Raw genomic sequence first — 63,960 nt, forward strand, 5'->3', positions numbered from 1 at the left:
AAAATTTTATTTTAGGGCTAATTACGAAAATTATTCAATTCTTTTCATGAATTTGTAATTTTATCCAGTCTTTTAAATTTTGGCAATTAGGTTCAAATTGGTTCAATTTGATGTAATTTTATTTAATATATAAAATCAATTTAGAAGGGATGCGTTTATATTAAATTGACATACCAAGTGTCATATAATAATAAAATATTTGTAGATTGATATGTACACACAAGTAAAAAAAAAAATGTAACATGTAAAAAGAAAAAAAATAAATAGATTATGTGTAACTAAGTTACTTTTTTTTCTATTTTTGTGTACATGTGAGTCTCTCAAATATTATTATTATATGACATTTAACATATTAAATTAGTATGAACACACTTCTTCTAAATCGATAAATAAAATTACACTCAATTGAGATAATTTATACCTAATTGTCAAAAATTGAAAGAATTAAATAAAATTATAAATTCACAAAAACGATTGAATTATTTTCATGATTAGGCTTTTGTTTTTTATTTTTTTTGAAATTACTCTCTTTCCCTTTGCTATTTTTTATTTTTTTATTCTTTATTTGCACTTACAATTTTAATTTTTTTAAAAAAATAAAAATATGTACTAATATTTCAATTTTATTATTAATAGAAATATTAAGAAGAGAATATTTTAAACTGTGAATTACTAATAACGATTTATTGACAATTTTGGACATCCCAACTATTTTAAAAGCATTATCTCAAAATATCATAATTTTAGAAACACAAAAATAATATTTTATTTGAATACATTTTCTATAAAATATTGAAATTTAAAATATTTAATTTCTTAGTAATTATTTTAAAATATTATCTCAAAAGAAAAACTGAAAATAAAACTTTCAAGTAGTAGGTAACTGTTTAAAAATATTTAAATTTTTTTAGAAAGAATCTATTTAGCTTTGAACAATATTATCATATAGAAAATAGAAAAAAGAAAGAACTTTTTAAATGGTCGCTAATAAATCTTATGTACGGAAACGATGTTGTTTCGACGTTTCCAAAACGTTTCCTTACCTGAAACACCAAGGAACAACAAAAAGCCCTTTTTATAATTTTGAAATTGTTTTCAACCCATTTTGTAATATTAAAAAAATATTAAAAATGTACATCAGATTTGAAGACATGTTTTTATTCCACTACCATGCTAAAGAAAGAAACAGTTTCATCTTTATTGTAGTGACGACCACGTTAGAGATTGAAGTAATTTGTGTATATGTTTGTTGAATGAATGTAACATCTTGATATTTTGGGAAAAAAAATAATTTTTGAATTTAAGATTATTTATTGATAATTTATGGGTTTGAGGAATTTAATGGGAGAAATTAAAATTATTGTGTTTTGAACAGAGAAGGTGATTGAAAGTCTTCAAAATTTTTGGAAGGTCTAAGTGTAATTTTGAAAATTGAGAGCTAGAGATTGGTATAAAATTAATTTTTGCATACATACAGGTGGCAGGGTTAATTTATGATTTATTGGTGATTTGCAGCGTTTCTTAAAATTAGTAAGATAATGTTAGAATATTTTTTGGATCAAAATATGGAATAATCAAAATAAGGTTAGAAAATATTTTGATATTTTTATCAAACTGAATAATCAAAATAAGGTTGGAAAATATTTCGATATTTTTATCAAACTGTTTGTTAAATTTTTTGGAATATACTGGAAGATACAAACATAATTTTTTATTATCCATAAAGACCAATATATGCTTACTTGAAGGAGAGAGATAAGCATATTTGAAAAAATTCAAATAAAAAGTCAAATGACTTATTTTTTTAAAAGTCGCCAGATAACTAGACAAACACATTCAAAATGATAAAAATCTGTAATAGTTTCTAAATCTTACATTTTTCTATTTATATCTAGACTAACAAACACTATCTAAATGTAAAGGTAGATGGATAGGGCTTAGGAGCATAGGTCAACTAAGGGAATGAATCACACAGCCTGCTTAATTTAATTTTGAGGCGTGACATTAGTGATTTTGATATCTTGAAATTTTTTTTCAAAGAAGGCTATTTAGACATTAGAAACTATTTGGGTAAAAATTAATATATTTTTGTGTAAATTACATGATCATGATTTGCATATGACGACAATAAATTACATAGGCATAAGGCTATGAATTTGGGGACTAAACAGATCTCATGTTAGGGTCTAGGGGAAATCATATGGGCCATCAAGACTCTAAAATGGATGAGGTGGACGGCCTGCATGCATGATTTATTTTATTTTTTTATGTTTGTCATAAATTATAATTTATTATTTTACATATTACTTTTACCGAGTTTTAGAACTCACCTTTTATAGCTAGTCATACAAATAGCTCGGTGGCTTAGTAAGGGGAATGCTATCATGGTGGAAGGATTGCCAATAAACACGCCATAAGAGGATTTTGTTTATTTGTGGTATTTGAATTACAAGTTTCTTTGGTTTAAAATAAGCAGGGCTAGCTTAAAGCATAGGTTTCTTTGGTTTACACATGCTTAGGGCCCCTAAAAAATTTTGCAATGGTTGTCGACCCTGCCCAACATGAGGTTGCTACTAGTCAACCACCAACACCCAAGAAAGGCCCCCAAAAAGGAGGGTGGCCTTGCCAAGGAGGTCACCAACCAATCGACCACCTACTCTAAGAAAAGGCCCCAAAAAATATGGATGATATACCTTGAACTTTTCACATTCAAGTAACACTTTATATTTATATTTATTGTAACTAAAGTCAAATACACCTATATATATATATATGCAGATTAATTGGGTGTTAATCATTTGAAAGACTGAAACAAGTAAGAATCCTAGAATTCTCTTAATTTTTTATTTTTCTCTTTGAATTTCTTTTAACTTAATTTTATCAAACATATGTGCTGCATAATTTTTATCCAACACATTAGACTTTATGTTAGTATTTATTCTATAATTTGTAGTGGTGCAAAGAAACTTTAACAACAAAACATAAGTTGCTTTAAGACGCACACTTCATCATCCTATAATTTTCTATTTTATTTTTTTGTCAAATGCTCATAAGCCAAACATAATTAACTAAATCTATGCTTTTCATTTTTCTAATTTTGTGGTGTTTTCTAAATTTTTGAATTTTTAAATTATTTATTTTATTAATTAACTATATGCACACTATTTGAATATAGATAGGTGCATACATTGAATCTATCTAATCTAATCTAATAATATTATTAAGCTTAATAATTTTTCATTCCACTTGAACTTTATACATCCAAGTAACACTTCGTATTTATAAATATTAAAGTAAGTTGCATCTATATAACCATGTGAAAAATTGATACAAAGTTTATCACCTGCTTAATTAGTTACGATTTGCATACAGGAAGAAAATGAAGACTTGTCTGAGTAAATCTTCTTTGATAATTATTTCATTTTTCTAAATTTGTGGTGATTTTTAGATTTTAAAATTTTAAATTATTTGTAATTTAATTATTATTATTTTATTAATTAACTATATGTACATTTTTTGAATCTAGATAGGTACATACATTGAATCTATCTAATCTAGGTTGTATCTAACATTTTCTTTTATGAGTATTTCATTTTTTCTAATTTTGTGGTAATTTTTTAGATTTTTAAAACTTTAAATATTTATTTTATTAATTAATTATATGTACATTCTTTGAATGTAACTAAGTGCAAATATTGAATCTATTTAATATAATCTAATAATATTATTAAGCCTAATAATTTTTTATTTCATTTAAACTTTACACATTCAAATAACACTTCTTAAATGAAGAGTTGTTCGAGTAAATCTTCTTTGATGAGTATTTATTTTTCTAATTTTGTGGTGATTTTTAAATTTTAAATTATTTATAATTTAATCATTATTATTTTATTAATTAACTATATGTATTGGGAAATTCTATTCGCAACCACGTTTTTACTCTTCGCAGCTATAATTAAAATAAATTTAATAATTACTCTTCACAGCCATTATTATTACTTTTTGCAGCCACTTACATTCCAAAATTACTCTCATATATCCCATACATCGTGCGTACATCACATTTTCTACAACCACTCATCGTCGTCCCTTTCTCTACAACCTTTGCTTCTCTGCAACCCCCACTAGCCATTGCCTTCTCTATAGCCGTTACGTCTCTACTCTACGACTGGTCTGCCTCATCTCAGCAAGAAATTACAGGTAATTTGTACATTTTGCGGTTGGTTTGAACTTAGAGCTTGGAGACGGAGAGTGCACCTCCCAGCAAGGCAGTTCGAAAGGTGAAGGCGGTGGCCATCTTGGTTCGGAGGCGGTGGCGGCGGCAGCGGTGACGGTGTAACATCCCCCATCGAGCGATAGGAAGGATCGGAACAACTTACCCTGATGGGCTTACGCGAACTTCCCGGAGGGGTCACCCATCCTTGGATTTTCCCAGGATGCTTAACCCTAGAGTTCTTTGCCTGCATCAGCCCAAAAGATATCCAGTTGGTGTTATTTCTTTTCTTACTTATCCTCGATATATACTACTCTTCTCTGGGCTCTTGAGGTATTACATTCTCCCCCCTCTTTGAGCACATGACGTCCTCATCATGCGATCTTACAACCGGTCCCAAATCTCCCCCATTGCATGGCCAATGTGGGATTCGCCTAAGGTGCTTACACGCACCCCCCTTAGGGACTCAGTGTCCTCACTGAGGTTTGTCCCACCACCACGCTCAGAGGCTCGAGGGTCGGCTCTGATATCACCTGTAACATCCTGCATCGAGCTATATGAAGGATCAGAACAACTTACCCCGATGGGCCTACGCGAACTTCCCAGGAAGGTCACCCATCCTTGGATTTTTCCAGGTCAAGCACGCTTAACCCTAGAGTTTTTTGCCTGCATTCAGCCCAAAAGGTATCCAGCTGGTGTTGTTTCTTTCCTTACTTATCCTCGATATATACTACTCTTTTCTGGGCTCTTGAGGTGTTACAGGCGGTCTCCAAACCCTAGGTTCGAATCGATCACCGCTACCGAACCCGGAGGCAGCATTGCCTCCAAACCCAATTCGGAGGTGGCCTGCGCCTCCGAACTCCAGGGTTCGGAGGCGTAGCCCCAAGTTTCAGAACCGGCCCAAGCCTCCGAACTCCAGGGTTCGGAGGGCGATGGGTTAGAGTGCTTCGTGTTAATAATTTTTTTTATCGTAATTATAGTGATAATAATTTTTTTTATTATAATTATAGTGTTAATAATTTTCTTTAATATTTTTGTATTATTTTGTAGGTATGGTATGTGGTAGAAGAGGTGAAACTTCTTCATCATGCCAGCCTTCTTCATCTCGCCAGCATCCTACTACGTCGACAAGAAGATGGCGGTGGCCGCTAGGTTCAGAGGAGGTGGTGGCCTTAGAACACTGGAGTTCAAATCGGCCACCGCCACCCCTAGTGCCTCCGAACCGTGGAGTTCGGAGGTGCTATAAGCCTCCGAACTGTGGAGTTCGGAGATGGCTTGTGCTTCCAAACTCTAGGGTTCGGAAGCGTTGGCTGCCTCCGAACCCTAAAGTTCGGAGGCGTTGGGAGCCTCCGAACCATGGAGTTCGAAGGCAGCCTGTGCTTCCGAACTAGGTTCGGAAGCGCTGGCTGCCTTCGAACTCTGGAGTTCGAAAGCTCTCAATTTCCACTTTATATATAATATAATATAATATAATATATTACACATTATAATATTATACATAATATATATATTACCTCCGAACCTTAAAGTTCGGAGGCTCTCAATTTATAATATATATAATATTATATATTATAATATTATACAATATGTATAGAATATATATATATTATGATGATAATAATAATAATAAAAGTATTATTATTATTAAGATTAAAAGTAATTGAGAATCTAATATTTATTTATTAAGTTATTCTCGAACTTTTAATTAGATGTTCGTGAGATAAGATGTAAGTATATAAATAATTGATAATTTTATAGTTAATATTTATATTTATTGATAAAAATTTATTAAATCTATATTGCATGTCATGCTTATAATTGTTAGAGAGACAAATTTATCACTTTGCAGTGACAAATAATTCAAATGAATAATGACATTTTTTTGAACTTGTATATTTGCATTTTAATTTTCCTACTTCTTCTTTCTCTTTTGATGGTCTAATATTTATTTAATAAGTTATTCTAAACTTTTAATTAGATATCTTAATGAGATCTTATTGAGTGAAGAGGTGATTGCATATGATTTATAAGTAATTGATAATTTTATAGTTAATACACACACACATATATAGAGTAAGCGGCGGCCATGGGGGCAGCCATGGTCGCCGGAGGTGCGCCCCGAACCCCAGCGTTCGGGGGAGCCAAATCCCCCCGAACTCTAGGGTTCGGGGCCTTCAGTGTGCCCCGAATGCTGGGGTTCGAGGCGCATCTCCGAAGGCCATGGCTGCCCCATGGTCGTCGCTTCCTCTGTATATATATATATGTGTATGTGTGTGTGTTTCTATATCTGTGTGTGTATTGGGTGCACACATGATTTTCAATATATATATGTGTGTTTGTGTATATATGTGTTCTACTATTATATTTTCATCTATTTTTTAATTTTAATATCAAATTTGATGTGTGTTTTTTGTTGCATTGTCTTCGTTATGAATATGAATAGGTGGGTGGTTGCGTATGACTAGTTGAGGGAGAAAGTGGCTGTGAGAGTAAAAATGAGTTTTTAAAAGAAAGTATTTTAGGTACATTAAAATATGATTGTGAGGAGTAATAATGTGGTTGCGAATAGAATTTTCCATATATATATTATTAAAATGTAGTTAGGTGCATACATTGAATCTATCTAATCTAATAATAACAATGATATTAGACTAAAAACTAATTGTAATATATATATATATATATATAACTATAACTGTACTAGGTTTATTTATGTCTATTAATTTTTTTTTCAATTGAAAGTATATTATTTATTTTCACAAATCCAATTCAAATTTTTTTAAAAGAAAAAACAAATAATCAAACTAAATATATATTATACAAAAAAAAAATCAAACAACAAGAATAAAACAACAAAAAATATTTCACACTAATCTACAAAGCTAACAAAATCTAAAATATATTCCAAGCAAAATTTTATTCCAAAAAAATTAAAAATTAATACTAACAATATTTATAAAAAAATATAACCCAAATATCACTATTTTTTATTTATAAGAAAATCCGCACATCACGCAAAATACCGCCTAGTTTTATCTTAAAGTGGAAACATTAGAAGAAATATATACATATGATATCATTTTCTATGAAATATTGACATTTAACTATTTTCAAAATATTTTTAAAATTGTTTGATTATCTATTTAACTTTAAACATCATTATTATATGGAAAGGTGAAAAATAATCATTTTTTTGAATTAGTTGATAATTGTTTTAAAAATATGGAATTCCAATTAATTGGTAATTATTTTTAATATTGTCTCAAATAGCATTATTTTTCAATTGGAAAATAAAAGTATTGTTCAGGGGAATATTTTTCAATCAATGAATTGCTAACAAGTGTTATTCTCTGATTTGTTGATAAGCACTTAAGAAATGTTCATTGTGTATAAAAGTTCGGAAAACAAATAAATGTTACCTTTGCTACGAAGAATATTATTTATTTGATAAGTTTCTCATTCATCGATGTTTTTTAACTCTCTTTTTATCTCTGGCAATCTCTTTCTCTTCGGTCTCTTCATTTTTCTTTCTTTTGTTACGTCTTCTCTATAAAATCAATATTGATATTAATGCATGATATTAATGAAAGCCAAAATTATATAAACTATATTCGAACTATTATCATTTTCTTAAAACTCTTTTGGAGCAACTTTGCTTCATCGCAGGCAATTCTCAGTTTGGAAAAACTAATTATAAGAATGATGATTGGATGGGTTGAAATCAAATGGACTCTAAATCACTGCCTTAATAAAGATAAGATTAAGGATAATTATCCTAAACCCACGTTAATCTTACGAAATGGAACCAGCATTTTGTCGAACATCGTAGTCTTAAATGTTTGACAAGTTTCAATAAAGGTTGGTGATTGGAATCATTATAGTATTCTATTTCACCCACCACCGGCGTCGGCAGGCACGCGCTAACACCGCTTTTCCTGTTGAAAATTCCAATCATCCGTCCCATTTCATTTGCAGAATCTCTATCGTCGCCGGATTTTCGGATTTCTTGCCGAATCGAATCATATCTCTATCTTTCTATAGCTCCATTTTTATTAAGGTACTCTCGTTGCCTCAAGTTTTCACAATTTCACGCGTATGTTTTTTGATTCTTTCTTTGTTATTAGAGTATCCCGCAGCATCCGATCGTAATCAAAACTAGTAATCTAAAATGGGTTTCTGTTATTTGGCCGATTTATTGATGTTTCTCGCTGGATCCATCCTCTGCAATAGTTCTAGTTGTGATTCCAACTTGTGGGTAATCTGGAATGGGTTTGCTGAATTCGTCGTTGGACGATTGTGTAAAGAATTCTGGGGATTTATTCACGGAATTTTCTCGTCGGGGGTGCATAGTTCCTTGGCGTTGAAGGAAGGTATCCCCCTTCGTCGATGCTGAGGAGGACCCTAGAAAGGTCTCCTATCATATTGAGAAAACTAAGAATTTTCTGGGGAGATATTATTCTAATGTAGATGGCGTTTCGATGCATCGCAGCAATTACTTGATTACCCAAAAAGATCCTGGTTTTACTCTAATATTGTGAGCTTTGAATTCTCTGTGGAGGGATGAGCTTTGGTTACTGTAGTGATGATGGATTGTATATGTTTGTTGACTGATTGGGGTCTGGTACACGATTTTTGTTGAAAATTTTTATAGCTTGCTTTGATGGTAGTACTTTTGGTTTTGGCTTTATCTGATGCCTGTTGGATGCTGAATATAAACGTTCCTCATTTTTCTCAGGTCGAGGAAAACTGAGGCATTCCATAAGCATTCTTGAATTTGTAAAGCATTTTGGTCTTGTGTATACTTGCAGAAGAGTTACTTTATGCTAATGAATAACAGAATTCGGTGTTTGCAATAAGCCTGGAGCTCTATGTACTCCCGTGGATGGTTTTGTGTGATGAAGATAGGTTGAAGCTGGTAATATGGGTACTGTTTGCTGTTGCTTGCGCGATGATTGGGAAGGTTATTTTAATCCAAACAGTTCAGTGTACAGAAACTGTTTATGTTTTCGTTGCTTTCTTCAGAACTTGTTACACGTGGTATGTTTGAGAGCTCATTTGTTGCTTACTTTCTCATATTTCACTTTTCTTTTTATTTAAAAATTGCTGTAATCAAATTATATGCTACAAGTACACGTCCTATTCTACTCCTACTTGAATGCCTTTTAATACCGGTTTCACTTTGGAACTGTTTATCCTCTGTGTGTGTGTGTGTGTGTGTGTGAAAGAGACAGTAAAAACATCATGGTTGCTTAGGTAATGCTACCAAAGCAAAATGCTTCAGATTTAAATGGGTGTTGGGGAGTGAACTTTTTTTGATATCAGAATAAAGGATCATACATAATAGTGCTTTTTCAGTCCATTGAAGTGTTTGAAGGAGGTGTTCCGTGACTGTTTCTGGTCTTGGTGAGGAAAAAGAGAGAAGGAATGATCATAAATGCGATAGGAGATTTCAGCAGCAGTAGTATTTTTAACTTTCACATTTTATACTTGAGAAAATGGATTTAAAGAATTTTTTTAAAAATGGGAATTTTGGCATTGTTTCTCAGGGTACCAATACCATTAAGTTGGATGCATTTCTCATTTGTTATTGATGAATAATAACTAAAAGAAAAATTGATCCTATCCCCCTTGGGGCAAAAAAGGGCCCTGGGCCAGGGCTGGGCTGGACTGCACACCGAAAATTGTGTTTGCATGTGGAATATGTCTTCTTTTTCTGTTCAGTTTAATTTTGTTGCCTCAACCTCAATAGATATTTGACAAGCTATCTCTGGGGAGCATTCATCTGAGTTGCTCACTTATGAGCACCTTCATTTCATAATCTGAGCTTCCCATGCATGAACACTGAATTCTCCTGTTCCCCAGGATGTGATGGTTGGCTTAACCTAGTAACAAGGAATTGTTTAGTTCTATAACCATAATAACTGAGACTAGGAATATTGACCAGAATGTGTTGCTCGTAGGTTGTATATGAAGAACTTTAAAATGGAGAGTAATTAGGTTGGCACTCTCTCTCTCTCTCTGTGAAAGTAATTATGGGGCAAATATATGTTTATTCAAATTGAGCAAACAGAGTTGGAGTGCGCATTTAAGAGGGACTATAAACTTGTTGATGAAAGATTACTTTTGTATTCCCTAGAATGAAATTCTAATTTTACTTCCACTTGCCTTTTCTTGGTCAGTATGCATTATTATTTCACAGAGGGGAAGGATACACATTACCTTCAACCATCCAGGGGAGTACTGCTTTGACTTCTACATCATCACTTGACAATGCTCTTTCTGATATATATCGTTCTCCTCCAAGGCCCTTGCCTTATGATGCCGATCCCCGTTATTTCCGCTTGCAACAGGATGGAGGGGTCTCAAGAAGGGAGAAAGGTTCAAGCCATTCACAGGAGGAAACTGAACCACTAAGAAGTTATACTGGTGCAGATTCTGACTCTTTAAGTGCCAGGGACAAATGTAATGAGTCTACATGTGAAGAAGGATCAAAAGAAAACCATGCTAGGTCTTCATTAAAGTTCTCAACTACAGAAACAACTGGATTTGCACATATTTACTCTTCTTCCGAAGAGGAAGATTTCTGCCCAACGTGTCTTGAAGGTAATATAAATTTATGTACACTTCTTAGATATGTTGTGGGCTTTGTAGCTGAGTTAACTTATTATTGGCTGCGGTATGTAATACCCCTCTGGCCAGCTTTCTTATTATTTTGGATTTTTACTGGCAGTTGTGTGCACTGGCATGAGACACAGATAAAGGAATATCTGTAGTTACTACTACTGAATTTGCTGGGTCATGCCTGTATTAGATTTTTAGGGTTTAGGACTTAACATGTTTTCTTCCTTCTGAATACTACTTATGTACAAGGATCTAGTCTGTATTTCACTGTTGTTTTGGAACCTTTAGATGCTCTTTGGTGTAGGAATTAATGCTTTAGTTTCTTATGACACTCTTGCACACACAAAGAATTGTTAATGCTTTAACATGCTCTATATCGTTGCCCACTCTTGCTTTCCAGCTAAGTTGTGAAAATAATTTTCTAATTGATGAAAGATTTGTGTTGACTTGTTTTGATTTGAGCTCCATGTGGCACCGGAAAAAAAAAAGTTGAAATAAGGAATAGAAAAAAAAAAAAAAGGTTGGCTTAGAAAAAGCTACGGCAAGGTGTTAGGTAACTTTTCAAAAGAGGTAGCCTCTTGTCAGTAATTTTTTGTAGTATCATGATTTGGAAAATTCTATCAATCATATGAAAAAAAGTTACAGATATTAAAATGTATTTTATTGATTTTATTGTTGTAAAAAAAGCTAGAAAAGTATCACTTTTATACTTTTTTTTGCTTTTCAAGCCTTCTTACTTACTAAATCTGAAAAGCTTGTTTTTTTAAACATACAAAAAAGGAGGTGCTATCGACCAAATATCTTTAACTTTTTTTTAAGTGAAAAAAACAGGTAAAAATCTGGTGCCAAATGGATCCCTTGGTGAATATTGTGGCAATTCAGCTGGTGACTGTTTTGTGGTGTTATGTATTCACGTAGTACTGTAGATCAGAATAATACAATTATAATAGGTTAACTCTTAACAATTTCAATAACATTCTCTGTGCAGAATATACTCCGGAAAACCCCAAGATAATTACCAAATGTTTTCACCATTTCCACCTGGGTTGCATATACGAGTGGATGGAGAGAAGTGAAAGCTGTCCTGTTTGTGGCAAGGTAATAGTCTCCCACTTTTTGGCAAAGTAATATTTTGTCTTTTAGGTTGTAGCAGTTTATTTATTTCAAAGATCATAGTTGGTTACTCTCACAAATTATTTTGACGGATTGTCATATATTTTAAGAGAAAAGCAAAGAGTTCTAGTCAAAATCCTTCTTTTGTAGCCAAAAGACATCCTTGCTTTTGTGTTATTGATATTTTCTTCATTTTTGCATCTGACTGTTTTAGATACTCCATTGTGCAGTTAGTTTTTTCCCGACAAACATAGAACAGAAAATCACACTATATCACTGTCCTCCTTATATGAGCTTTCAATTAGCCGCCAAGTAATATTTTATTTACTCACTTATCCATTTTTTGTATCTCAATGTCCAAGTCCCTTTCTTCACTATCACAGGTCATGATCCTTTGCCCATGTGTTGGAGATCCATGTTGCATGTTGAAGCCTTAAGCCCGAATTTAGTCTTTTGATTATATTCATCTCTGTACGTGGTTGATATTTTTGGGGCTCAGCAGTCATGCAGTCATTTTTCCTTCATATCAATTTAGAATATAGTAGACCCATGCATGATGCGAGTGAGGGGAAGACCAATAGAGGGACCTTTGAGCTGAGTGGATGCAATGGTAGAAATTTGTCAATAACTAATGCCCGTGCTGCTTATTCCTTGCAATTGGAAGGTGTTTGTATACCTAATCCTATCAAATATGAGAACAAAGATAAAATAGGAACAACAACAGGCACAAGCCTTAATTCAACTAGGTGGGGTCTGACAAAGATAAAATAGGAAACAAAGTCAATAAAATATTCCTAATGCTACAAAAATCCCTAAATCTATAAAATAGTAACTTGCAACTCTTGGTCTCAATCATCTAGTTTACATGGACCCTACTTTTTAATTTCTATCTCCTCACCACCAAATTTGCCAATTGATTCAGAGCTTTTGTTTTAGAAGAAAAGATAGTTTAGGCTGGACAAGTTGGAAGGTTTTACCCAGGATCTCGAACATCTGTTGTATGTGGTTTTGCATATAGCCTTGGTAGAATAATAAAGCATATGCCACCTGTTCAAAGGTGTTTAGTGGCTGGATTAGTGGGGAATCAAGATGATGGAAAACCAATATTTACTTTAGTACCACTGATTCTATGGGCTGTCATGCCCCATTTCTTGAGCCCATTGCTTTAGCATTGAAAATATTGTCCTCTTAATGTATTAAGAAGTTTGTTCAAGTAATCTCTAAATCATATTCTAAGGAGTTGCTGCTCCCTGGTAGTTGAAAACAGGGAAAAATTCAGGAAATATTTTCTTCTTTGACAAATGATTCCATTTTGTTGGCTTTTCTAGGTAATGGCATTTGATGAAACGACATGAGTGAGGAATTGTTGGAACAAATTGTCAAAAGCTTGCAACAGCAGAAGAAGAAACCAGTGACTAGAGAATTGGAAGCAGAAATTGTATAGTCCTTGTGAATACCAGTGTTTGACATATAAGCTGAATGTGAAGCATTGTTCAACTTCCCTTCATTCACTTCACATACCCTTAAACTATATCATTTTCATTTTCTTGCATTTTCACTTGAAAAAGAAACATGGAATGAAGTTGAATACAAACAGGAGAGAGAGAGAGAGAGAATGGTGCTTGATGTGTGGATGAGATGAAATGTTGTTTCTTATTTTTGTGTGTGTATATATGCTCGAAGTATATATGAATAAAGACGTGAATCTTTAAAATTAGATATCAGGATATAAATGTTAGATACTGAGATTTTCATTTATTGGATTTCTTCTCTTTGTACTTCTTGTTTTATTAGGTAACTTAATCTCAAAGTCCATATCTTTGGAAAGTTTGCAGTCTAGTGTCACGTACAGAAATTACAGGGGTTAAAGTTGTTGCCATGCAGGCACTAGAGGACAGATATTAACAATTACATAACATGCTTATCTGGGTAGGTCGTTTTCACAAAAACTCATAATTTTAAGAGAAATCTGACTATTGTTACAACGGCAGGAGGGCAATCAATTTAAAGGTATCAAAGCATCTATTCAACCACAAATAAACTTGGTAGAATTCCCTGTTTATGAACACAGCCCAAGAGAAAAACTTTTAAACAGCTATCAGACAATCATTGTTACACACTACCATAAATCTCCAATGGTAATGAATATCAAACATTTCTACAAATCTGTGTGTTATATGTACTCATTAACAAAGCCAAACCATATGCACCAGAATAATCATTCTTCCACCATAGGAAGTTTCATGTTTCCAGATACCCACAATAACATGATACATTAAATAACAAGGTGTTATATGTTGTCAAGAGGAAGCAGAGTAGTCCAGTAAGCTTTACTGCTCTGTTCAGGACTCGAAATGGACTTAAGAAGATGGCTTCTAGGCACTGCTACTAGCAACTGCTTGGAAAGCTCTCAAGAAGATGTTTGGCGGTTGGCCACCACTAAGCTGCACCTTCCCATTAATCTGCCAAAAACAGTACTTCAGTCAATACAGCAATATGCATAACCATGCCGAAAGTGTAAGAACACACATTTTGCTATGCAATGTGATGCTTGTATCACGCACCACATAATGTGGGACTCCCGTGACATTGGCCGAGTACTTCTTGACCTCCTCATTAACCTTCAATGGTTCAAAACAAGCAAAATCAGTCATGAAAGCTATAGAGGGGTAGTTTTAGCATTTGTTACTGGGCAGGAATTGCTGTAGATGCAAGGGGTTTTGATTAAAAAAAAAAGTTTGTTATGAGGAAAACTTGAAATGTTGAGACACCGCTGCTGAGATTCACTTCTGTTTTTCGTAGAGATTTCTTCTATTTATTACCCAGTCATCCAAGTAACCAAACATGGAGGGACTCTGAAAGAGAAGCGTACCTCCTGTAACCCGTTATTCAGATCCTCAAGAAACGCAGCTGCCCCTTCTACTCCGACCTTTCTTGCACATTCCAAGAGAAATTCCCTGTGTGAAAATTATAACTGTTAATGGATGCTATAGTTCGTTGAGATAGAGATAATGATCTCCATAATATTCCATGGTAGAACAGTTTTCTCACTACTTGCCATGTTTGAGATCCTGTGCATTGATCCAACATTAACATTGCATTTCAATAACGTTAACATGCTGAAAACTGAACTTTCTTATATATGGAACTTATCTGTCAAGATAATGTGCATGTGACTCAGACATGTTTATTTTTTCGTAATAATTTCTATAAAATCATTTTATTCTACCAAGAAAAGCACCAACCTGTCACCAATATACTTTCCCTGCACGAAGTAGCCAAGGAACAGCTCCTCCACAAGACTATGTTGCTTGTCAAGACCCTGTTGGCCAGCAAAATATATAAGCCTGTGGCTGTCCATAGTATTTCCCCTGCATAACAAAAATGCTATTAATGCTGTATAAAAACATCTATGAAATTTTCATCTCTCCTCTCTTAAAAGAATTTGTCGATGGACAACTATCCTAACTTACGTGAGACCAGAAGTGTCATACTCCAGTCCAAGACTCCTGAAGATCTGCTATCTCATAGCAGGCAGAATTTATCATTCAACCAGATAAAGAGCAATATCTAGTATTAATATGTCTAGATATATATAGTATATATATTGTGGTTAATATGGAATGAAAGCACAGACCTCTGTCATCCGAGAAAAGATGCGTTCCTTCTGCAATCCAAATTTATCCTCATAATATTCTTGCTTGCCAATGCCTTCTTTAGGGGCAGAAGGATTAAGAAAATATGGGTGCCACCTAATCTGTTAAGTAGATCAATGGTAAATCAAAATGGAACACAAATAGAAACTGTAAAAAATAAAATAAAAGTTCGAATGACAGAAGAAAGCAGGACCTCAAAATTATATTGATCCTTTGTCGAATCTACTGCTTTGTCCAAATTTCTTTTGCCCACAAAACACCATGGGCATACAGTGTCTGAGCTGATATCAATTCGAATAAGCTTCTTCTCAGCATTGTTACCCACTGCTTGAGCCATGAACCTGGTGTATCTGCAATCTTCCATTTCATACAACCAACAAAAATAAGAATAGCCTCCTACCGATTATGCTTACAACAAATGACTTCGTCTAAATGAAAAATCAACAATCCCATGGAACATTAATAAACTTTGATGACTTAATTAAAGATGATATCAAGAAAAGCAAAGCAAAATTAAATTACTCTCTCTAAGTGCTTGCAACAGCTAAGTGGCTATAATGGTTGTATATGCCTGTTCCACCATGAAGTGCACCAGATATGTAGTAGTAGTACTGTTCAATGCGAGTTCACCCTCTGAGGCACAAGTATCCTACATGAAGGGTTCTTCTGCCTTCTTAGAATATCATCCATCACTGATTCGTCATTTATTCAGTTCCTTGGAGCTCAAAAACTCTCCACTCCCTGGCAAGGCAATCCCATGCCACTTCCAAAGGTATCCATCAGCCTACTCATACTGGGATTCTCCACATATAGAAACTCACATTAATGTTTCTTGGAGAAAATGGTTTTATTTCGTATTATAGAAATACCATTATTATGATTTTGAATTTAACAAAATGATAATACAAATAAAACAACTAAATACATTGAGGCATAAACGGAGAGAATACTCCAAGATGGAGGTTCAGCTATAATGCCTAAATACATTTTACTTATTAATGTTGAAAACTTCTGTAAGCTCCTCCTTCTTTCATACAAATTTAGAACAATCAGTTCTCCTCAATCACTACTTTAATTTGTCTCTATTCCCATTATTTCATTTTAAGTTCTACTGCTCTCATAATTTCTCTTGCTCTGCTAGGAAAGACACATAAACATGTTTGATTTACCATATTTTCTCAAGCTTCCAGATACAGTTAATTTATATGGCGCAGGTTTTAGTCTTTATTCCAAGAAAGTGTTCCACTTTATTAAATGATTCTTTCTTTTCTTTTCTTTTTTTTTTCTTTTTTCTTTTTTTCCATAGAGTAGTCTATTATTAAATACATCAAACTTCAAACTCCCAACCAAGTTTCATGTGCTAAATCGAAGGTTTGCCCTGTTCTTGCTTTAAGTTAAGATTTACATATGACCCCCCCGCCGCCCCCCCCCCCCCCCCCCCCCCCCCCCCCAAAAAAAAAAAAAGAAAAAAGAAAAAAAGATATAGAATCCAATTCTATTCTAACAGAAAAATGTAAAAACCTCATCCAAACGTTGACACTTAAGTCATAGTTATACACAACTTTCACAAAATTTACATACAAATTCCACAAATTGAAAAAAAAAAAAAAAAAAAGATGAGACTTAAGGGCGGAGGAAATAGCGAACCCTTCATTTGGTAGAGGAGATTGCATCAGAGAGAGAAAATTCATAACTTCTGGCAGTATACTTTGTGCAGATCCTTAAATCCACACACCCAGACAAGCAACAGAATGGAAAAAAAAAAAAAAAAAAAAGCATATGGGTTTCTTCCTTTACTCAATTCGGCAAAGAACACGCAAGAATTCAATTAATCCACCGCAATCAAGTATCACTCTATCTTTGAGAAATTTTAGCAAACAATGACAGGGCAAACAAGAATGCGCGCAAAAAGTAACAGCAGATTTGACAAGAGAAAAGGGGTAACAGCTTCAGAATCTTGATTGGTAACAAGGAAAACGAACCTGCAAATTTTCCGGGAATCGAGAAGTTTGGAGGAGAGACTAAACGCATGTGTAAGCGATGCGAATGTATGAAACGAAGCTGCCCAGCAACAACCACCACCACCACCACTATCCACGGGGTGATCGTTAGGTAAGGGCATAGACGTCAAAAAATAGTTTTCTAAGTCAACACGTTTGCGTTCATCTTTCTACAAATTACCTTTTCCTTCTTGAAAATGCTATTGGTACACTTTTGTGTACATCTTGGACTACACAAAAGGTGTATCAATGACAAAAATATCCCTCTGAAGCGCATAGAGGCGCGTGAGGTACATGGAGAGGCGCATAGTATTTTTGTCATTGATACACCTTGTATAGTCCAAGATGTACAAAAATAATGTACATGTAGCATGACTCATCCTTTTTTTGTTTTTAGCTCGAGCTCCCTATAACAAACAGAATTTAGTTTGTATAGTTTATTCTCTTTAATACTCATCCTTCATCTTATGTATACTATGAGTCAAAACTCGAGACTTAATCTCTAGATTAGACATATACGATTACGTAATTTTATACAGAGATAGAATAAAATTTATATCATTAAAAACACTTAACAATATAATATAAAAAGCGACTCTTTAGACTTATCTAAACCAATGCACATACACTAAAACTTTCTCCATTCATAAAATCTTATTGGAAAACCCTAAAATATCTAGACCTTTCTATCATCTATAAACCCTAGAACATTCCATAAACCGTAAGACTTTTCAACACCATTCAAACTAGTACAAGATCTTCCACACAAGCATTAGAGGCTTTCAAAATCTTTTGGATAATCTCCAAGCTTTCTCATTCAATACATGCATCTCCACATCATTAACAAAACATGACATTAATCTCCTAAACAAGTGGTGTCACTCTTTAAACATTGCCCCAAATTGGTGCATGGTGGTTTTGCCTTTACATGGCCATGAACCCTTGACTATCCCCAACATTTTGGCAAAATCATCGTTATGTAGTATTCAATTTTGTCAAGCATTACATCTAGTCATAGATACAATGTTTAACAAATAACAAGTTCATAGTAGCTCGACCTAACCATAACTAGCATGTCAAATATAAGGTTTGAGTCTTAAATTAGTTTGTTCTATCTATTGCTCACTTAACCTTCGACACATGAGCAATCTTCAAATTGGTGAGATTACATGTGAGTTGTAAAACAAATGATTATTTTTCTTCCTTACAAGGACTTTTTTGAGAAAAAAATTTATTCATCCACCTATTATTATAATTTTTTTAACATTGAAGATGTACTAATTTTTTTTTTAAATAATAGAAGAAAATATATGCCAATTTTTGTGTTTAGAATTTGTCACTTACTATTTTGTGCATCTAATTGAAATTAAACTAGATTACCTTTCGAATAAAATTTAAAGAAAAATGTCAAACAAGTCATTAAATTTTAGTCTCGGGACTAATTTGGTTAGTGTAATTTCAAAAAGGCCAAATAAGCCATTATATTTTTAGACTAGGAGTCAATTTAGCTAATTATACTTCAAAAAATGCTAAACAAATCAATATACTTTTAGAGGTACATTCTATTAACTATCGTGATATATATATTTTAATATTATACAACAATACTTTAATTCTAGTAACAACACCAAGTTTATATCTAATCAAAGTATCTCATACCATCACAAATTTAAATCTGAAGAGCTTTTATATACTTGTAGTTTGTGTCTTTTTAAAATATAGTGATTAATTTATATTTTTTATAGCCAATTTGGCTTTAGGGGCAAAATACAATGACTTCTTTGGCATTTTACCCTAAATTTTGCATATGAAGTACCAATATGGAAAAAAAAAAAAAAAAAAGGGGGGAGATTTTGCAATCCATAGCCATGGGGTGATAAACGTTATTTTAAGAATCAATGGGGAGGCAAATGCAAATAGGAATATTTGGTGGGCACGTATTTAATGAGGAAGATTGGAAATTGGAACTCGACCTCTCATTCGCCGACCTTTGCCAACGACTAGTTTTAAATACCCAATTTTCTTGGCATTTTCATTCGCTAGCATCCAATCCTTTGGATTTTCCCGGAAAAAACAATCTATAATTGCGCAATTGTTTCGCTAGATTGAGGTGAGTCGCCTTTTCGTTCTTGGTTTCGGAGACAACTATCTGCTGTGTCATTTTGGATTTCCGGTGCCCTATGTGCTTCCGCAATTGGGGGCTTTTCTAGCCTTCATTTTTGGTTACCGAGAGAAAGGAAAGAACGATCAAATTTCGAACACTATAAATTGAATCAGTTGGCAATTTCTTGTTCTACGGCATATCAGATAACTAGTTGAATCACTAGGCTAGATCAAATATTATTCAAGATCTGTCTTCCTTTTCTTTTCTTTGTTTTTTTCACCGTCGGTTTACCTTATAGAACTCGAATGCCTTCTATTATCGTGCTTCGTGAATGATCAGGTTTACAGCAGTGATAAATGGATATTAATGAGATTTTTGGTGATTCCAAACCTGTAAGTCTTCCAACCAAGAGTGCAATTTACGTATGGGGCTATAATCAATCTGGGCAAACAGGCAGAAAAGGGAAAGAATGGAACTTGAGGGTTCCAAAGCAGCTTCCTCCCGAGCTTTTTGGATGCCCCGGCGGTGTTAATTCCCGTTGGTTGGATATAGCTTGTGGCCGGGAGCATACTGCAGCTGTGGCCTCCGACGGCTCGCTTTTTACTTGGGGTTGGTGTATTTACCAATGCATTGTTCTTGAAATAATCTTTTCTTTTAGAAATACCTTTTCTAATGCATTGTTCTTGAAATTGTTACTTCTTTGAGAAATATCGTTTCCATATCTGCAATTTGATGCCCTATTTAGTTATTGGTTTTGGCATATTCCTTCTACGTGGTGGTATTTATATTTAAGAAGACTTTTGGATGATTTGTTTTCTTGGGGTTCTTTCACTTGTGTGAACGCCTAGTACCAGATTCTTAATTGTAACGTGCTTTTGTTGCTTTTTCTTTAATTCTGGTTCATTATCTAAATATTATGACAGTCTCTTATTTTTTACCAAAATCTTCTCATGCGTCAAAATTTTCAACTGCAAACTCAAACATTTAACATCAATATGTTTATGCTCAGAACTAGTTGATAACTAGCAGTTCTTCTCTTCTAAAGGCTGAATTGATGTATTTTTACAAAACTTGACCTGCTATGCTCTCTCTCTCTCTCTTTTTTTTTGGGGGGGGGGGTGGGGGGGGTGGGGGGGGTGGTGACAAATGGCCCAAAGTGTATTTCATCCTGTTGCATTAACAAAATTTAATTTTAAGTTCTTTTGTTTAGCATGAAGTTATTCTTAAAGGATTTTCTAGGAGGAATTAATACTCCAGGGCCATTTTTCTGATAGATATACAATATGGATATGATGCATATGAATGGAAACATTATCTCTATGTTCCTAAACATTTTCTCCCTGAAATAGGTTTTTGAGGTAAAATTCTTCATAAAAAAAAAGTCTTAAAAGTAAGCTATATTTTTCCACTAAAATAAGATTTAAGGAGTCAATAATTAACTCTCGACATTTATTTCATCTCAGTTACTTTCTCGGGGAAAATAAATTCCTTAAAATAGAACACATAGCTTGTATGTATTTACACAGATAAAAAATTAACAAGGGTTTACGCATACCTTCAAACAGGAGCAAATGAATTTGGTCAGTTGGGGGATGGAACTGAGGAAGGGAGAAAACAACCTAAGAAAGTAAAGCAATTGCAGACAGAATTTGTGTTGTCTGTAGCATGTGGAGCACATTGTACTGCTGCTATTTCTGAACCACGGGAGAATGATGGAACTGTAGCAACTAGAAGACTTTGGGTGTGGGGCCAAAATCAGGTTTTACTGGATATCTCTTTGGATTTGTTTGTTGTTCTTGTTCTTGTTCTTAATCTTTCATGGATTCTTATAAGTGCCTTTTCTTGCTTTTTTCATAGGGATCCAATTACCCACGTTTATATTGGGGGGCTTTTGCTCCAAATACGGTATTGCATATGGTTCTTCTTCTTCATCTTCTTCATCTTCTTCTTCTTCTTCTTCTTTATTTATTTATTTATTTTTTAAGCTTTCAAGATAATGAATATCCAGCTAATCAAACAGTTGTTCTCAAGGTGTTGGTGATAATTATTGAGTAAAAATAAATAAAGAAAAAGAACTATGCATAACAAGTATCATTATTGTTAGATCATGAATATCCTTTTCAGACACCTTCACAACTTATGCTCAGTTGCCCCAATAGATTGACTTAGCATTAAATAGTCTTAGAAATAACCAAAGACAATTTGTCTTCATTGATTAAAATGAGCAAGAACAGCATCCTCTTTTAAGGAGAGGATTATGAACAAAAAAAGGAAGGAAATAATCTAAATATTGACAGCATCCTAAACTACATCCTTGACTTACTATATTTACATATTATTTACATAAAACTCAGATCCTAAAATATTCTAGGATCAAGGACAAATCTCTCTTGATTTTAGCATATTTCCAGCACTCCTCCTCAAGCTGGCTTGTAGATGTCTTCCATAGCTAGCTTGTCAATAAGTTTATTAAATTGCTTCTTATGAAGACCCTTAGTTAGAACATTAGCAATTTGTTCAGTTGTTGGAAGATATGGCATGCATATTATTCCAGCATCGAGCTTTTCCTTGATGAAATGTTTGTCCACTTCTATATGTTTTGTACGATCATGCAATACCGGATTATGAGCAATAGAGATGGCAGCCTTGTTGTCACAATAGACTTTTATAGGTTTTGATTGAGGAAATTTCAGCTCTTCAAGTATCTTTTTGATCCACATCTCCTCACAGATTCCATGAGCAACAACTCTGAATTCTGCTTCTGCACTATTTCTAGCCACAACATTTTGTTTTTTGCTTCGCCAGGTGACAAGGTTTCCCCCAACAAACGAACAATAGCCTGAAGTAGATCTCCTATCATTAACACTTCCTGCCCAATCTGCATCAGTGTAGATCTCAACTTGTAGATGGCCATGTTTCTTGAATAGTAAGCCTCTTCCAGGAGAACCTTTCAGATATCTTAGGATTCTGTAGACTGCTTCAAAATGCTCTGGCCCTGGTGAGTGCATAAATTGACTCACCACACTCACTGCAAAAGCAATGTCAGGTCGCATATGAGACAAGTAAATTAATCTGCCCATAAGTCTCTGATATTGTTCCCTGTCCTTTACTTCTTCAGCTTTGACAGCATATAGTTTCACATTAGGCTCAATGGGAGTTTTTGACACCTTGCAGCCGAGTAATCCTGTTTCTCTAAGAAGGTCAAGAATATATTTTCTCTGATTGACAAAGATGCCTTCTTTGGATCTTGCAAACTCCATTCCAAGGAAGTATTTTAGGATTCCCAAGTCTTTGATTTGGAACTCATTTGCAAGTTTCTGCTTGAGGACTGCTAACTCTATCTCATTATTACCAGTTAAAATAATGTCATTAACATAAACAATCAAAATTGCAACTTTACCATCCTTTGAGTGTTTATAAAATATAGTGTGATCTGCTTGACTTTGAAGGAAGCCATAACTGGTAACTGCCTTTCCAAAGCGTTCGAACCATGCTCTTGGAGACTGTTTGAGACCATACAGGGATTTCTTCAGTCTACATACTTTGTTACTCCCAAGTTTATTTTCAAATCCAGGAGGTAAACTCATAAAAACCTCCTCTTCAAGATCACCATTAAGAAACGCATTTTTAACATCAAGTTGGTGTAGAGGCCAATCTGAATTTACTGCAAGAGACAACAGAACTCTGATAGAGTTTATTTTTTCCACAGGAGCAAAGGTCTCCTGATAATCAATCCCATAAGTCTGGGTGAAGCCTTACCCACTAGTCTGGCTTTGTACCTGTCAACACTCTCGTCAACCTTACATTTTATTGTAAACACACATTTACACTCTACTATTTTTTTGTCTCTGGGCAAGTTAACTATCTCCCAAGTACCACTTCTCCTTAGAGCATTCATCTCCTCTATAATTGCTAATTTCCAGTTTGGATCATCCAAAACTTCCTGTATATTCCTTGGCACAAACAAGTGTGAAATCCTAGATGTGAAAGCCTTATGATTCTTAGATAATATGTGGTAGGAGAGGTATTTAGCAATAGGATATTTAGTGCAACTCCTGACACCTTTCCTAATTGCTATAGGAATATCAAGATCAGAAATAGTAGGTAAATGATTGGAAATAGTTGAAGAATCAATTTTGGAACTATTAGGTAAAGTAGAAGGAGGTGGACTAGAAGTTGAAGTAGGAGTTCTTGAACTTACAGTGCCATTTATCAGGTTTTCAGACTGATTTTGTGCAGAATTGACATTCAAGTCTTTGTTCTTTTGATGAAATCTCTTCCTGGTATAAACCTGAAGTTCAGAATTTAGATCATTATGATCAGTTTGTAGTAATTCTCCCCCTGCCTGAGAAACCCCTTTACTTGGCATCAAAGATTCAGAATCTCCTAGGTAACCATTATCAGAAACATGTGATTCCTGAGTAGGACAAATTGCATTTGGAAGGGGGACAGAAACATCCCAAAAATTGTCTTCAGCTTCATGGTTCTCCCCCTGAAGGAATTTTTGGTAAAATAGGGTTTGTTTTCAACAAATGAGACATCCATACTCACGTGAGTCTTTTTTGTGAGAGGATCATAACACTTATAGCCTTTTTTATGAGAGGTATAACCCAAGAAAACACATTTGACAGCCCTAGGATCAAGTTTTGAGAGAAATTGAGTAGGTATATGAACATACACAGTACATCCAAAAACTTTGATGGGAAGGTCCGAATGTAATCTAGTGTTGGGAAAAATGTCTTTGAGGCACTCAAGGGGGGTTTGGTACTTTAATACTTTACTAGGCATCCTATTTATCAAATAGGACGCCGTTAAAACAGCTTCGCCCCATAAATATTTTGGAATATGCATAGAAAACATGATGGCACGTGCTACTTCGAGTAAATGTTAATTTTTACGTTCAGCAATGCCATTTTGTTGAGGAGTATACCGACAAGTAGTTTGGTGGTGAATACCATTGGTTTTCAAAAAATCCCCCAAGTGCTCATTGAAATACTCGGTGCCATTGTCAGAGTGTAAAGTGCCAATTTTGGTTTGAAATTGGTTTTCAATCTTAGTGTAAAAGTTTTTGAATAAAGTTTCCACTTCAGATTTTTTGTGCATCAAATAAATCCAACACAAACGAGTATGATCGTCTATAAAGGTAACATACCATTTTTTTTCAGATAGAGTAGAAATTTTAGATGGGCCCCAAACATCACTATGAATTATATAAAAAGGTTTGGATGCTTGGTAGGGCTTTGGTAAATATGTAGAACGATGATTTTTTGCCAAAATACAACTTTCATATTGAAAAGAAGAACAATCCATTTTTTTAAATAATTCAGGAAATAAACGTTTCACATATAGGTAAAACTAGGATGTCCTAATCTAAGATGCCATAGCATAATTGTGTCTTGAAGAGGAATTGAACTAGTACTACTAAAGCCCTAGCTTTTTTATTACCAGAAGACTTTTCATCAAAGTAGTAAAGACCTTCAATCATCTAGTATGCCCAATCATCGTCCCCAAGTTCTGGTCCTGAAATTCACAATAGGATTCAAAGAAAGTAACACGACAGTTAGAGTCTTTGCAAAGTTTACTAACAGACAAAAGATTGCAGGCCAAGTTAGGAACATGAAGAACAGAATGGAGATTAATTTTTTCGGTTAGTTGAATAAGACCTTTTCCTGCAATAGATGAAAAACTACCATCGACAATTCTGATTTTTTCATTTCCAGAGCTAGGAGAATAGGTATTAAATAAATAAGGAGAACTAGTCATATGATCGGAGGCTCCGGAATCAATAACTCATGGAGAGGAATGTAGACAAGAAAGAGCTTTAGGTTTTCTACCTGTGTGTGCCAAGGAAACACTAGGAATACCAGATGAGGAACTGGATTGTAACAGCTTCAAGAGTTGATCAATCTGCTCTTTGTTGAAGGGACCTGTGTCAACCTCATTTGCAGTAGGGACCCCATGGTTACTGCTTTTGTCTCCTCGCTTGTTGCTCTTCCAATTGGCAGGTTTGCCATGAATTTTCCAGCAAGTCTCACGAGTATGGCGTGGCTTGTTGCAATGGTCACACCAGACTCGAGGTCGCTCACTGCTTCTATGCTGGTAATGTGTAGCCTTGTAGGCAGCTGTATCAGTAAACAAGGCAGAATTTTCAATGGACTCACCAACAGTTTTTTTGCCGAGCATGACACTCTTTCGGCTTTCTTCTCTTCTAACCTCAGCAAATACTTCACCAATGGGAGGTAGGGGGGATCGGCCAATAATCCTCCCTCGGACCTCATCGAACTCAATATTAAGGCCAGCAAGAAACTTGTAAATACGGCCATCTTCAACCATTTTCTTGTGGTGGTTGCAATCTTCAGTAGATTTCCACTCATAAGTGTTGAAGAGGTCAAGATCTTTCCATAGTCTCTTCAAGGAATGGAAGTATTTAGTAACAGAATCGTCTCCTTGCCGAATCTCTCCCAGCTTCAAAGTTAACTCAAAAACCTGAGATTGGTTACCTAGGTCAGAGTACATCTGATTTACATTATCCCACAACTCCTTTGCAGTAGGATAACACATATAATTAGAACTGATATCTTCATCCATGGAATTAACCAACCATGTCATGACCATAGAGTTTTTAGCATCCCAAACAGAGTGTGCTGGATCATCCACTGCAGGTTCCTTTTTGTCGCCAGTAATGTAGCCAATTTTTCCTTGCCTGCGGATATACATCCGAACAGATTGAGACCAGCGAAGAAAATTATCACCATTTAAACGAATGGTGGTGATTTGGACAGAATGGGTACTTGAATGGTTTGGCTGGGTCGCTGGATATTTTGTTTGGATAGCAGCGGCAGGATTTAAGGATGTTTCGGAAGTGACTTCCGACATAACTTACATGCTGGAAGAGGAAAAAACAAGAAGAAATGAAGCACACAAGGTTACCAAGATCTGGGAGATGGCTGCAGAATTAGTTGCTGTCAATGTAAGGTGCCAGCAAGCAGAAGGCGGTCGCGGCTCTCTGCATAAGCGGTTGCAACAGTAATGTTGTGAATGACTGTGGCCGCCGCGTTGTGCAGAAGAAACAGTTGCGGCAGTGCTTTCCAGTGGCTACGGTGGTTGCGACGTGCGGTTGCGCTGCGCTGTGCAGCAACAGTGACTAAAACTGGTCAAGGTAGAGAAGTCGCGAGCAATCGGCAGTGGCTGAAGCGAACACAGCGAACCCAATCGGAGTGGGTGTCACCGTTCGGAAGTGAACGCTGGTCACGGTAGAGAGGTCGCGAGCAATCGGCAGTGGCTGAAGCGAACACAGCCGACCCAATCGAACACCGCTTGCACTTACCCAGCGGAAGCTTGCACTCGCAGGCGGTAGAAAGAATCCTGGCAGTTGACGATGGAGGACGCGACAGAGAAGATGACCTTGGGTCAATCTTGGGTGGCCGCGACCAGCAGATTCAGGCTTGGTGAAGGCTGGGAATTGTCGAATCCGGGCATCAGCAATCAATCGAGAGGCCAATAGAGGAGGCGTAGACGGTTGCGCGAAGAGCCTCACACGGAGTGGATGGCTGGGATTTAATCCAGCTCTGATACCATCTTAGAAATAACCAAAGACAATTTGTCTTCATTGATTAAAATGAGCAAGAACAACATCCTCTTTTAAGGAGAGAATTATGAACAAAAAAATGAAGGAAATAATCTAAATATTGACAGCATCCTAAACTACATCCTTGACTTACTATATTTACATATTATTTACATAAAACTCAGATCCTAGAATATTCTAGGATCAAGGACAAATCTCTCTTGATTTTAGCATATTTCCAGCAAATAGTCACCTTCACAGCTAATAAAATCAGTTGTTATCAAGGTATTGGGTATAATCATTCAATAAAAAAATAAATAAAAAAGAACTATGTATGGAAAGTATCATTACTATGCACCTTGACAACTTATGTTTAGTTGCCCATAAATAGACTTCTAGTTAAAGTCTCATTTGGTTGTCTGGGAAAAAAATTGTTCCTATAGCGTCCATATCATTATTATTACCAACTTATTTGATGATTTATGCACTTATTTGTTGCATATATGTCTTTCAGATTGAGGCTTTTTGTGAGAAGGAGAGTAAATAATTTAAAATTGTGGCATCACTATCATCATTAATTGCAGAGTAAAAGACACAAGGGTCCAAACTTATAGGTTCTTTCTATTTTTGTCACCAAACATCAATTTGTTGCAAATGTATCACCTAATTTTAATTTTCTTTACAATGTGATCACATTTTGAATTTTTCGGCATTTCCCTCATCGGAGATAGTGAGCTGGTGCTGACTGGACCAGCATTAGTACACATTAGCATTGCCTTGTTGGCACACTTGTTGACTGGGTTAAGGCACCCAGTGAATGTGCAATACGTGTCGCGTGGTCCCCTATTGCCACATCAGCCCTTCCCTCTCTCCTAGAGCACTTTCTCTCTCTTGTTGCTTACTCTCTCTCTTTTTTCCATTTTTTCTCTTGATTCTCGAGTGTGATTTTGTTCACCCTGGGGGTAAAAAAGTCATTTTGGGCCTCCTTCCATACCTACCACTCTGTTTCTCTCTCCTCTCTCTCATTCCTCTCGCCATCGACTCGTCGACCATTGCTCGTTGCTCTACCTCGCTGCCTTGCCTTGCCGCTGCATAGTGGCTAGGCAAGGCGAGGCGGCGAACTCACCGACCGTTGCATCGTCGCCTCGCCTCACCTCACCTTGCTGTTGTGCAACAATGAGGCGAGGCGGTGGGAGGAAAGAGAGAGAGAAGAGAGAAACGGCCAAGCGAGGTGGCAGGTCAGCGTGTAGCAGCGAGACGACGGTCGGCAAGTCAGCGGTGGGAGGAAGGAGAGAAAGAGGAGAGAGAAAGGGGGCGGGTAGAGAGGGAGGTCCAAAATGACTTTTTTACCCCCAGGGTGAACAAAATCGCACTCTCGATTCCCTCTCTTCTTTCCTTCTCTTCAATCTTTCTCTTCCAATTGCGATTCCTCTCAATTCAAACCCAACTCACTTTAATTATCCATTCCCCTCACTTCGATTTCGATAGCCTATTTCCTACCTCTAACCCATTTTTCTTCTTAGATCTCATAATCCATTTCACTCTCACAATCTATCTCTAACACTAGAAACCCTAACTCTTTAATCCGCACAAGGAAATGGCAAGAGATGTTCTTCCTCGCTACAAATGTGGCCGGCCTTGTCTCCTAAGGATGTCATGGACTGAACTTAACCCTGGAAGGAGATTTTTTCGATGTAGAAATTTTGGGGATGAGTATTAAATATTTGTGAAACAAGCCTAAAAAGTAATCAAAGGCTTGAATAAATTTCATAAAACACACATGAAAAATATATATAGGTTGTGTCCTACTTTTTCTCCTATAAAGTAGGAGAAGATTTAGGATATCTATCTCCTAGAAAATACGATAAACTATTTCCTAAAACTTAGGAAATAAATATAAACTTTACAACAAGTGTTATTCCTAGGGTCACTAGATCAAATTTCTTAAACAAGAATTCATCCACTCTTCAACTGCACACACTCACGGATTTAAACTTAAGAGCAGAATTAATGTAATCAACATAAATAATAAACAGAAATATATGCTAATAGAAACAAAAAGTAAAGAATTCACAATTCAAGATATAAATCAAAAAATCAAACCACATGAAACTGATTTTATCCTGGTTCGGATTGCAAGTGTTGCAACCCTACATCCAACAGTCAAACGCCCCTCAAGCAACTTTCTTTATTCCGTATGAATGATTAGTACGCAGTTAGTTCCCTTCCTTTGGTTCTCGAGTACATCAAACCTTCGCTCCCCAAGATTACAAAGCTATCTATCAACACTAGCCTTTCTCTCAAAACGAACAATACTCGTTACAACAGAAAATGAAACTCTCCTCTTTCTCTCGACTACCCCTTGTCCTCTATTTATAATAATGGGCAGACATCCCAATATAACCGACTGGGATTAGATAATTACAGTTTAAACCCCCAAACATATACTAATAACATTTAGGTATTATTTCTAACTGCCTATCTACACTCTAGCCGACAAAAGAATTGTCATCAGTGATCTTCTAGGATAACTTGAGGAAAACATATTAACAGCAAGATTTACAACAAGAAAACTCTAGGATTATTCAACTGATTTAATCTTCAACGGTGAGTTATCTCTTCCTTTATCCGCATCTTCCACATTCCTTCTTAGCTTTGAAGTCTCTTCATCTTAGGATCCTCTAATTTTGTCTAACACTCCCCCTCAAGCTGGAGAATAGATGCAAGTCATTCCCAACTTGCTAATTAATGATTCAAACCCTAGTCTTGCAGTTGCTTTTGTGAATACATTAGCTATTTGATTAGTGGTAAGAATATAAGACAAACTGATCCCACTTTCTTCGATCTCCTTTTTATAAAACTTCGGTCTATCCTCACATGTTTCATCTGGTTATGTTGAACAGGATTTTTCACAATGTTGATAGCTGATTTGCTATCACTATAAACCCTTGTTGGTAGAGTTAAGGGTATCCCCAAGTCTTCCATTAGCCTTTCTAACTAGATTACCTCACAAATTTCTTGAGCTATGGCTTGGAATTCAGCTTCAGCATTGCTGCGGGCCACCACTAATTGCTTCTTGCTTCTCCATGTAACCGCATTTTCCCATAGCTTAGTGCAATAGCCCGAGGTTGATCTATTGTCCTCACAAGACCCTGCCCAATCTACATCTACAAAGCCTTCAACTCCTATTTCCTCAGTTTTCTTGAGCAATAAGCCTTTCCCAGGTGTTCTTTTGAGATATCTCAAGACATGAAACACAGCTTTCAAGTGTCTTTGAGTAGGAGAATGCATATATTGACTTTCTATACTTATTGCATAGGCTATGTCCATCCTAGTAAGTGACAAATATATTAGTCTTTTAACCAATCTCTGATACCTCTCCTTATCTATGGGGGTATCATCCCCTTCCTCATCAATTTTCTAGCCCTTTTCCAAAAGAGTCTCAACAGGCCTACATGCCAGCATTCTCGTATCTTTTAGTAGATCTAGGGTATATTTCTGTTCTGAAATGAATAAGCCTTCCTTGCTCCTAGCTACCTCCATTCCTAGGAAGTACCTCATAATTCCTAGATCTTTTACCGCAAATTTGGCCCTCAATCGTTGTTTCAAGCTTTCAATTTCCTGTAAATCATCCCTTGTCACAATAATGTCATCAACATAAACAATTAGTATAACTTTCTTTTCTCTTGCCGTATGTTTTATAAGCAAGGTATAGTTGGCTTGCCCTTGTTTATATTCCACTCGGTTTAAAGTCATGCTAAATTTCTTGAATCAGGCCCTTGGGGACTGTTTTAATCCGTATAGGGACCTCTTGAGCTTGCATACACTGTCACAACCAGCTCCTTGTTCAAAACCTGGAGGGAATTCCATGTATATCTTCTCATCCAACTCACCATTTAGAAATGCATTTTTGATATCAAATTGAAACAATGACCAGTCTAAATTAACAGCAAGGGAGAGTAATACCCGAATGGAATTAAGTTTGGCCATAAGAGCAAAAGTCTTCTCATAGTCAATCCCATAGGTTTATGTAAACCCTTTGCCCACCAATCTAGCCTTGTATCTTTCAATACTTCACTCTGCATTATTCTTCACAGAAAAACCCATCTACATCCTACTACCTTTTTGTTTGAAAGTAGTTTTACAATATCCCAAGTATTGTTTTTAACCAAGGCATCCAAGGTAGTCATCTCCTCTCCTCCATAACTGTCGCCTTCCACTTAGGGTCATTCATAGCTTCTTGGACATTTTTTGGAATTCTAATGCTATCAGGAATTGATGCTCCCCCTTGAGAGCATACTGGCAGATTAGGATCAAGGTGAGGAAATGAGGGAATAGGAGTTCCTGTTGACCTTTGAGCCTCAGGAAAGAGGATTGGAGGCTAGTAGAAAGATATGTCTTCATAAAAAGTGACATCAGTGGACACAAGGATTTTTCTAGTGTTAGGACAATAACACTTATATCCCTTTTGGGAAGGAGAGTACCCGATAAAGATATATTTGATGACTTTGGGATCCAGTTTGGTTTGAGAGATATTGTTGTTGTGTATATACACAACACAACCAAATATCTTAGGAGCAAGAGAATTTAGGAAAACAGTATTTGGGTAGAGGTCACAAAGGACATCAAGAAGGGTTCTGAAACTCAAAGTTTTAGAGGGAATGCGATTAATCAAATATAAAGCTGTGAGAACAACCTCTCCCCAATAGGAATAAGGAACATTGGTAGTAAACATCATAGCTCGAGCCACTTCTAAGAGATGTCTATTTTTTCTTTTAGCTACATCATTTTGTTGTAGTGTGTATGGGCATGAGCTTTGATGTAAATACCATGTTTAGATAGGTAGTTGGTAATAGAGAAATATTCTTGACCATTATCAATGCGAAGAATGTGAATTGAAGTTTGGAACATGTTCAAGATAAATTTGTGGAATTTCTTGAATATGTTGCTTGCTTCGGATTTTTCCCTCATAAGGTACACCCAACAAGTTTTGGAATGATCATCAATAAATGTTATAAACCATCTAGAACCAGAAATATTTGGGTGTTTAGATGGTCCTCAAATATCACTATGGATCAAATGGAAAGGTGTAGATGGTTTATAGGATTTAATAGGATGGGGAGATGGAGAGTGTTTTGCAAGAGTACACTGCTCACATGAGAAAATTTGATCTTTATTGATGAAAAATTTGAGAGTACAAGAATTTTAAATAGGGAAAACTAGGGTGTCCTAATCGTTTATGCCACAATAGATCTTTGGCATTTGTTGTGACTATTAGACCAGCCTTATTTGTGGAAGAGGTTGAAGCATCCTCTGTCAAGTATTATAGGCCATCCCTTGCCTTAGTACTGCCAATCATCCTCTCCGATGCTTGGTCCTAAAATAAGCAATAGGATGGAAAGAAAGTGATACAACAATTCATATCTTGAATGATCTTATTGACTGATAATAGATTGCATTGTAACCTTGGTACATGTAGGATTGATTTTAACTTCAATTCAAAAATATATACTGTTCCAAGTCCTAGGGCATGTGAGGTTGTGCCATTGGCCATAGAAATATCAATAGAAGTGCTACAAGGAGTATATTTAGTCATTGAGGAGGCTGAACAAGCCATATTATCTGATGCACTAGCCTTTTTGAAATTTGAGAGTAGGGAGAATTACCTTGCACGACAGTAGATGTCGTAGGAAGACTTGGGGAAGCTGTACCTTGATTGAGCAACCTATATAAGGCCTGAATCTGGTCCTCTGTCAGGTTGAGATTGGTGTTCTTCCCGGTTTCTGTTGGTACATCTGCTATGTAAGCAGATTGTGTAATCTCCCTTTTGTTTCGTGGCTTCTAGTTAGCTAGTTTGCCATGGATCTTCCAACATGTCTCATTGGTGTGGTAAGGTCTTTTGCAGTGGTCACACACACCACTGTTTATCCCTTCCTAGGATCTTTGGTAGGTTGTCTCCTTGTTTAAAAATAGTAAGAGTCGAATTCTGATGAGTCAAGGAAGGCTCACTTTGCTGATTGAGCATAACCTTACATCGGCTTTCTTCCTTCCTTACTTTCGAAAAAATTTCCTTGAGTGATGGTAGAGGCTTTGTACCCAAGATCCTTCCTATTAACTTCATCCAAATCATGGTTAAGTCCATGTAAAAAATCAAACACAATCTTTTTCAATCATCTTGCTATATTTAGCATTGTCTTAATTGCATTCCCAATCAACAGTATAGAATAGATCCATTTCATGCCATAGTTTGACAAAAAAATTAAAGTAATCAGTGACATTTAGAGTATCTTGTCTGGTTGTTCTAATGGCTGACCTAATCTCAAAAGCATCGGGATGAATTTTCTAAAACGGAGTACATCTCTTGGATTGAATCCCATATTTCCTTTGCAATCTTGTAGAATAGGTAAGTCCTACCTATTTAAGGCTCCATCAAATTTATCAGCTAGGCCATTATGGTGGAGTTTTCTGTCTCCCAAACACCATAAGTGGCTGCTATGGTTGGTGGAGGAGGAATAGAACGGGTTAGATATCTGGATTTTCCCTTTCCTTTGATTACCAACATCACGGATTGAAACCATTCTTTGAAATTACTCCCATTCAATTTGTGGTGAGTAATCTGCAGAGGATGGTGATCAATTGGATTGGTGGAAAGATTTGTTGTAGCAGATGGAGGACTAAGAATGTTTGGAGAGCTTGTGGCTGATGCTTCGGTTAAGGTAGAGGGTTTTGGTGAGCTTCGGCCATATTCTCGTGCACAACCTTGATTCCAATGCTATGAGTAATCAAAACCTAGCTCTGATACCATGAAACAAACCTAAAAAATAATCGGAGGCTTGAATAAATTCCATAAAACACATGAAAAATATATACAGGTTGTGTCCTACTTTTTCTCCTATAAAGTAGGAGAAGATTTAGGATATCTATCTCCTAGAAAATAGGATAAACTATCTCCTAAAACTTAAGAAATAAATTTAAACTTTACAACAAGAAAACTCTAGGATTATCCAGCTGATTTAATCTTCAATCGTGAGTTATCTCTTCCTTTATCTGCATCTTCTACATTCCTTCTTAGCTTTGAAGTCTCTTTAGCTTGGGATCCTCTAATTTCGTCCAACAATTTGTGTTGAAAATTTGAAGTAGGAAATGTTTGTAGTAGGATTTGAATGATTGTGTGTCTAGTGCGCTTAATTCTTTCCATTTCCTACCTTAATTCTTCATGCCATGTGAATCACAGGTCCAAGAGGGTCATTGTGACTTCTTTGATTGGTATGATCCACTAATGAGTGAGAGGCTTCTAAGGAATGAATATGCAGAGAAGATGAGTGAGAGGCTTCACCCCATTTTTATTTACAATTTGCTTCAATGTAAACCCTAGCTTTACATTTTCCTTAATTTCTTAACTTTAAAAACTGAAATTTGAAGGCGCACTCTTTTTTCAATTCCTGGGCCTCTTGAACCTCTGTCTGCTATAAAATATTAAGGTTCACTCGTAGAGATTTTGGGTTTGAAGTGAGGGAGAGGGAAAGAAGAGAGGGAATCGCAATTGGAAGAGAGCAAAAGAAGAGAGAATTGAGAGCAAAAGGGAAAAGAGGAGAGAGAGATGGGCTAACATGGAAAAAATAAGAGAGGCGGTCCCCACTTGCCATGTGGCGACCTTCTATTTGCTCTCATTACATGGTCAACATGTGAACCACCTCCAAACTTGTGATTAGGATTAATGAAGGCTACCTCAACCATGTTATCAACTTCGAGGAGGCCTTCGACAGAAAATTCTAATTGTGACCACATTGCGAAGAAAATCAAACATTCGCAATTCATCTGCAATAAATTGAAGGTTAGTGTCCAAATTAGAAATAAGTACAAAGTTTAGTGACCCTAGGTCTCTTTTACCCTCAATTGCGCCTTATCCTAACCAAGTTAGGGTCAGTGGAATTTCATTCATAATGACAATTGACTTCTAAAAACATTGACAATTCAAATTCGTGCAAAAGAACAATGTGGCAAAATTTTATGCTGAGTTCCCTACCTAAAGAAACCTTTCATGAGATAAAGTTCCAATACCATCTTCACAAGGAAAGGTTTCATGAAATGGTGGTGAATGAAGGTAATTGATAAGCTTGTAACAAAATGGCTTGCATGTGCACTGTTTAAATGGCCTCAAATGGAGTCAATTATCAGGATCTGCTTCATGCTTGCTTGTTCATATTAATAAAATTTCCTCTTCTTGATGAACATAGTCATGTCTGTGGTTTAGTGTTTATTTAGACATATTGGTCATTCATATAAGATGAACTATTAGTGTCATGGTCTTCTGTTTTTATTATGAAGACATTCTCATAAATCATAAACAATGTATTCAGCCTTTTGTCTTACCATTACGTGGAGTGAACCTTGATACCGGACATTTCTTGTAGATTATACGTCAAGTCTCTTGTGGGGCTGTTCATGTTGTGGCTTTATCAGAAGAGGGCCTGCTACAAGCTTGGGGTAATCATATTTGGAATCATTATGTTACACTTGTTTAGAAAATGGTTTTGGATATTATGTACATTTTTAGTTGGTTTGATTAATAATGTGTATGTATGCAAGCATGGACCTGTTCATATTTTGGTTATTATATATTATATTTAGCTGCAAGTTGTAATCTTGCAGTGAACATAAGTTAGGTAAGGAAGCCTTCAGATTCCATGTCAGAATTATGCTATGTATTAATTGGAATTTTATCAATGTTCTGATAAACCAGGCTACAATGAATATGGTCAACTTGGCAGAGGTGTTACTTGTGAAGGACTTCAGGGGGCACGTGTTATAAGTGCATATGCAAAATTCCTTGATGAGGCCCCAGAGCTTGTAAAGATTATTCAAGTGTCATGCGGGGAGTATCACAGTGCAGCTATTTCAGAGAAAGGAGAGGTGTAAGTGATCTGAAGGACCTTTTTGATGGAGATAACCTCTGCTTTTAGGCATGAGAAATGTGGCTATCCGCATGGCACAAGTGAAATTGATTAAAAAGTTTAGAAAACACTTACATGGAGCTCGTGTTTAGTCAGGAGACAGGATGTGGTGGAAATTGGATATGTCTTGATTTCCCAGTTCTGCCCTCTAGCATGCTCACTTGTTTATGGATATACACTATAGACCATGAAAATTGTGACTTGAATCATTCGGTTCACTTGTTTATACTGCCTAGTTGTAGATGTGTTAAACTTGATCCCGTTTATATATAACATGGCCAAATTAGTAACGGCAAGTAGTTTCATTCTAAAAATGCATGTTTATATATTTGTGTTTGAATCATTTATTACTCTGTGTTTACTGTTTGTAGTAGCATTACTAGGCATCATCTAGGATGGTGGTACAGGAGGTGAGGGGTTAGATAGGAGGAGGAGTGAGATACATGGAATGGCTTGACAGTTCATGTAGGCCATTCATAGAGGTTAAAGCAGCAATATATAAATGGCTACAAGTATAATACATTTTTGTATTTGTAGTCCTAGGATAAGCAAAAAAGGTTTTCCCCTTCTTTTGAGAATGGGAAAAGTAAAGTAAAATGCACATATACATATACATATGTATGTATGTATAAAACATGTGTGGCCTAGTGGCATTTTGAATAATGTTTAAACTCGGGCAAAAAGTTGCTTTTTGTATGTCTGGCAATGTGAGGTTAAAGATTCCATAATTTGAAATTTATCTTAAAGAGTGTTGATAATGTAGGTTGGACTCAAGTCTCAAAAGAAATATTTGTGATGTCTTGAAAGATACAAATTTCAGTTGGTTCCAGATGAAAATGACGTTTTTGACCTATGGAACATTTAATTTCAGTTGCCCCTTAAGAGGTTGGATTTTCCTTTCGGTTGGTTAATGTCACAAATTTGAATTTCAGACCTTTGCAAAACATTCAAATTAATCATTTAAAATTGCACCCCTCAGATGGTGTCATTTGCCTCAACTTGAATGGAGATAGAGGATTCCTGTAGCTAACACCATATAGTTGGGAGAGTTTTTGCTGAGTAGAGTTAAATTTAACATTTAAAATGTTACATTTGTGGTACCTAGTTCATTTGAGCCAATTCATGAATTTGATAAGTCAAGTTATGAACTTGAATCATTAATGAATTAAAATGAACTGAATAGGAATTTTACAGTGTCTATATGTGAATTTGTGACCTGGTTAATTGGGGCGAAGCTCATTAATGAATTAGAATGATTGTGTGAGGCAGGTAGGTGAGTGAGTTGGGCATCCTAGGGCATAATGTTAGTCACGAAATATCGTATTAGCAATTGCTTTAAGTTTAATGCTAGTGTTTGTATGATATGTTTTCTAAATTAAGCTGGGTACTTGATGTTTCTTTGAAACATGTAAGCGACCTTAGAAAGGAATCTATGTAAACTGTCAGATGCATGCACATGAAGTATTTGCATGTGAGATTTCTGTTTCGGTAGAAGAGCATATTCTCTCTTTGAAATAATTATTTCTTTTCCTTTTCTTTCTTTTTTAATTTGGGTTAGATGTCAGGGAGTCTTATTCATTTTTCGTAGTTTCTTTTATTTAAATTTTGAGGAATTTTTTACACGCCTGGAGATACTAGGCTCTGGGACATGTAATCTTTGGTGCAGGGTTCCTCCCATAGTTGTTAATGTTTTCAACATTTGACTTTTTATATGTACTTCACCACTTGGGCATTATTCAAAGAATGTCTCTCTGTAAATATTATTCACAGCTATACCTGGGGGCTAGGAACCATGGGCCAACTTGGGCATTGTTCACTTCAGTCTGGAGATAAGGAGCTTTTGCCAAGGCGAGTTTCAGCAATAGATGGAATCTGTGTAAAAGATATTTCATGTGGTGGTGTACATACATGTGCTCTGGCTGAGATGGGGGCTCTTTATGCTTGGGGTGGTGGTCAAGCTGGCCAGTTAGGCCTTGGCCGTCAAACTGGATTCTTCTCGTGCAACCCTAATGAATCTGGAACACTGTTGCGCAACATACCTGCTTTGGTTGTCCCAACTGGGGTGCAACTTGTTGCATGTGGACATTCTCACACACTTATTTATACCAGAGATGGGAGAATTCAGGGGTGGGGTTATAACAGCTATGGCCAGGCTGCTAATGAGAAATCGACATATGCTTGGTATCCATCTCCAGTTGACTGGTAAGAAAGTGCTAACTTCTGACATAACGAGAATCCAATTGTTTGACCATTTTGTTGATGGAAGTGTACTCCTGGTGTAGGTGTGTTGGGGAAGTACGAAAGTTAGCAGCTGGTGGTGGTCATTCAGCAGTGCTGACAGATGCATGTTCTTTGAAGGAATTGTGTGAATTTAGGCTTGCAGACAGTGTCACTTTGGCTAATGCTTCTGAGATCGAGGATGTTGCAACCAGAACTGGATCAGATGCTCTAGCACGGCTTTGTCAAAGATTAAGGTATTTGCCTCTTTGTTTATGGTTTATGAAAAAATCCTTCACTAGTTTTCACTGATGCAGTTATATAGATACAACCCCACCCTCCCCCCACCCCCCCCCAAAAAAATAAATAAAGAAAGAAAGAAAGAAAGAAAGAAAAGCCCCATATTCCAAAAGAACAAAAAGGAAAGAAACTAGAAGATGAGAAGGGAAAAAAAAAAAGAACTACAAATTGTTTATTACGTTTTGCAGCAAGTCTAAGTTAATTTTTACCTTCCTAGACCTTGATCTCCTATCTGCAACAATTTTTTGAGTCATGCTATAAAAGATAGAAACTTCTGCATTGTTGGATTGCAGGTGCACAATATAAAAGAGAAACATATTTAATTCGGCTTGTGTACCAGTTTATGAACCTGTGCCCTAATTTTGGTTGTAATGTGCAAAAACAGTGTATACTGGGCGGTTGAGTTGTTTGCCCTCTTCTTTTAATCTACAGTAGAGAAAGACTGTCTTACAAGAGAGCACAAGCAAAAAGGAGTGTCCACTCATCCACAATAATAGAGACAATAAGTTGTAACCCTTCAAACAGAATAAAACTATCTAAACCCTTGAGCGCTCTCCTATTTACTCTGCCCATGTTCTCTAAATGCATAAAAATAAGTGGGTTTTGTTTGCCAGACAGCCACATAAATCTGTTGTTTGTATGCGCAGGGAGCATCAGCTAGATGTTGGTGGTCGCAACCATGAAGACGATGAATTAGGTGATGGAAGGACCTAAAAAAAAAAAAATCAGGTAGTCCTTGTATAGCCAGTCATTCTATCTGGGATGATTCTTATTGATCAAGCCCACAGAATGAAAGTGGGGAACTGTTGTATGCTGATGTATTAATAACGAGTAATATTGTAAACTTTAAATTCAGAAAGCAATTACTAGTTGATAGTGGTTTCATATAGCATAGAAGAGGCTGTCATGCTGTATTCTGCATTGAGTTGACGCCTCTACCTAAAACCAATCCGTTTAAATATAATCGGGCATTCCTGAGAACTGTTTTGCATTGTACCAATGTAAACTCTGTTTGCAAGAAGGGCACTTCCATTTTACCAATGGTTTCCCATTGGAATATCTTCATTTCTATAATGTTCACAGGAGAATTAAACACTTATATCTTCATTTATTCTTTTGACAAATGAACTATTTTCCAGGTTCTAGGAGAGAACTCAGCTCAGAATATCTCCAGTTCTGTCTTGTTCATAGCATAATTCTACTCTTTCCCCCCTGTTCTGTATCAGGAGAAAATCATACTGGGAAAAGTCCAACCCTTTTCCTTATTTTAGTTTCTGCTGTTGTAAAGTGTCTTGGAAACTGGGTTAATTGTTTCCATGTTAATGCTTAGGGCACAAAACCACTGCATTAGAGAGAGAGGTTGCTACATTCTAGGACCTGATAGACCAACCATAGATGGGAAGGCAGACAACCTGAATCTCTGTGCACAAAATTCTAATAACAGAATATCAGGAACTAAATCTTGAAAGGGTGCTGCAGAGGGCAATAGAGTCCTTACCACACACACATATATATATATTTAATATATATATATATATATATATAGTTAGTTAGTGGAAACAGTGCAAAGGGATACACAATCACTTAGATGGCATTGTGAAAGCAGTAGCTACTAGTTCTAGCTAGCTGGAAATAGAAAGGATGCAGCATTCTTATTGATGATGATGCACTTGGCGCAGCATCCATGGAGGGATCAGTGAGTGGGAAGTTGGAGGAGCTTGAGTATCATCCTCCACTGCTCCTCCTCTTGCCTGAAGTGTGCCACTGCAAAAGTAATATTTGTGCATTTATGTCAGGGCCTTAAACACTTCTGGAGGACAGACACCCTGCCCATTTCACAATGTAGGCTTGTATGATAAAACTACTACTTTTATATGCATCTGAAAAACACTTTATACACAACCCAAGCAAAAAAAAAAAAAAAAAAAAATCAGCTGAAAATATCCCCTAAGTTCTCAATGCAAGTGAAATGAAATCCTCAAATTCCTGAAAAAAATCTGGATGTTTACTCTTTCAAGAGTAGAAGCTATATAGAACAAATTATATTCATATATATATATATATATAGGTAATATTTTTTGTATAAAAGTTTTGTAAGAATATCATTTATATTTGAATTTCAAACTGATACTGCTGTAAAAATAGAATTATTTAAAAAAATCATATAAAAATGATGATTTTCTTAAAAGGTCCAACATAATTACTCATATTTCTTGGGGTGGCCGGGGGGCAAATTAATGCCACATTCATCAGTTTAAAATAATAAATAACCCATTAAATTTATATCTCAAGAATTATCATTATCTCACCATTCTTTGGATAAATATTTAACATTTTTATATGAAAATGTCTGCAATAGATATCATTACATTTTTAGTAATGTTCTTATATACAAACATTTTGTAAGTAAATGATTTCCCATTTCTAGTGTGCGTGCGTGTGTGTGAGATAGAGAGAGAGAGTACCCAAATCCAATTGTTAAAGAAGTAGGCAATGGTTGTGAGAGAGGTAGTTGGGGCTGCATGGTGAAGGTGGATGGTCGACTTTGTCCCAGCCCTTGTGTCTTCTCACTCTCCTTTAGCTGTATACAGTCAATTTCCAATATTATTTCACAGAAACAAAGCCATATGTGAATATATATATATATGTGTGTGTGTGTGTGTGTGCATGGTGAATCTTCATCATTAAAGACAGCCATTAATTATATATTCAATCTTATATTATTAAACTAAACACTGGATCAGAGACCACAACAATACAAACCGCCAAGCAGCCATTTATATAATTAATTTAGTTACCTTCCTCACTAGTAAGTTGTTCTGATCCTGCAACGCCCGTTCCTATCGCTCAAACAAATAGAAGATGCCCAGTCAATTATAAACAAATATATATATATATATATATTGAGAGAATTTCAGACTTCTTTCAAGTTGAATAAACAGCCAAATTTGGGTTCTTTTTCTGAAGAAAATGGCGATGAGTAGATGTCATATTTACCTTTTTCTGAAGCTCGGACACCGATTCAAGCATCAGTTGATTCTGCAGCATTATTAATCAGGAGGGTTTCATAAGAGTATATTTGAAAATGAAATCTATACATAAATCTACTGCATGCCCATGCTAACTAAATTAGCAGGGTTTATTTTGATCCGGCTGACAGAAAAATAAGAGGAAATCATCAAATCTCTTATTTTGCTTTTACCTTCCTTGTTCTGATTCTTTTGAGGGCAGTTTCAATCTGCTGCTCCAAATACTGAAGCTCTCTCAGGCTCAAGGGATCAAGATCTTCGCCCACATAGCGCCTGTAACATTGACACTTAATTATAATTAATATGGATTATCTTCCACCAACATCTTCTCAAGAGTAATCCCCTATTAAACTGCTTAAAAGTCCCCCCCTTTTTTTTAAATAAACAGCCATTAAACTAATCAATCATGAGATGTATCGTAATCATATTAATAATCCTTATTTATTGTATCTGATAGAATTTTTTTATACAAAAATGGTGTTAACATTTTAACTTTTCATTTTTTCAGCATTTGTTAAAATGAGTAAAATAATATTACATCAAGATAACTTATCTATAAAGTTTAAAATAACTATTCGAAGAGAGAAAAGATAAATTAATTATCTGAAAAGTTTAAAATAAAAAATTATTTAACTTTTTTCTAGATAAATTTAACAAATACAATAGAAAGTACTTTTGCTCAATATACTTTCTATATTCCACTTTTTTCAATTTATATCTTGATTACCAAACACTACCTTTGAGGATTGTGCAAGAAGACACCAAAATATAAAACTTCATCAAATATAAAGTTAAAAATTAATTCAAGTTTCGAATACCATCTCACTAATCCAAACCTATGCGCCATCAGACTCATTTACATCCGCAAAGTCTCTTTTTATTATCATCATATTACACACACACACACACACACACACACACATACCTTATGTTTAGCTGTAGGACCTCAATCCTACCCGCAAGCTTGGGGTATTCCATGGACCAGCATGCCTGCACCACATCGACCCACAATTTGCTCACAAATCTCTTAGTTCATTAGCAACAAAGATATGCAGACACAGCTATCCGACCTTGTTTCTTCTTCAACTTTATTTCATCAATGCAGTTCTTAAGTTTCTTCTTCTTCAAAAGAAATAAAATACTTGATTTTCAGGAAGCTGGACAGAAAGAAAATCCGAAGATGCTGTTCTATTTGATACTGTAAAGCTAAAGTGGCTGGCCTATATAAGATCCTGTAACATATTCCTGACTTGAAAATCAGGAGACAATTAAATTCACTTCACAAATCTAAATCCCAGAAGGAACATGAATTGTTTTCTCTCTTTTGTATCGATGTACATAAATTTTCTGGTTTCCTTTTGATGCTAACTTAATGCTATGCTTGAAGGAACATAAAAGAAGGAAAATACATACGGGTGGCTGGGAGTGATGAGGAGCAACAAGCTGTCTCTCTGCCCAGGAATATCTCTCGTATCTTTCCAAGATCTTCTCCATACTGTTACCAGTAGAAAACCTTATAATTAACTAAAAACAGACCAAAACAAGGAACCCAAAGTCAAGCACAGCAGTTACAAGCAACAATCTTAAGGACAAATTATCTGTAAAATGACGATTTTGAGTAATTTTCAAATAATTCTTACAATGTTTCAGAGCTTCTTTTCCATTCTAAAACTACTCTTAATTTAATACTTCTCTTTTTGAGTTATATACTAAAACAGAATTAATATAGTTTGCAAGTTTGATGGTGGTTTGCTCTATCTCTTCTACATGTACAGCTCATGTTAGCTGATCCACAAATGGTAAGGGTTTAATGGATATCCTTGATGTAAATCCATATCAATAATGAAACAACTGTTATCTTTATGTTAGTTATAGTCATCATCAGTGCATTAGATAAGGTCAAATCCATATTTTTGCATAAGTAAGTTCTTGTTTTTTTTGTGTAGTCGTTCGAATTTTTTATGGTTTCAATTACATTCATATATTTGTATTTTCGAGTTAATTTAATTAACTTTTATACTTTGACGTCATTTTCGTGTGATAACTTAAACTTTTCGTTGTTTTGATTATATCTTTATACTTGCATTTTCAAATCAATTTAACCCTTATACTTTGATATGTAAAAAAAAAGTAAAATGAGATAAGTCAATTTAATCTCTTTTTTTTTACACGTTAAAATATAGAGTTAAATTGACTCGAAAATACAGATATATAACTATAATTGAAACAATGAAAAGAAAAAGTTGTCACACGAAAAAAAGATCAAAATAAAGAAGTTATTTAAATTGACTTGAAAATGAAACTATAACGATATAGTTGAAACAACAAAAAATTCAAGTGATCACATAAAAAATAAAAATATATAAGCAAAAATATAGATTTGGCCTATTAGTAGTAAATTTATCATTCCTACATAATGGTATTATAAGGGATATTTAGAATGTATTGCTGCAATAATTATAGATTACATTTGTTAAGAACACCTCTATGCTTTTAAAGGAATAATTTAACATAATAATATTTTTATAATGATTATAGCAGAGCACATATAATCATATTTAAGATTTCTTTAAAAAAAACATAGCAGATGTTACTTTTAATTTAAATATTATTTATAAAAATCGAATAAATGATATTTAAAGAAACTATAGAACAAACATTAGTATATTTAAAATAAATAAAATTAAAATAGTCCAGTCACTGAAAACTAGGAAGCTTCAGGACGAGACTGCCAAATCTTTCCTAGGCCATGCTAGCTACTAGCTTGGAAAGGCTCAGTACAGTTTGGACTATGGAGCCCTAATCAGGGCCAAGGCTTTACTTCACTCCATTTCAATTGAAAATTGTCCACAGTATGTCAGCAATTTAGTATTAAATGTACAAAATATTTGCCTAATTAAGATAAAACATGGTAAGATAGACATTTGGTTATGTGGAAAAATACAAAATCAAAATCTAGGGGCGGAGTCAGAAAATTTTTTCAATGAGGGTGAGCGACGGAGTGAGTGATAGTCGGATCGACCAGCAAGCGACGAAGGGGTGAGCCGGTGAGGGTGAGGTCAAGGCGGCGACACCGATGAGCAATGGAGTAAAAGAGTCGAGAGAACTAGAGAGGCAGCAAGTAAGAGATCGAGGGGAGAACCAGCGATCGGCGAGGGGGAGCGACGACCTAGGGCGAGCAGGCGAGGCCGAGGTGGCGTTGACGAGCGACGAAGCTAGAGAGAGGCAGCAAGGAAGAGCGACTGAGCGAGGCGAGCAAGTCAGCAAAGGTTTGAGTCGTCCAACGGAGGCATGAAAGCCAGAGTGAGTGAGATCAACGAGAGACAGGCAGTCCGTAGTCGACAGTGAGTAAAGCGAGAGAAGGAGAAGGGTGGGTGGGTGGACAACGAGCGCTTGAGCCAGAGAGGGATTGAGGGAAGGTTTCCAAAAATTATACCGAGCTTGAGTGTAGGCCAAAATTAATGGCGGGCCAAGACCCACATTGGGCCTATACTAGCTCCGCCCTTGTAATAAAATCGAAATTATATATGATAAGATTGTTAACACCTAATGAAGATATATCATCTAAAATAAAATTAAGATAGTTCAAAATTTCGAATATGAGAAAAAGTTTATATATATATATGTACCTACAATAATAAGTGGCGAAATTTATATTTTTGTCTCTGCATTTTTATGTTTTTTTTTTTTTTTTTTTGTGACAATCGAAACTTTTCGTTGTTTCAATTACGCTCTTGAACCTAATTTTTGAATCAATTTAACCCCTGTACTTTGACATTTTTCGTGTACATACTCAAACTTTTGTTGTTTCAATTACACCCCTGGATCTGAATTTTTGAGTTAATTTAACTTCTATACTTGAGATAACAAAGGATACGTCACACTCTGTTCATGTCAAAGTACAAGAATTAAATTGACTCGAAAATACAGGTCTAATGGTATAACTCTTGATCGTGTTAATATGTTTCTTCCATTTCCCAATAGGTGTTTTCTTTGCAAGGCAGAGTCCAAGAGTCACAGCCATCTATTGTTTGATTGTTCTTATTCTAGGTAGGTGGTGTCTTTTTTCTGTAGCACAATGAAGTTTGCATGGCCCTGGCGTCGATGGGAGACGGGGTTCCTATGGGCGGCGGCTCAGTGGAAATGTAAGAATTCTTGGCATGTTGCTAATCGTTTAGTTTTGCAGGCGATGGTCTATTTTTTGTGGTGTGAGCGCAACAATCGGTGTTGGCGAGATTTCGAGCGGTCTACAAACCAGCTCGCCCATCAGATACAGTGTGTAGTGTGAGCTCGGTTGGTCACCATCCCTTTTTCACATACTCTACAGAGTTGTGCTCTTCGACATGTTTGGCAGCTCCCTGCCGACTAGCCTCCTAGCTTAGGTCCATATATTGACGATTATGGCCCTGAGTGTGTTCTTGTATTGGTCCCAAGACCAGTTGATACATGCTCATCCTCCCAATCCTATGATTTCTCTCTGTATGCATTGTCAGCTTGGTAGCTCCTCTGTGGCTGCCTTTAGGTCTGCTGTTTGTTCTTGGTCTTCTCTTTGACTACGATGGCGTGCTTTGGAGTGCCTTTTGCCTCGGATTTTGATCTCAACTGGAGTTGTTCCTCTTTTCTATTCCATGTTCCTCCTTTGTGTTCCTTTTATGCTGTTTTGATCTTGTTGTGTGTGGATCTTGTGTATCGATTTTCGCTTTTCTGATTGTGTTCTCTAGGGTATGCCCTAGAATGTGTTTTGTATAGACGTTTTAGTTCTATCTATACATTTCTTTTACTTAAAAAAAAAGTGAAACAATAAAAAATTTGAGTTGTCACACTAGAAAAATGTAAAAGTATAGAGAAAAAAATATAGGTTTGGCTATAATAAATTGATGAACAAAATTTTGTAAGAAAGAAAAATGAAAAGAGAAAAGAAAAACTAAAAATTTATGTAGTTAGGCTAGCTCCATTATGGATGTCACCAAATGTCATGTAATCAAGTTGAAATTTCATACTTTTTTTGTTTTTCATGTAAAGTGACAAATTTATTATATAAATTATGGGAGAGAAAGACATATTTATTAATAATAAATTATCAGCTATCCAAGAATATGCCCAATACAAAACCATTCTAGGAACAGCCCTCTTGGATGGCGGTGCCAAGATGCCAGAAGCTACAAAACCAAAACCTAAATTTTGTACAAAATGCATAATTAATTAGCAAACAATCTATGCAATAGATGTATGTAGTAGAGATGATAACTAATTCAAAACCTTAATCAAATAGGATCCATGTTCATGTATAAGCATTGATGATATGAAAATAACATTGGTGCTCTAGTTTCTTGGCAGTGAGAGATTTGCTCTCCATGCATATGATTCCCTCGCAAACCCTAAGTACGTGCCCCTCTCCCACTCTCCCTAGCTACTTAGGACTATCATCGGCCTTGTCCATCATTCCCCTCTCCCTAGTTCACTTTGGTACTTCCAAATCCTCCAATCATCTCATGTCGTTCTTCTAATTCTTTCTCAATCAGTGCTTCTCCTCCTCCTCTTGGTAGCATGTTTGAAGATTTCCCTTAAGATCTCTCAGTGGGAGCCTAGGAAGCATATATATATTGAGTTTTAGCTTCGTTTATTTGTATATGAGAGGTCAGAGGGCAGTATCAAACCCTGTTTAATTATAGTCTCTAGTGTTCTAAAATGGGATAGGTGCTAGTCAGTCGATAGACGAAAGCTTAGTGTCTAGAAAAAATGTTTTATACTTGCAAGCAGCAAAGAGTAAGATGGCTTGCTACTTGCTGCTTGACCAAGATGGCATAGCAAGTAGCAAGGAGAAAGATGGCCATACGTACCAGAGGAAGAAGAGCGAGAACTGGCGCAGAGAGAATTGCCCGAGAGAGAGAAACGATGAGATCGACAGTGGCGGCAAGTCTAACGAGAGACAGTGAATGAGAAAGTAACAAGAGAAAGAGTAATGACGAGAGAGAGAGAGAAGGGGGGGGGGGGAGAATTTGGCACAACCCACACGCGATCCAAGTGGCTAGGTGCTGTTCAGACCCCATTACGCTCGATCCAAGTGGCTAGGTGCTGTTCAGACCCCATTACGCTTAGGGAGAGTCATGCTACTCTTACACCATCATGTACACATTGGGTTACACAATGGTATAAAAATGTCCAAAATACCCTGCGCCTCACAGTGAGACTCAAGGGTATTTTAAACATTCTTACACCATTGTGTAGCCTAAGGTATACACAATGGTGTAAGAGTAGCATTTTTCTGCTTAGGGGTGCCAATTTGGACTGATTCACGGCGGCCAAGGGCCGCCTTTTAGAACATCTGATGGTCTCTATTATAAACATGTCCAAATTGCGGCTTGGTTGGTTCCTTTCTTTTTGTTTGAGCTCCAATTAATGGCAAATGATAAGAGTCATGCTCTCCAGTGTTTTCGTTTTGCATCTTCTCTATTGGTTCTTTGCCTATTAGGTTTACCACCACTCTCACGCTGGCAGCTTGGAGACTCTTGGAGTGACAGACTTGGTGCTCTTATATATCCTATCCGTTCGTTACAACCAACCCCTTTGGTTCATCTCCCTATCCTTTATTGGGCTTCAAAAACTAACATAATTAGCCTCTTCCATTGGAGCTTAGTCGTTGCCCTTGTTTGGCCATAGTTGACCTTTTATGACTTGGTTAATTCTGTCCTCCTTGGCTTGGTTGCGGCCTCCATGTGTATTTAACTTCGAAATAGAAAATCATCCAACCAATATAGCCAAACGTTATTTAGGATATTGATGATTTTATAGTTGTTTCCTCTCTAATCTTAGCAAATTTTGAGGGCAAGCTTCTTTCTTTCTGTTGAGTTATGGGGGCAAGCTTTGGCAGCAACATTAAAGTTGCTGCTTGGTTTCTAGAAAAGTTACATGTTTGAATCATGAAAACAATTTTTTTGCAGAATTATGAGAAGAAAGCTGTGCGCGAACACAACCTTTTTACTCAGAGATGCTCTTTAATCTAAGAGAGCATACAGACAAAGAGAGCATATACCCCTCTCTCCATCTATTCAAAGACAGAAACTCTAAATTCCTTGACCAATGGTAAGCTCAGTTGTTTGGTGAAATTTTACATAACTCATTAATGAGAAGCTTCCCTCCTTGATTCACCCAGAAAGAATTAAATAGCAGGAATTACTTTAACGTTGAATATAATAAAATTCACTGGCTTATGTGTAGACGCATATACATATAGAAACATTAAAGAACATCTATGTACTAGGTTAGTACAACGGTTGAGAAAAGCATGCCCCTTTACACAAAGCTCTAGGACCCTTTTAATAGGACCCGATCATGAACCGCTCCTTTCCAATTCATCACTCAAGTTCTACAAGGAAAATTTGAAGAACTCGCATAAATCTATATACCAACAGATATAAAAGCAAAGAAAAGAAAAAACATATGAGAGAGAGAGAGAGCATAACAAAAAAGAAACCCCATTAAACGGCTTCTTTTCCATGGACTACCAAACTAGCTAGAAATGGTAGAAGTGATGTTGAATTATTCAACATTTTACTCAACAACCAGTACCTAACGACATGAGCAGTCTCTATCGACATATTAACATCTAAAAAGAGCAAGGAAAAATGGGTAGTTATATGTAATCGTCATGCATCAAATCAAAAAGAGAAAAGAAGGTTCTTGTTAGCAAATGAAGCAATATATAGGAAATGTAGCGTGGAGCATGAGGAGAAAAGATCGATCTGACCCTACGCTCTTAGAAATATTTTCAGGATGATTTTGTATCCACTCCACTGACAAATGTAAGAACACATACAACAGATGCTTTTATATATGCGTGAATATAATTAGAGAGGGTACACACACACACACACACACACACATATATATATATATATGAATTTGATCTTTTAGCGTAATGCAGTCCATGAACAGTACACCTAATGAACATAGATGAACAGTACACCTAATGAACATATATAAATTTTGTACTAAAAAGGACCCAGATGGAAAAGAAAAAAAAAAGGAAAGGGAAAGAAAAAGAAAAAGAAAAACCCTAAACACCAATGAAACAGCGAAATCGATATAGAGAAGAGTCTGAAGAAAAAGAAAAGAAAGAAATGAAGAGGAGGAGTATCAGTGTAATTATTGTATAAGAAGAATTAATTATGCAGGGAAGAACAACCTGGAATCGGTAGCGTACTCGAAGAGCTTGCCTTTGGTGGAGAAGACAATCAAAGCGACCTCAGCATCGCATAGAACGGAAATCTCATGAGCCTTCTTCAACAGCCCGGACCTGCGCTTGGAAAAGGTTACTTGTCTGCTGATCTTGTTCTCGATCCGCTTCAGTTGCACCTTTCCCCTCCCCATTCTCCAATTATCTGATCGATCAATATATATATATATATATGTACTTTGATAATGGGTCTCGTGTATATTAAACCAAAACAAGCTGAACCAGAACCCAGCAAATTAAGCAAAAACCCAAAGAGCTAGCTAGCTAGAACCAGAAAAGCTCATCAAACTGAAGAAATTACAAAGGAACGATCGAGACCCAGTTCGTCCAGGCTCTTCACCAAAAGATATACAAGAAAATGCAGCAGGTCAGAGATGAGGAGGACCTGGAGGAGGAGGAGTGGTAGTGTTGTACTGATTATGGGAAATGCAAAGGTTAGTCTCAGTCTGTACGTTGGGCTCCCTCCATTTCGGTCAATTGAAAGAAAAGGGAGTTATAATGGCTGCTAGCTAGGTTTGAGCATTACAGAAAGGAAACGCTTTTGCAAAAACCAGTAACTCGACATACGAGAGAGAGAGAGAGAGCTAGGTAGGTAGGTGCAGGGAACAGGCAGTAGATCTGTAGAGGGGGCAAGAGAGAGAGAGAGAGAGATTGTTGTAATTGCAAAGGACAGGAATGTGTTGTCGAGCGGCGATTGCTGGGAGCCCTGGGGCAGACGTTAGCTCAGAGATTTAAGGCCACAGGTTCAGGTTTTGGTCTTGTGAGATTTCGTTCGTACAGCGCCAGTGGTGTAACGCACTGCTGCTGGTGGGGTGGGGGCGGGGGAAGGCGCATCGTGTAAATCATTATCCGCCACGCAGCTCCAACAACACTCTCTATTAACTTGTTTCTAATATAGCCAAATTCCTCTTGTCAGCCCAAAATTTTAGCGAGAGGAATGAACGCACTACGCCTCATCTCTTCTCACAATAGTCATCGTCGAAAGTAACATCATCTTCGTCATTACCATAATTGTAACCGTCATTATCAAAGCACGAAGTTTCATTGGAGAGGACGAAACATGTTGCAATCGATTTCCATTAAATTCATATATGATTATTAAAAGGCGATCAAACATGTGGAGTTCAAAATAGCATAGGGAGCATAATTTAAGCAAACACAATTTATAATTTTTGAGATAAAAAAATAAAAATAAATTATTTATAATATAATAAAAAATAAAATAGAAAATATAATTTAATAAGAGACGAGAGACTAACAATTAGTTTCTTTTGGATGGTCTATCACAATTGGGTTAGTCAATATCTTTTAATAATTTACATTTGTTGTTATTAATTTTATTTTTATGAGTAATGTGTAAAAATAAATTATATATTAAATTTTAAATGGGATCCAATTTCTAGTTAGATTAGAACTAATAAATCTACAAATTAAACCATTTATTATATTTGTAATAGAATTTGATATTATCGATTTTTGGATATATATTATATATATTTATATTATTACATAAACAAACACTTATTTTAGTGTTATAAAACTCTATTAATAAATAATTTTTCTAAAAATACTTTTTGTATATTTTGTTTAAGAAACAAATACAAGATTTGAACTTATAATTTCTATAAAAACAAGAATAATTTTACTATTAGACAAAAACTTATTTTCTTTAAAACTATTGGGAAAACCAAAAAAAAAAAAAAGCTACTAACTATCAAACACTACCTAATGAACATTTATTTTAATTTCTCAATTTTTTTTTTTTTTTTGGCATATGCATAACATAGGTTACCCTTCTAGTAGATGTATATATATATATATATAGGTAGACCTTATTCATTTATATAGGGTTAAGTAGGGGTGACCAAAATTCGATTTAGACCAGACTCAACCTTTTCAATTTGAATGTAGGGTTTTTCTAATTTTTAGTCTAATCTCAATTCAGACTAAAAACCAATTCTATTTCTATATATAGAATATATTAGTTAATACTTAATACATAGAGAAACTCTTCAAAAGTCGAACCAATGACCAACTCTATTATTTCTCTCTCTCTTTCTCAGTGCCTCGATGACTATTAGATGACTCGAACAACCTTTACTCTATTTGATTTCTTCTTCTCAACGTCATCGATTCATCATCACTGATAGTTGACTTGTTGATATCAATTACTTCTTAGCTCCTGCTCTGCTCGTCTTTGTAGCCACTAAACCATTGTCGTTGAGTCATCTTTAGTTTTCTAGCTCTTACAACCTTGCTTGCCTACATTGCCAACCATCGTTCCTTTTCCTTGCCTTCCCTAAGTTGAGTGTTGGCCTTTTGTCTTTTTGTTGTCGACCTCATCTTTGCCATGGGTCCGTCAGCCACCGTTGGCTTTTTCCTACCTCCCCATTTACTATTTTTTTTTGGGCTTAATATATACGACTCCCCTTCAACAATTAAAAAATATAGAATTTAGTTACTGATGTGCAAAATATCAAGATTTGGTATCTCAACTATTAAAAATTATTGCTTTAAGTGTTTACTATGACAGAACGTTAACACATGTATGAACATATCTGTTTATGCAAGTAACACGCCATGTGGATAACCAGTTGAAAATATTTGAATAGACTAACTAGTTTGTTGTGCTCTTTTAACAATTAAAAAATATAGTGTTTGACCCATAATATACAAAAATATCAAAATTTTGTATATCAACTATTAAAAATAGTTACTTTAAATTCTTACTCTAATCAAAAGTAAACAAAATTGTTATCTAGTAAAACATACATCTAGAAAAAAAAAGGTGTCATATCATAAAAAAGTGTCATTAGATTAAAATTTACCTTGATAGAGAAAAGACCAAACTACCCATAACTTAAAAAAATCCTAAATCCCAATCATCTAAATCTCTTAATCACTAACTTAAAATGTACTACCTTCTTCTATGCTCAATCATAAAATATAACAGAACAATCTCCATCTTTTCTCTTTGTTGAACTTGGTTCTATCGCTCTCTGACTTTCTTGTTAATATCCTCTATTGTGTTTCAAGGTAAAGACTTAAAATAACAATTTTTAATAGTTAAGATATAGAATTTTGACATCTTATACATTAAAGACCAAAAATCATATTTTTTAATTATTAAAGGAGTACAACAAACTAGTCAATCTATTTAGATATTGCCAACTGATCATTCACGAGGCGTGTTACTTATAGAAACGAGTGCGTTAGTATAAGCACTAACGTTTCGTCACATTAAATAATTAAAGTAATAATTTTTAATAATTGAAATACCGAATCTTGACAATTTGCATATCAAGAAGTAAATGTCATATTTTTTACCAACCACCATTACATACTCACAATTACCTATGACAATCTAGGTGAGTTTTTCAATTTTTTGTGAACTCTTTATACTTCAAAGCTCAATGTTAAATTATTATTATTTTTATTTAGATCAATATTATAAAAAAATTAGCTTAAGAGAAGGAAAATTAAGCTTTTTTACTCTTTTAAAAAATAAGAACTTGAATAAAAAGGAAATTGAAAATATAGCATACACAATTTATAGTGATTCAACTTTAAGCCTAGTCCACTATCTTGGCTCTTCACTAAGAATTTTGACAAACCAATTTTACTTTAGTAGCTTTTGAGCAGGCTCAGCTACTAATCTTTACACAATGATTTTTTAACCTTGATTCAATTACAACCAATACCTTTTACATGGTAAGATTTAACCTTTACAAATTTTACAATAAAATGTGAAAAAAAAATTCAAGAGAAGAGAAAAGTATTACAAGTAATCAGGGACTTCTCTTGACAATACATAGAAATAAAGAAAAATGATGAATTTTTAGTACACTCTCTTTGAATGGATCAAGTAAAACATAGACGTGTAAGCTTAAGAGTAGGAGACTTGAGCTTAGTTGATTGTGTATAACCTTTTTCATCACCAGACTTCATCTCTTATTTATAGTCTTCTGGTATTTCGATTACAAATTCTATTACTCAATTATTTTTAACTTGACATAGAAATGAATTATAAACTCTAATACAAAGTCTTATTTGGTCCAACATACTTAATCTTTACTCGATTAATTCTACTTTTGTAATCAATTTTCTGTAGAATTATTTGAATATTACTTAATTACATAATCTCATCACTCGATTGGAAGAATTGCTTAAGCCTTTTTTGATTGATGAAATACTCGATTATTAAAAGCTTATTACTCGATTGATAGGAATCATAAACTTTGACTTGATTTGAATGATTTATTGGATTTGTAAACCTGACTTCCTTAATATATTTTTCATATTATTGATAATTGTTTCAGTCATCATTCTTGAATCAAATTTACTAATTTTTTTATTAAATCAAAACACTAAATTTCTTGACAAATATACATTAGTATTTATATACATATATATTTTAAAAGTCATATTAAATAAAGTAAAAAATTATCGATCTACTTTCGAAGTAGTGTAGACGATAGATTCTTCACATGAGGAGCTTTTTTGGTCTCGATTTCAAACCCACCTGATCTAAATTGGATCGGTTGTTCGTCCCTAGGCCTAGGTTAAAGCCTATGTGATGTAGAAGAACTTTTAATTCATTTGTGTATATATATTAATCAATTTTATAAAATTATAAAAATATAGACTTATATATATTTTCAACATCTAATTAATTATATACACTATTATCTAATAAAAATTTTGAAATCTCTGCTTATTTAGATATATAATTTATCAACAAAATAAGTGGAATTATAATCTTAACAAAATATTATAGAGACTCAGTTCAAATTTTGAAAGTGAAATCTTTAAACAATTTTAAATTTCAAATATTAATATCAGTTGCATTTTTTGAATTCTTCTTTTCAATAATTCAAAGTTCAAAAAAGAAGTAAAATAAAATAATTTGAAAGGATTTAACATTAAATTATTCAATTTTTTTAAAAGTACCCTCTTGAGATAATGCAAACAATTCGCCACTCGTGTTTAGGGGTTTGAGATACCGTAGGATTGTGGATTCGATTCTACCTTTATCTAGAATTGTGCAACTGTCTGTATTTATCTGACAAGTCAAATCTTGAACTTTTATTTACGGAGAACTTGTCTGTACACCTATGTCAGGTCTAGATAAACCGCGGGTATTAGAAAATGGGAGATAATTTGGGCCAAAAGCCATCTATATGATAGAGATCCTGAATTGAATTCTTACGTTACAAAAAATAAATCTAAAAAATGAAAAATTAAGTCAATTCATTTAGAAGACTAACATAAGTCGTTGCTTTAACTAACATTTATAAGATGTCTATTTTTCGTCTAATTATTACTCTTTTGAGTTCGACGACCGAAAGAAGGGGTGGAGATTACCATCGCACCAAACAAAAGCAAAATATTTTACAAAGTGATCGACGAGGAACCATTTAAAGACATAAAAAGAAAACTTAAACTCAGCATTGGAGTAAAAGAAGCTACTTTTACTATAAGTGTCCACTGATTGAAGACTGCATTTGCATGCTAAGTGAAAGTAGTAGGAATCTGATTACCTTGCCAAAAAAGAAATAGAGGAATATGATTCTTACCCTTAATAGGGAACATTGGAACATTAATTTGAAATCAATCAGATATTCTCCTTTCTATTTAGATCATGCCAAAATCAGCTGATAGGTGTTCGTTGGATTTAACTATTAACAATAATAGAAAACAAGACAATATATGCTGCTAATGCCATGACAGTGAAAATGACTGATAAAAGCATAGACATATGCCCCCAGTGCCAGTGGTCCATACCCAGAATGGAAACAGGTTTTTTTATCTTAATCTTCGAGTTGATTGAGAATTTTTTGGTATTTTATTATTCTACATTTGGAGATAGAAAACCCCAAAGGTTTTGGCCTAAGTGGTCCAGCTTCTAAACAGTACTATAGCTAGTCCAAGTTTACTGTCGTGTTGCAATAGTTTACAATCCACAAGGAAAGGTACAATCATGGGGACCATTATGTAAACCCAGTCCCAATGGGTTTGTTATTTGCCCATGTACAAGGTTTAAGCAGCAGGGGACCATGTACCACAAATCTAGAGGGTATGGGAGAGGCATGCCCATCCGTGTAAATGACCTAATCTTTTTAATTATGTTTTTGCTAATGTCGAGGACAGAAATATTGGCATTTTTGAAGAGATTGATGTTGTGAAATACGTGAAGTATTCAAAAGTCCAGATCCCACCTTCCCCCGACGCTCAAGAAAAGATTAGCATTGCGATTGTTACCATTAATATAGTTAGGCAACCTTAAAATGTACCGACCACATGTGTGTAGCTTAGTTGTTAAGCTACAATCTACAGGGGAATCCAAAGTTTTGTCTTTTTTATTTCCTTTACCTAGCTAGGATTATTCTAAGATGGCATTTTATGGCTTGGCCCAGTTTGGTAGGTCTGGCACTTTCTTTTTGGGGGAAGGGAATGTCAAGTATTAACTTATTTTCAATTTTTAATAAATATTTAGGCTTATTTAACGCTACCCATGTCGACGTATAATTGTTCTCAAAAAATAATACCAAAAAATTCGATTTAGTTTAATTTAAAAAGATCCGAATTTTGAAACAAAGATGAATTTAATTAAAATATTAATTTCAAATCGATAAATTTCACGATGGTATTGTTATGCTTGTGAACTAATTTGTAACGATATACAAACTATTAATAGTGGGTTTTTTTTTTTCTTAATTTTATAATCGAAGAGTTATTTTTTAGCTGTTAATACATGTATTACTAGTATTGCCACTAAATGTGTGGCACATTGGGTCAGGACATATAGTCCAGACTGGATATTTGGATTGTTAATCCTTGGAATTAAGAGGGAGATTAAGCTTAAATTTGTTTATAAGCTTGTGCTTAATGTGATCATGCATGACCGTTAAGAGATGATCCCCTATCTAATATGAGATCATTTTTTGTTTAATTAAACAAATCACATGCGATTCATCAATATTACAGAGTTCAAGTAAGGGCCCAGTTTGAAATATAAAAGGCCCAATTACAACTTGGGCCAATCCATGATCTAACTCTGTCATGGACTGGACTGTTCATCATGATTTACATATTAAAGTTTCAAATTAAGAAGCTTATCCAAGAGGTCCCTCAACTCCACTAATGAAGGTGCCATATAAGTTCTGTTACATGTATGCCTTGGTCCAGCAAGGGATTCAACTATAATAAGTAAGCTGCTGCTCTTCATTATTACAGGAGGCTGCATACATACTTATATATATATATGTAGAGAGAGAGAAGCAAAATGCTTCCATCTTACCTTATAAACATATTTATTTATTGAAGAAATGCAAGACTCAGAGCATCCACTCAGGAACCAATCCATTCATGTTTTGTTCATGAGTTGCAGCAGTACTCATCTGGTTTGATACTTCAGGGTACCTGCAAAAATTCAAACCCCTCGTTATCATCATCATCCCTGCTTTAAAGTAAAATCAGTACATGGATTTGCAAGTTAAACAGTAGAGAATATATGATTTAAGTTGAGGGTTTATTTAATTACCCTATTTGCAAAGTGGGATTGCAATCAAAAGGGTGGAAGAAGGCCTGAGAATGAGGGTGGTGGTGGTGGTGGTGGTGGTTGAAGGAACTGTTCCCTTGCTCGCCGCCGCCGCCGCCCCAGGATGATTGCAGCTGATTCTCTCTGTAAATCTCATCCAGCTGCCACCCACAACACACAATGAATAACAAACCATTATTCATGGCAATATTGTTTGCAAATAAGTGTCCATAATCAAAGTATAATAAAATGTTAAAATACCTTTCTCTCTAGAGCTTTGTTAGCCTCAATCCACATCTTTTCCTGCAGTTGAAGAATATATCATGAGGTGGAAGCACATAGAAGCCAAATGGAAAAGACCTTAAATTTCTAGAATCAAATACCTTGTTTTGAAGATCACAGAGCTGATCAAGCATAGACTGGGTCTGCTAATTATATACATCATGAGAATAATTGTCAAAATCATGAATCCCAGTAACAACTCAAATGTGGAAACAAAACAAAATACAGTGTGCTTAATTAGTTGGGATTAGAAAATGGTGTTCCGGGAAGTAAAGCCTCGATGTTCATTACCTTTGTTGACCTAATTTGCTTCAATGAAGTCTCTAGTTGATGCTCAAGATGCTCAAGATCCTTCAGGTTTAGAGGGCCAAGGTCTTCGCCAAGAAGGTGCCTAGACATCATGAATAGGACTGTGAGTGAGAACAGTTAAAGAAACAAGTTAGCTTTGCAAATGAAGGGGAATATTGGATTAGCATTTGAAAGGCAGAATTAAGAGTGCTGTGGTGTTTGCTGAAATCAACTTTACCTTTGACAATGTTGCAGTTCTTCATATTTAGCTTTCAGTTTCAAGTACTCTCTGTAGCTATTTTGCTGTAGTGCATGAACAAGTGAAATATTAAAAGAAATTCAAGCATATGAATTAGTCACAATACACACACACACACGTGTGTGTGCTAATTATAATAAACCAATAGAAAGATGATGATTAATGAGCTACCTCCATCTCTTTGGCTGATCGGTTATCTTCCAATGTGCCATAGCTGCATTTTTGGTACCTTTCAAGTGTTTTGAGCATACTGAGATGAGGGCAACATTGGAACAAGGTTTCATTAGGTAGATGAAGGCTCATATAAGACGCATGAACTATTGGCATCAAAACCATGTACAACAAAAGACAAAGATCTAACAAATAAACACATGAATACTAGGTTTCCATATGAGGAATATATATTTAGATATATGAACTAAAATGGAAAGCAACCAGTCTATCCTTCGGCCAAAGTAGTGTTTGTCGTATACCAAGACACAACAATAACAAATGCAAGTAGATATTGGGACAATGAACTACCTAACCAAAAAAATAATATGGGACATGGTTTGCCTTAAATCCATAATCTTTGAATTCAATACGAAGTAAATGGGAGAGATGGTTTTTGTAACCCAATCAGATTCTTAAATAACATACCATTTCAGTCTAACACTACATCTATGCATAGTGCTTCATTACCTAGTGAATGTGCATTATTGATATTGTTTTAACCCCAACACTTTATTACTTGACATGTGGCCAACGCTTGCTATCTTAGTCGTCACACATTTCTTATCGATCTATGTGGATGTATGGGCAGAAGATAAGATTGCCCCTTCCTCAATGATCAAAAGACACTGTTATGATTAACAGAATTAAGAGATAGGAGATAGTAAAAAATAACTAAAGTTGTTTCAACTGCAATTATTACAGTTACAGTAATTTGTTACAAATTACTGTAATTGTAATAAGCTGTTAGTAAAATCTAGTACAATATAATAAGTTGTCAGTAAAATCTGTTATAATATAACCAATTTAACTACTGTGGATAACAATATATAATTAAGGCTATGCCACTTTGTATCAGAACATTATGAATGAATTAATTTTAAGTTCTCTTATTTTCTCTCTATTCATTCTCTATTTTCTCCCTAAATTCTTCTCATCTCTCTCTCTCTCTCTCTCTTCTTTCACAATTGCCAATTAGAAACCCTAGATTTGAAACCAAGGGTCTTGATAGACACAAAAACCATAATTATTCCCATAAATAGCTAGGTCCCGATTAATTAGAGATTCTATTCCAATCTTAATCTATTTGATTTAGAAGGTATATTCCCAATCATATCAAATTGGAGTTGGATACAATATGAAAGTCCAACAACCAAGAGGTATCAAGCTTGTGAATGTTAAGCTGTTGCTAGGGTTGGCAAGATGATTCTAAGCTAGTCCAAGGCTATTTAGTTATCGGGCTGGTTTCAAAGAATCCTCAGTTGTTTTTCAATCAAGGTCAAGAAGGGGATGGTATTTAGCATCCCCAAACCCATCCTGGCCTGACTTGCTTGTTGTTTATTTCTATATGTTTTCTTATTTACTTTTGGCAATAGCGCACAATGTTGTGTTTGTTCATCTCTTGTAATGAATTTTGGAACAAGAAATATCTGGACACAATCAATTTCATCAAGTTGATTAGCCTAATTGTACTGTTGACAATTTTTTATTTTTTTTCATGTTTTAGGTTTTGGGATTGAGTTCCAGTTTGGGAATCACTGCTTGCTAGGGTGGGGGATAAGGTGAAATCCCTTGCCTCGCTAGGGTACAAGACGAGGTATTAGGGTTCGAGGGTTTGAAAGGAGGCAAGGCAAGCCCGCCTTGCCCCACTCCGTTGCCAACACTACTTGTTGCCTACTTATGGGAGATCTCTTAAATGATATCTCCATTTGTATCTATAAATATTTCATGCATTCAACTCTTTGTTCTTATCTTTCTATTTTTTGATGGTTGTGTGTCTATATTATTTTTTCCTCTGCAGAATTATGTATCGAAAGGCTCTTCTTGGGAGAACCATAGGCAATCCTTTGCTTGTTTTGTACATCTGACTTGAGATTAATCTAGCTCACAAGTTGACTCAACCATGACAACAATACTCCTCCATTAATTGATTCATGTCTTGAGGATGCAAGATTCTGCATCATCAATTACATAGTTATTGATGTGTTTTGTGAGATTGGGATATATTGAAATTTTGGAGTTAGAAAGTATTTCCTCTTTACGTAAACCTACTATTTACACATTAAACTTATGATTCTCTTTCACCCTTAAATGTAAGCACATTGCTGACTAGACTGTTTTTCAGGCTAAGAAAGCCAAGCCAAACGGGCTGGCCTGTTTAGTCCCAATTTCTTCTAAGTTTTTCTTACTTGAATTACAAAGTATTTAACTTTTTAGTTAAAAACAATTTTTTAGCAAGGGAATATGTTGCACTTGCACCCTAGTTGCCCTAGGATGTAGCCCCTGCAAGAGGCTGTCCCCATGCCCCAATGGGTCGTGGGCCAGATCTTTAACATGCCCCAATGTCTGCTTATCAAAGGAGATTATATGGAGACGATGGAAGAGCAATTAGCTAGATAGACTTGTTCTGTACTGGGAAAATTTTAAAATTATGTAATAAATTAAATTAAAAATTAAGACTTCATCAGTCAACCCATCATTGAATAGGTTTTTGTTTTGTGGTGGTGGTGTCAAAAAGGGGCACAAAATTCTTGGAGATTATCTTGTCAATCAGAAAGGCCTCATATGAAATGTCGACAGATCATGCATATGCTAGCTATAGTACCATCAAAACATCAAAAGGATTAATTTACAACTCTCAAAGTAATTGAATGATGTGACAAATTAGAAGATTAAGCTTGCTTTTACGGATCAATTGATGCTTCTCTTCAACAATTATTCATAGTCATGTTGCCTTTCTAATAAGTTTTGCCATGGTACGTACTTGTTGTAAGTTGTTTAATTTAATTTAATGCAAGTTAACAAAATTGTACATAATTTTCATGTAAAATTGTCTTACTCACTTGTAATTTCTATAATGTTGAGCAAGAAATTTTTTTATTTAAAATAAAAATAATCGATACAAGTGATTCCTTTTCTTTGAGCTTAGGTATTTTGATAAATTGACGATAATAGATTAATATGGTAATAAAATATTATTTAGTTAATTATATAAGTTCACTCTAATTATGTAAAGCTAGAAATAATATATATATATGTATAGTCTCGTTTAAAGAACATATTAAAAATAAAGATAATAATATAAAGAATATTTTTTTTCTTTTTCTACAAGAACACTAATATTGGTATCGAAGAATATGCCGTGGATGAAGGGTGAAATCCCCTCTTTACCGCTTATTTCGACACACTTGATCGACACTAAATTTAGTATTCTTAAATAAATCGATAAGCAACAATTTATACATTCTTGGCCATTAATCAATTGGATATCAATCACTTAGTTGAATACAATCAAACAAAATTTTCTCTTTCTGATAATTTTTAAGATAACAATTGCACCTTAAATTACATTGTTATATAAAAATCCACCACAAACCATTTTCCTCAAGTTTCTCTAGTTTTACTTCAGCCAAACATTGCAGCTCTCTCTCTCTCTCTCTCTCTCTCTCTCTCACACACACACACACACACACACACATTGAATAAAATCGAGTCAAGATCATGGGATATATCTATAGTTAAACTCCAAAAAACCCTCAAGTATTTCAGTGTCACCCATTTAAATTAAGCGACAAAAGCGACGGAAAAAGTTGAGAGTCATTAAGGGCACACAGCATGGACCAGAAACTGGAGGAACCCTAAACCTGACCGTACGTGGAAAAAAGGAGATCATCGGGTAATGCTTCTGTTTGTTTCTGCCTTTTGATAGAATCTACAGAGGATGATGATGATGGAGTACGTACTTGAAAAAAGAGGACTAGCTTCCAATAAAACATACGCACACACACATATATAAATATTATGGGTTGCTAGGAAGATCCAATATGGGAAAATCAGATAAATTAAGCTGAATGGATCAAATCATAGAAAACATGCAACTGAGAGACGGTAAAAAGAACAACAACGTTAACAAAATGATGGAACCTGAACAAGGGTTCCACCCAAAACTAAAAGAGCTCAGGATACTTCTTTTGAAAAGCGAAATTGAGATCAAACTGAACCTATCGAACTAAAGAAAACATATACTCGGATATATAGTGGTACAAAACACATCCCCAACAAGGAACTACAAAGTAAAGAGACGCAAATCTTGATGAAGAAAGAAGATGCATATATATATATATATCATGAAAGCAAAGAAAACCCATCTAAATAACACAGCAGAGGAATTAAGAAGAAAAAACCATAGATCATTTAAGAGAGATCGAGAGAGAGAGTACTTGTTGATGCTAGAGAACTCATAGAGCTTGCCACGGTTGGAGAAGATGATGAGAGCAACCTCGGCATCGCACAGAACAGAGAGCTCGTAAGCCTTCTTGAGCAACCCATTCCTCCTCTTTGCGAACGTCACCTGCCTGTTTATCTTGTTCTCTATCCTCTTCAGCTCCACTCTTCCCCTCCCCATTTCCCCTCTCTTCCCCCTCTTTCCCTTTTATATATAATAATGGTAATAATAATAGTAATTGACAATTCCTCTTGCAACTTTCTCAGTTCTTTCTTTCTTGTTTTTGTTTTGTTTTGTTTCTTCCCTGATCAGCTTCTTCTCCTCTCTCCTTTTGCTTAGAGGGTACGCAATGTAACCAAAAGGGTGAAAGACAAGAGACGGACGCTGCAAACCCTACACATATCTAGAGATAAAGATAAAGATGGAAAGCTGTGACTATACGTACATAAACATACATATATATATATGGATATATAGATATAGAGAGAGAAAGAGAAGAAGATCTAGAAAGAGAAGAGAGAGACTTCTGGGTCTGGGCTTGGCTCACTTCTTCTTCTTCTTCTCCAACTTGGGATTCTCTGTTTTATCCTAAAGATTATCATCAGCTCCACTTCCAAGTTACCAACCTTAAATGGGATTCTAGGGTTCTTGTTTCTTTTGCCTTGGGCATTCAGAAATTTCCTCCCCCACGTTCGACAGAGGCGCGTTTATTACACGAACTGAGGAACTGCCGTCCGATTGGAAGGGTTCGGCAAACGCGCTTCCAGCCGTAAAATCGAAATGTCGTGGCAACCTTAGAAACTGGCTGTCAACGTTTCGGCCCCTCAGTGGCTTAACATTCCCATGTTACGTTAACGGACAATTTCAACTCTAGGGTCCTATCAATCCTTTCCCTTTTTTTTTTTTTTCCTTTAAAAAGACAATGCTAAAAAAACGAGTCCGTCACCCTAATTCTATTAAGGGAGGCAATAATGAACTCTACCCCCTTGTACTATGATATGAGTATACTTGTCTCAAAAAAATTATGTTTAAAATTTAGTTTGACCCTACGAATAAATACAAGTAATTGTATAATTTTTTATATCATAAATTAAAATTTTACACTTATAATTTACTTTCTCTATCAAAATTAAGGGTACGAGCAAA

At 35.3% G+C, this 63,960-nt stretch overlaps 5 protein-coding genes across 14 annotated transcripts; 2 read left to right on the forward strand and 3 right to left on the reverse strand.

The window, feature by feature from the left end:
- The first annotated feature begins 7,982 nt into the window (after nucleotides 1-7,982).
- On the forward strand, nucleotides 7,983-13,664 carry LOC127810060 (E3 ubiquitin-protein ligase At3g02290-like). 3 transcript variants are annotated; one of them, XM_052349286.1, is made up of 5 exons: nucleotides 7,983-8,270; nucleotides 9,051-9,250; nucleotides 10,393-10,816; nucleotides 11,823-11,932; nucleotides 13,276-13,664. In XM_052349286.1, exons 2-5 carry the CDS (start codon nucleotides 9,134-9,136, stop codon nucleotides 13,300-13,302), a joined length of 678 nt encoding a protein of 225 aa, XP_052205246.1. In that variant the 5' UTR covers nucleotides 7,983-8,270; nucleotides 9,051-9,133; the 3' UTR covers nucleotides 13,303-13,664. The 3 variants fall into 3 exon arrangements, with proteins under 3 accessions (XP_052205246.1, XP_052205244.1, XP_052205245.1); XM_052349284.1 differs by having other exon boundaries at nucleotides 7,984-8,270; nucleotides 8,949-9,250; XM_052349285.1 differs by having other exon boundaries at nucleotides 7,984-8,270; nucleotides 9,022-9,250.
- Nucleotides 13,665-14,003: 339 nt separating this feature from the next.
- Nucleotides 14,004-17,741, reverse strand: LOC127810059 (uncharacterized). 4 transcript variants are annotated; one of them, XM_052349283.1, is made up of 9 exons: nucleotides 17,586-17,700; nucleotides 16,126-16,396; nucleotides 15,797-15,960; nucleotides 15,585-15,704; nucleotides 15,421-15,464; nucleotides 15,193-15,318; nucleotides 14,820-14,904; nucleotides 14,512-14,568; nucleotides 14,004-14,409 (listed from the first exon to the last, which is right to left on the reverse strand). In XM_052349283.1, the coding sequence occupies exons 3-9, from the start codon at nucleotides 15,938-15,940 to the stop codon at nucleotides 14,323-14,325; spliced, it is 663 nt and encodes a 220-aa protein (XP_052205243.1). In that variant the 5' UTR covers nucleotides 15,941-15,960; nucleotides 16,126-16,396; nucleotides 17,586-17,700; the 3' UTR covers nucleotides 14,004-14,322. The 4 variants fall into 4 exon arrangements, with proteins under 4 accessions (XP_052205243.1, XP_052205242.1, XP_052205241.1 ...); XM_052349282.1 differs by lacking the exon at nucleotides 16,126-16,396 and having other exon boundaries at nucleotides 17,586-17,741; XM_052349281.1 differs by lacking the exon at nucleotides 16,126-16,396 and having other exon boundaries at nucleotides 14,477-14,568; nucleotides 15,797-15,953; nucleotides 17,586-17,729.
- A 1,831-nt stretch (nucleotides 17,742-19,572) lies between these two features.
- On the forward strand, nucleotides 19,573-39,782 carry LOC127809726 (RCC1 domain-containing protein RUG3, mitochondrial). Of its 2 annotated transcripts, XM_052348752.1 has the most exons (9): nucleotides 19,573-19,713; nucleotides 20,047-20,316; nucleotides 21,273-21,466; nucleotides 21,565-21,624; nucleotides 35,689-35,761; nucleotides 36,018-36,189; nucleotides 37,999-38,430; nucleotides 38,511-38,702; nucleotides 39,393-39,782. In XM_052348752.1, exons 2-9 carry the CDS (start codon nucleotides 20,064-20,066, stop codon nucleotides 39,457-39,459), a joined length of 1,443 nt encoding a protein of 480 aa, XP_052204712.1. In that variant the 5' UTR covers nucleotides 19,573-19,713; nucleotides 20,047-20,063; the 3' UTR covers nucleotides 39,460-39,782. The 2 variants fall into 2 exon arrangements, with proteins under 2 accessions (XP_052204712.1, XP_052204713.1); XM_052348753.1 differs by lacking the exon at nucleotides 19,573-19,713 and having other exon boundaries at nucleotides 19,723-20,316; nucleotides 21,565-21,612.
- A 477-nt stretch (nucleotides 39,783-40,259) lies between these two features.
- Nucleotides 40,260-50,838, reverse strand: LOC127809727 (truncated transcription factor CAULIFLOWER A-like). Of its 2 annotated transcripts, XM_052348755.1 has the most exons (9): nucleotides 50,396-50,838; nucleotides 49,960-50,155; nucleotides 43,188-43,269; nucleotides 42,700-42,764; nucleotides 41,948-42,047; nucleotides 41,743-41,784; nucleotides 41,544-41,585; nucleotides 41,211-41,326; nucleotides 40,260-40,509 (listed from the first exon to the last, which is right to left on the reverse strand). In XM_052348755.1, the coding sequence occupies exons 2-9, from the start codon at nucleotides 50,142-50,144 to the stop codon at nucleotides 40,398-40,400; spliced, it is 744 nt and encodes a 247-aa protein (XP_052204715.1). In that variant the 5' UTR covers nucleotides 50,145-50,155; nucleotides 50,396-50,838; the 3' UTR covers nucleotides 40,260-40,397. The 2 variants fall into 2 exon arrangements, with proteins under 2 accessions (XP_052204715.1, XP_052204714.1); XM_052348754.1 differs by having other exon boundaries at nucleotides 49,960-50,837.
- Nucleotides 50,839-56,981: 6,143 nt separating this feature from the next.
- On the reverse strand, nucleotides 56,982-63,415 carry LOC127809514 (agamous-like MADS-box protein MADS2). 3 transcript variants are annotated; one of them, XM_052348359.1, is made up of 9 exons: nucleotides 63,339-63,401; nucleotides 62,810-63,217; nucleotides 58,551-58,629; nucleotides 58,359-58,423; nucleotides 58,124-58,223; nucleotides 57,934-57,978; nucleotides 57,812-57,853; nucleotides 57,554-57,711; nucleotides 56,982-57,432 (listed from the first exon to the last, which is right to left on the reverse strand). In XM_052348359.1, the coding sequence occupies exons 2-9, from the start codon at nucleotides 62,992-62,994 to the stop codon at nucleotides 57,348-57,350; spliced, it is 759 nt and encodes a 252-aa protein (XP_052204319.1). In that variant the 5' UTR covers nucleotides 62,995-63,217; nucleotides 63,339-63,401; the 3' UTR covers nucleotides 56,982-57,347. The 3 variants fall into 3 exon arrangements, with proteins under 3 accessions (XP_052204319.1, XP_052204318.1, XP_052204320.1); XM_052348358.1 differs by having other exon boundaries at nucleotides 62,810-63,415; XM_052348360.1 differs by having other exon boundaries at nucleotides 57,934-57,975; nucleotides 62,810-63,412.
- Between the last annotated feature and the right edge of the window lie 545 nt (nucleotides 63,416-63,960).

This window comes from Diospyros lotus, chromosome 9 (assembly GCF_014633365.1).
Source record: "Diospyros lotus cultivar Yz01 chromosome 9, ASM1463336v1, whole genome shotgun sequence".
NCBI lineage: Eukaryota > Viridiplantae > Streptophyta > Magnoliopsida > Ericales > Ebenaceae > Diospyros > Diospyros lotus.

Bases quoted from the DNA above. Each gene is read 5' to 3' on its own strand.
- LOC127810060 (XM_052349286.1), top strand. From the start codon at position 9,134: ATGGGTACTGTTTGCTGTTGCTTGCGCGATGATTGGGAAGGTTATTTT. The intron at 10,817-11,822 runs GTAATATAAATT...TTCTCTGTGCAG, and splicing joins CTGCCCAACGTGTCTTGAAG to AATATACTCCGGAAAACCCC. The intron at 11,933-13,275 runs GTAATAGTCTCC...TGGCTTTTCTAG, and splicing joins GCTGTCCTGTTTGTGGCAAG to GTAATGGCATTTGATGAAAC.
- LOC127810059 (XM_052349281.1), bottom strand. From the start codon at position 17,725: ATGCCCTTACCTAACGATCACCCCGTGGATAGTGGTGGTGGTGGTGGT. The intron at 15,705-15,796 runs GTCCTGCTTTCT...TCTACTTAACAG, and splicing joins AGGATCAATATAATTTTGAG to ATTAGGTGGCACCCATATTT. The intron at 14,905-15,192 runs GTTGGTGCTTTT...ATTTTCACACAG, and splicing joins GGAAAGTATATTGGTGACAG to GGAATTTCTCTTGGAATGTG.
- LOC127809726 (XM_052348752.1), top strand. From the start codon at position 20,064: ATGGATATTAATGAGATTTTTGGTGATTCCAAACCTGTAAGTCTTCCA. The intron at 36,190-37,998 runs GTAAGTGATCTG...TATTATTCACAG, and splicing joins ATTTCAGAGAAAGGAGAGGT to CTATACCTGGGGGCTAGGAA. The intron at 38,431-38,510 runs GTAAGAAAGTGC...CTCCTGGTGTAG, and splicing joins TATCCATCTCCAGTTGACTG to GTGTGTTGGGGAAGTACGAA.
- LOC127809727 (XM_052348755.1), bottom strand. From the start codon at position 50,144: ATGGGGAGGGGAAAGGTGCAACTGAAGCGGATCGAGAACAAGATCAGC. The intron at 42,765-43,187 runs GTATGTATTTTC...GATGTGGTGCAG, and splicing joins CTCATCACTCCCAGCCACCC to GCATGCTGGTCCATGGAATA. The intron at 42,048-42,699 runs GTATGTGTGTGT...TCAATGTTACAG, and splicing joins GTCCTACAGCTAAACATAAG to GCGCTATGTGGGCGAAGATC.
- LOC127809514 (XM_052348358.1), bottom strand. From the start codon at position 62,994: ATGGGGAGGGGAAGAGTGGAGCTGAAGAGGATAGAGAACAAGATAAAC. The intron at 57,979-58,123 runs GTAATGAACATC...GTATATAATTAG, and splicing joins AGCAAATTAGGTCAACAAAG to CAGACCCAGTCTATGCTTGA. The intron at 57,712-57,811 runs GTATTTTAACAT...TGTGGGTGGCAG, and splicing joins ACAAAGCTCTAGAGAGAAAG to CTGGATGAGATTTACAGAGA.